Source organism: Hyla sarda, unplaced genomic scaffold, assembly GCF_029499605.1.
Source record: "Hyla sarda isolate aHylSar1 unplaced genomic scaffold, aHylSar1.hap1 scaffold_1046, whole genome shotgun sequence".
NCBI classification, from domain to species: Eukaryota; Metazoa; Chordata; class Amphibia; order Anura; family Hylidae; genus Hyla; species Hyla sarda.
The window spans coordinates 15176-86496 of record NW_026607665.1 but is presented as its reverse complement, the minus strand read 5'-3'; the positions used below and the strand labels follow the sequence as shown (position 1 = coordinate 86496).

The 71321-nt window shown below is 45.8% G+C and overlaps 9 protein-coding genes across 9 annotated transcripts; 4 read left to right on the top strand and 5 right to left on the bottom strand.

Moving 5' to 3' along the window:
• Positions 1–5755: 5755 nt before the first annotated feature.
• LOC130299333 (histone H2A type 1-like) lies at positions 5756–6222 on the bottom strand. Its single transcript, XM_056551429.1, has one exon. It carries the CDS (start codon positions 6220–6222, stop codon positions 5830–5832), a length of 393 nt encoding a protein of 130 aa, XP_056407404.1. The 3' UTR covers positions 5756–5829.
• Positions 6223–11822: 5600 nt separating this feature from the next.
• LOC130299338 (histone H2B 1.1) lies at positions 11823–12203 on the top strand. Its single transcript, XM_056551435.1, has one exon. The coding sequence runs from the start codon at positions 11823–11825 to the stop codon at positions 12201–12203; it is 381 nt and encodes a 126-aa protein (XP_056407410.1).
• A 2211-nt stretch (positions 12204–14414) lies between these two features.
• LOC130299339 (histone H4) lies at positions 14415–38811 on the bottom strand. Its single transcript, XM_056551436.1, has 2 exons — positions 38795–38811; positions 14415–15206 (listed from the first exon to the last, which is right to left on the bottom strand). The coding sequence occupies exon 2, from the start codon at positions 15120–15122 to the stop codon at positions 14811–14813; it is 312 nt and encodes a 103-aa protein (XP_056407411.1). The 5' UTR covers positions 15123–15206; positions 38795–38811; the 3' UTR covers positions 14415–14810.
• LOC130299323 (histone H1B-like) lies at positions 37493–38339 on the top strand. The gene has a single exon (XM_056551417.1). It carries the CDS (start codon positions 37519–37521, stop codon positions 38176–38178), a length of 660 nt encoding a protein of 219 aa, XP_056407392.1. The 5' UTR covers positions 37493–37518; the 3' UTR covers positions 38179–38339.
• A 5438-nt stretch (positions 38812–44249) lies between the features above and the next one.
• On the bottom strand, positions 44250–44682 carry LOC130299330 (histone H2A type 1). Its single transcript, XM_056551425.1, has one exon. The coding sequence runs from the start codon at positions 44680–44682 to the stop codon at positions 44290–44292; it is 393 nt and encodes a 130-aa protein (XP_056407400.1). The 3' UTR covers positions 44250–44289.
• A 9783-nt stretch (positions 44683–54465) lies between these two features.
• On the top strand, positions 54466–56161 carry LOC130299326 (histone H4-like). Its single transcript, XM_056551421.1, has one exon. It carries the CDS (start codon positions 55625–55627, stop codon positions 56159–56161), a length of 537 nt encoding a protein of 178 aa, XP_056407396.1. The 5' UTR covers positions 54466–55624.
• Positions 56162–58626: 2465 nt separating this feature from the next.
• LOC130299335 (histone H2B 1.1) lies at positions 58627–59127 on the bottom strand. The gene has a single exon (XM_056551431.1). The coding sequence runs from the start codon at positions 59125–59127 to the stop codon at positions 58747–58749; it is 381 nt and encodes a 126-aa protein (XP_056407406.1). The 3' UTR covers positions 58627–58746.
• Positions 59128–59470: 343 nt separating this feature from the next.
• LOC130299329 (histone H2A type 1) lies at positions 59471–59976 on the top strand. The gene has a single exon (XM_056551424.1). The coding sequence runs from the start codon at positions 59471–59473 to the stop codon at positions 59861–59863; it is 393 nt and encodes a 130-aa protein (XP_056407399.1). The 3' UTR covers positions 59864–59976.
• Positions 59977–63754: 3778 nt separating this feature from the next.
• Positions 63755–64427, bottom strand: LOC130299324 (histone H1B-like). Its single transcript, XM_056551419.1, has one exon. It carries the CDS (start codon positions 64403–64405, stop codon positions 63755–63757), a length of 651 nt encoding a protein of 216 aa, XP_056407394.1. The 5' UTR covers positions 64406–64427.
• Between the last annotated feature and the right edge of the window lie 6894 nt (positions 64428–71321).

The following is a 71321-nucleotide window of genomic DNA, read 5'->3' as shown; positions in this document are numbered from 1 at the left end:
TTTATCCCCAGAATAACTTGGAGCATTGATCAGAATATTGGATTAATTTGTCTATGAAGTTGCGACTTTTTGCTCAGGGAATAGTATAATTTAATGCGGAAGATTTTTTTTAGCCCGTATCACAAACCTAAAACTAATAATCATAAATCTAGAATATATAATAGTTATTCTGAAATAAGAAGTATAAATGACTGTTATCATTTAGTTTAAAGCTCCATAGGGTCTTCTTGTCTCTTATACAGAATGGGCAGCAGGAGGCCGCGGCTGTAACACAATGACCTGTCCCTGCTGCACAAGTCATATGGGAGATATCTGTTGTATTATTGTCATTTTTTTTTTAAATAATACATTATTAATTTATTATATATATCTGCAAGAGATCGCCCAGTGTGAACCCTGATCTTGCGGTTGTTTTACAATCCATTTTATTCCGCTGCACATCCAATCAGACAAGGGCATCTAGAGGTCAGCAGCTTTCCTTCCTACACACAGTCAAGAAAGGGACTAGAGAGGCCGCCGAATTCCTTCTTCTATACAGAATTGTTCTGCCATTTGTAAGTCGGCTAGATCTTTACATATATTCCACATTGAACGGGGATTGGCCGATTAAGTCACATGCTCTGTTATAACAAATCCAATAATTCTTCCCCATAACTGTCAATCTCAATCACCAATTAGAATGGTTTCTATAATTGAGCAGAGATCTAATTGCTTATTAAGATTGACAGTTAGAGGAAAGTATCTGTCTATTGGCCAGAACCGAGCATGTGACATCATCATGTGACTTCATCATCCAATTCCCATTCAGTGTGGAATATTTAAACCTCTGCTAGTATTAAAAAAAAAGGCAGAATAATTTTGTATAGCACCTCTGTGTAATGTAATTAAAAATAATATAATTTAATAATAAATAGTATTAAAAAATCACATATGTATATAAAAGAAATCAAGGACGCAGTTGGTCATTGGTGTCCCTGGGGGCCCCATGTGCTGAAACTCTGCAGGCGGCTGCCCTCAGTTCACATTTTGTCAGCAGTAGTCATAAGCTGTTCTATTCACTGACAGCAGTAGTCATAAGTAGTTCTATTCACTGACAGCAGTAGTCATAAGCTGTTCTAATCACCGACAGCAGTAGTCATAAGCTGTTCTATTCACTGACAGCAGTAGTCATAAGTAGTTCTATTCACTGACAGCAGTAGTCATAAGCTGTTCTATTCACTGACAGCAGTAGTCATAAGCTGTTCTATTCACTGACAGCAGTAGTCATAAGTAGTTCTATTCACTGACAGCAGTAGTCATCAGCAGTTCTATTCACTGACAACAGTAGTCATAAGCAGTTCTATTCACTGACAGCAGTAGTCATAAGCTGTTCTATTCACTGACAGCAGTAGTCATAAGATGTTCTATTCACTGACAACAGTAGTCATAAGCAGTTCTATTCACTGACAGCAGTAGACATAAGCTGTTCTATTCACTGACAACAGTAGTCATAAGCAGTTCTATTCACTGACACCAGAAGTCATAAGCTGTTCTATTCACTGACAACAGTAGTCATAAGCAGTTCTATTCACTGACAGCAATAGTCATAAGCTGTTCTATTCACTGACAGCAGTATTCATAAGCAGTTCTATTCACTGACAGCAGTAGTCATAAGCTGTTCTATTCACTGACAGCAGTAGTCATAAGCTGTTCTATTCACAGACAGCAGTAGTCATAAGCTGTTCTATTCACTGACAGTAGTAGTCATAAGCTGTTCTATTCACTGACAGCAGTAGTCATAAGTTGTTCTATTCACTGACAGCAGTAGTCATAAGTATTTCTATTCACTGACAGCTTTTTTTTTTTATACAGTTTGTCATTACACTAAATGTAACTACTGATGATCAGGACTGAACAGTGTAGAACCATCACCACCGCCTGTGCAGAGGCCAGTATATATCATCTCAGGTGTATAATACATCTCTATAATGTGGAATATATGACCCCAGTAGTGCACATGAATCCCCTGTGTCATACGGGTAATGTACAAGCAGTTCATATAATGGAGATATTATGTGAGTTACAAATTACAATAGGATCCTGGAGACCATCAGTTATTAGAATAGGGATCCGGAGATAGAATAGGGACACTGTTATCGCTGAGGATGATGGGGATGATTGTCAACTACATTACAGTCTGGACAATTGAGATGTTCAGTCCTTGAGAAAGGCGCAAATAATCGACGTAACCTGTGACAGCAGTAATTACATCTGTAACGACGTTCAGCACCAAAGTAGTTAACAGCACCTCCACCAACTGTTCTGGGACCACATGGTCGGGGCAGGAGGCACTAGGACCCAGCGCTCTGCAGGGAAGACCTCACCCCTGGGCGCTGTCCAGTAATATCAGTGACCCTCGTATTCTACAGCCAAAGGAGACAAATCTGGGGACAAGTTCTGCTTCACTGCGACTCGGCTTCTACGGACTAAAGTGCATAGAACAGTTCTGATGTAGACAATATATACAGTATAAAGCGGCTGCACTGATAGAATATCAGCCACAAATATAACAAGGATAATTCTAGCAGATAGAAGCCCCAGCTCTATTATAGACAATGTGGCGGCTCTTAGAAGAGCCTTTGGGGTGACAGCAGGAGGCGGAGCAGGTTACTTGGCGCTGGTGTTCTCTGCAGTTAACCCCCTCAGTACTGAATTATATTCAGTTACTATAGTGATGTAAATCGTGTGATCCGCAGTGTAATGCGCCTGTGTGATCGGTGCTGCTGGCTTCAGTCTCCCGACACCTGTGACTGTAATTGATGCATAGAGGACACTAAAGGGTTAACTCTAGGCGGAGGGGAAACTGTTGGGGCCGATCAGGGGGATTCTAGTGAGGCGGAGAGGAGAGAGGACACTATGTCCGGGGCTGACCTCACAATGGTGGGTGTATACGGGGTCTTCCCTGCAGAGTATATAGAGGAGCCGCGTCCCTGTCCTATTCCAGACCTGATACCGATCACATCCTGCAGCCCGACACTGCTGAGAATGCGGCGGGGAAAGCTATCCTGTATTTTATACATTGTCATTTTGTTGTTATTTAATGTACTAAATTCCGATATTATGTCACTCAGCTGCAAGAGATCGCCCAGTGTGAACCCTGATCGTGCGGTTGTTTTACAATCCATTTTAACTGTCAGCGATCACCGTGTATTTAGACCTGATGAAGTCTTAGTGGGGGGAGAGATTCCCGGGCCCGTCATTGATAAAAATCCTCCCCGATGTGAATATAACGCTTGTCCGTGTGAATATAGCGCTAATAGAAAAGCTCAGGACTAATCTATTAATAGTAAATCATCTCCTAGACCTCCGGTGTTCTCTATCCGAATAAGTGTCCGAGAATCTCAGCCTCCTGGGAGGGAAGGGATAGAGAATGGGATACTAATAATGGAAGGGAAAAGAATGGAGCAAAAGGAACAATTAAATTCGAATAAAAAGGAAAGTTACAGGGAATAAATATATATATATATATATATATATATATATATATATATATATATATATATATATATATATATACCATTTTTATTATGAAGCATAAAAGTAATCTCAGGACCCTGTGGTTACTAATGTTATTGGTTAAAATAGACCCCACCGATCTCTCCCCTTCAGGCTTCCATGCGCGGCCGATTTATTCACAAGCTGAGCCGAGACAGCAGGAGGGTGAGCGTACACCGGCCTTTTACTATTAATTCAGGACTATAATTTACGAATATTGCGCATAGGACTCACAATTTCATTGGTAGCATACACACAGTGCGATATCATACATTGTGTCCAACCAAAACTATTCAAATGGTGTTTTATGTTTCTTTATTGGAATTAATATTGAGACATTTTCTTAGTAACAAAGTGTTTCTAGTGTCTCATTCGTTACATCTAACGGGATTGTTACTTTTTATAACAGCTCAGCCTTTCCTTCACTTCACCGATCTGTCTGTTTTACTAGTGCAATAATGGGTTAACTATTTTATGTGATTACTATCTATTTTAACAATAATACTAGTATCTAAAGGGCTCTGAGATGACTATTATGTTTCATGATCAATGTTATTGTTCTCCGAGAGACCCAGCTAAGACTATCTAGTTTACTACAACTTTCCTCGTTTTATTCTTAATTATATTTGTGTCATTTATATTTTTATTTATTCATTATTCTCATTCTACAGCGATAATTGTAGAATGAGCGGGAAAATAACAGTTCTATAGCCGGATACCGAGCTCTTATTGGCTGATCTCCGGCCGGTGCATTGCCGTGGAATGAGATTTGCCATAGAATGAGATGGTCCGCCTCCATCACATCCTATTGGCTCTCTCTTGTCACGTGACATATTTAAACGTCACGCATCGATGCGCACAGCAGTGTCAGTTTGGCTATCACAGGGAGAGGATCTCCTCTCCCTGTGATAGCTGAAGCTGCACGGAGCTCTCATGGCCTCTGTGGCCCGACAGAAGTTCACACATGTACTCAGCTCATACGGCTGCCTCATATACATTTACTGTTGATCCACAGCGCTATCGGGATCCCTATGCCCGATGGCGCTGTCATCAGGATCCCCACGCCCGCAGCTCTACACCCCGTCCCCCGCATCTCTACTCCCCGTCCCCCGCAGCTCTACTCCCCGTCCCCCGCAGCTCTACTCCCCGTCCTACGCAGCTGTACTCCCCGTCCCCTGTGAACGCTCAGGGAGCGATCCACAGCGCTATGGGGATTCCTACGCCCGATGGCGCTGTCATCAGTGTGCGTCCCCGCGAGCGCCCCATGCCCGCAGCTGTACTCCCCGTCCCTCCGTAGCTCTACTCCCCGTCCCGTTAACGCTCAGGGAGCGGGGAACAGAAAGTAGAGCATCGGGCGCAGGTAAAGTAGTACTGCGCATGCGCAGCACTACGCAAATAACTTAACCTGCGCCCGATGCTCTACTTTCTGTTTCCCGCTCCCTGAGTGTTAACGGGACGGGGAGTAGAGCTGCGGGGGGCGGAGGACGGGGAGTAGAGCTGCGGGCGTGGGGCGCTCGCGGGGACGCACACTGATGACAGCGCCATCGGGCATCGGGATCCCGATAGCGCTGTGGATCAACAGTAAATGTATAGGAACCAGCCGTATGAGCTACGTAAATGTGTGAACTTCTGTCGGGCCACAGAGGCCATGAGAGCTCCGTACAGCTTCAGCTATCACAGGGTGAGGAGATCCTCTCCCTGTGATAGCCAAACTGACACTGCTGTGCGCATCGATGCGTGCCGTTTAAATATGTCACGTGACAAGAGAGAGCCAATAGGATGTGATGGAGGCGGACCATCTCATTCTATGGCAAATCTCATTCCACGGCAATGCACCGGCTCTGGGGCGATTATTCCCGGTCACTGTATACAGCGAGTGCCGGGATCTTTATGTAACCAACGATAGAGAAGCGCTGACCCCCTGATCGGCTGGATGGAGGCCGCGCTGTGTAATGTGGCTGGAGATCCGATGTGTTCAGGAGCTTCCATTACACAGGAGGCTACAGTATAGGGGGCGCCATCTCTACACTGCGGTCCCGTCTATTGTGGAGGATCCGTAAACTATATCGTGAGAAAACGTATTCATTACGAGACTTAACCCTTCCAATACAAACTACATTCTGCACAACCCGCACTGTGTCCTATACTAGATAAAATGTGCCGGATGTTGTTTAATCCCTATAACAGCCCAGATCCCTATCACACCCGAGATCAGCGGCGCCAGCTCTGTAGGAGACAATGTGGTGGCTCTTAGAAGAGCCTTTGGTGTTCGGGATGATCTGGGATAAGCGGTGATCACTTGCTCTTGGCCGCTTTGCTGCTCTCGGTCTTCTTGGGCAGCAGCACGGCCTGGATGTTGGGCAGGACGCCTCCCTGGGCGATGGTCACCCCACCCAGCAGCTTGTTCAGCTCCTCGTCATTGCGCACGGCCAGCTGCAGGTGACGGGGGATGATGCGGGTCTTCTTGTTGTCCCGGGCGGCGTTACCGGCCAATTCCAGGATCTCAGCGGTTAAATACTCCAGCACAGCGGCCAGGTAGACCGGAGCACCGGCGCCCACCCTCTCGGCATAGTTCCCTTTGCGGAGAAGTCTGTGCACACGACCGACGGGGAACTGGAGTCCTGCCCGGGATGAGCGGGTCTTTGCCTTAGCCTGAACCTTCCCTCCTTGTTTGCCGCGTCCAGACATAATTAATACTGAAAACTAAATACTCAAGAGAAGTCTCTCTGTGATGTAACTGAGATATTCCCTAGCATCCCTCAGCAGCACAATGTGGGGGTGTGTCTCCGCCCCTGTGAGCAAATGGGACCTGGGATTTTTTAATGATTTAAATAAAAAAATACCCCGGAACCTCCCCCCCCCCCCCTGGTATAAAGCACCAGGATCACACTAGAACAGTGAGTTTTTTGTCTGTCCTAGTGTGAGCATGGACGTTCCACGCTCCCCCTACCTACTTTCTCTTTTCTTGCAGGTGATCCGCCGGTTTGCTGCACGCCGTCATCTTTCCTGGGTCCGGGAGGATTCGCGGACCCCACGCTAGCCGCACTTCCGGTTTCGGCGCCATTTTCCTGTAGCCCGAGGATTGCGGGACGTCACTTCCGGCGGATCCGTACAGAGCAGTATAGAGTTCTTATTAGGGGGAGCCCAAATATGTTAGAGATCAAGGGTGCTTAGGTGATATGGTTAGGTAAAGGTTTCCTAGAGTTGAGGTAAGAGATTTGATTTATTATTAAGTTTCCGGGCACAGGACCCGGAAGTGGGAGGGGCTTATATATTTTTTGGCGCAATTTGCAGCTACTTAAACGCCCCCTAGCCTGGCTCTGGTCTCTTGGAGCCAGAAGACTATTGTCTGAAAGCTACTAGACGTTTACCCTATTCGGTGTGTTGTTTCCACACTTAATATACCTGAGAAATAGGTATTCTTACTGCCCTGATAGGAGGAGTCCATTTATACTTGCGAGTTGATTTTTTCCCTTACATTTTAAATCCTTTCTCTTACCTCTTAGATGTCTTCTATGGATTCTGGAGGCTCTGGAGGGCGTAGGGAGACCCATGGGAAATCCTCCCACAAGAGGAAGCATTTGGAGTGTAACTCATGCAAGACTCCCCTTCCAGACGGATACGATTATCCTATTTGTTCCACATGTCGCCCCAGGTTACCACCAGACACTGAGCCTTCTATGCAGGACATGTTCTGCTGGGTTAAGGATTTCGTTTTTTCTTCCATCAAAGAATTGAAGGATTCATTAACCACTGCTCCTCCTCCTAAGAAGAAGCCCAGACTAAGCGATAGGCCTGTAGTTGTACACTCTGATGAAGAATTCAGGGTTATAGATGAGACAAAATCATCTAGTTCAGAGGAAGAGGAGCTTCAGGGGAAAGTATTTTTTCCTATGGAGAAGTTTCCGAAATTTATCAGAGCTGTGCAAGCAGAGAATGCACCAGCCACCCGCGAGGACGCTCCTTCTACCTCCAGGGGGCCTAGAGTTTTCCCGATTGAGGACACGGTCCTAGACTTAATGAAGGCAGAATGGATCAACCCAGAGAAGGCACCTGTTATAAATAAAAGGTTTAAAACTCTTTACCCCATGGATCAGGAAAGATCTAAGGATTGGGTCAACCCACCAAAGGTGGATTACGCCATCGCCAAACTTTCTAAGAGAACCATTATCCCATCTGATGATGGTTCTAGTCTCAAGGATCCCATGGACCGACGCATGGAGGTCACTCTCAGAAGATCGTATACAGCATCTTCCAGCCAGTGTGCTGTAGGGAATGCCTCCTTTGAGGTCATAAGAGCTATGAGATCTTGGCTTTCAAGAATACAGGATGACAGACTCTGGGGTCAGTAGACAGGACTTACTTAGGTCCTTTAAATATGTTAACCTAGGTATGGACTACCTATATGACTCAAATTGTCAACAGGTGAAGCTAGCTTCTAGAAACATGGCCCTATCTTCAGCTGCTAGGAGGGCTCTTTGGTTAAGACCATGGCCTGGAGACAGTCATTCCAAGTACATTCTTGGTAATCTGGAGTTCAATCCGGCTAAATTATTTGGTCCTGAACTTGACACCATTATGGAGGAGCTCTCCAATAAAAAGGGGAAGAACCTTCCTTTATCAGAGAAGTCCTATCGCGGGCGCTATAATCAACCCAGGAGAGATCGATCTCCACAAGGTAACAGGCAATATAGAGGTTCTGGACGTGGCAGAGGATCAGGATCCACAAGGAAGGGATCATCTAGAGCCAGAGGCTCAAAAAAGCCAGAATTCTGACGCGAGAAGTCTACCTGTAGGCGGGCGCCTTCATTTTTTTCTCAAGACTTGGAAAACTCTAATAAAAGATGTTTGGGTCATAAATGTAGTGGAGAATGGTTATTTCTTTCCCCTAACGTATCTCCCTCCAGAGAGGTGTCTAATATCCCCCTCTCTAGCTTCTGCAAAACAGGAGGCTTTAGAGGAAGCCATCCTAGAGCTTATCTCAAGTTCTGCGGTAGAACCTGTTCCCAGACACGAGAGGGGCACGGGGGTCTATTCCCCAGTGTTCCTAGTACCCAAGCCTGGAAGAAAATGGAGGCTTATAATAGACCTCAGGTTTCTCAATCAATTTATAGTCAAGAAGAAATTTCGGATGGAGACTATAAGATCAGTAAAATCCCTCATTCTGAGAGACGATTACATGGCGTCATTAGACCTAAAAGACGCCTATTTTCACATTCCCATATTTCCAGGGCACAGGAAATTCCTAAGAATTGCTGTCTTTATCAAGGGAATTCTCCATCATCTCCAGTTCAAGGTTCTGCCATTTGGCATTTCCACAGCCCCGTTCGTATTCACAAAGGTGGTTTCATCCATGATGGCGATTCTCAGAAGACAGGGCATCAGAATCATACCCTATTTAGACGATTGGCTTTTTCTAGCCAAAACTCAGGAGGAGCTCAGCCATCACATCACCACCACACTAGACTTACTCCACAGTTTAGGTTGGATAGTGAATCTTCAGAAATCCAGACTATTTCCCACAAAGGAAATAACCTTTTTAGGGTTCTACTTGGATTCCCACAACATGAGAATCTATCTGTCTCCAGCACGGAAGGACAGGATATCCAGGGGATATCAATTCCTTCGAGTCCCCCGCAAGGTGTCACTGAGGACTCTCATGAGATTCCTAGGACTCCTATCCTCCTCAGTAGAAGCTGTCCCTTGGGCACTCTGGCACATGAGACCTCTCCAGACAGAGGTTCTCCAGGCCTGGGACAGGAGGAGTTCCTCTCTAGAGAGGTGTCTAAAACTTTCTCCCACAGTCCGCAGATCTCTAAACTGGTGGGCGAACCCCCAGGACGGAATGTCTCTGGTAGAACCTCAGTGGTCAATCCTAACGACAGACGCCTCAGGGTCAGGATGGGGAGCCCACCTGCTAGGGAGAAAGGTGAATGGCTGGTGGAGTACAGAAGAACTTCCTCTCTCTTCCAATATAAAGGAACTAAGGGCAATATATTATGCCCTTCTCCACTTCGCCCCCTCTCTCCTGGGACAAGCCGTCAAAATAAGGACGGACAACATGTCGGCTGTTTACTACATAAACAAGCAGGGAGGGACAAGATCAGTTCCACTGCTTCAAGAGGTGGCAAAGATCTTTCGATGGGCCGAGACTCGAGTTCTCAGGCTCTCCGCAGTCCACATAAGGGGAGTACACAATATCATAGCAGACCGTCTAAGCAGAGGTCTTACGCTACCGGGAGAATGGACTCTAGACCAGGATATATTCCTTCAGCTCATAGACCGCTGGGGTCTCCCGGAAATAGATCTTATGGCCACAAGATCCAATCGCAAACTAGACAAGTTCTGCTCCCTTTACCAGATGGACAAACCTCTCTATCTGGATGCAATGTCGGTCCCATGGAATTTCAAACTGGCCTACATATTCCCTCCTATCTCGATGATACCCAGGGTATTAATGAAGATCAGGCAGGATCAGGCCTCTGTGATTGCCATCATTCCCTTTTGGCCAAAAAGATCCTGGTTCTCCCAGCTCATTCAGATGAGCAAGGGAATATACTGGAAACTTCCTGTCAGGCAGAATCTTGTGTCTCAGGGCACTCAGTTCTGCCACAATCTCAAGACGCTCAATCTGACAGCATGGAAGTTGATAGGTCCTTATTAAAAGCCAGAGGGTTTTCGGACCGCATCCTTGAAACACTATCTCACTCTAGGAGTGAGGCAACCAACAAGGCCTATGCTAGAATCAAAAAGATTTTTTTCTCCTGGTGTGTCACCAAGAAGATCAATGCTTCTTCTCCATCCACTCCATCAATTCTCGAATTTTTACAGGATGGATTTGACAGAGGTCTCTCTCCAAATTCCATCAAGGTCCAACTAGCCGCACTGTCGGCGACCTTACAAAGACGACTGTTTCAGGAACCAGTGATAAAGTCATTTATCAAGGCCATCACTAGAATTCGTCCTAGAGCGGTGAAACCTGTGACACCCTGGGATCTGGCATTGGTCTTGCAACAATTGTGTGTTCAACCCTTTGAACCTTTAGAGGAAGTGGAACTTAGGTTCCTCACTCTTAAGGTGGTGCTACTTCTAGCTGTCACCACTGCAAAGAGAGTTGGTGAACTTCAAGCATTAGCTGCGGCAGAACCTTACACAGTTTCCTTGCAGGACAGAGTCCTTCTGAGATTCCTACCTTCTTTTTTGCCTAAGGTCCCCTCCTTCGCAAATATTAACCAGGTTATCTGTCTCCCAAAGTTTCCTGACTCTGAATCTTCCCAGAAGGACCTTACCTCCCTGGATCTGGTAAGATGCCTAAGGGTCTATCTAGATAGAACAAAACCATTCAGGAAAGCGGAGAATCTCCTCATTTTATTCCAGGGTGTAAAGAAAGGTGCCAAGGCATCTAAACCATCCATTTCAAGATGGATATGCGAATGCATAAATTTATGTTATACCTCTAGAGGGTTAACTTCACCAGAGTTCACCAGAGCGCACTCTACGAGATCTGTTTCTGCCTCTTGGGCAGAGCGTAACTCTGTTCCCTTGGAACAGATCTGCCAGTCCGCAACCTGGAACTCTCCACTCACTTTTTTAAAACATTATAGAGTGGATACCTTTTTGTCTAGCGAAACTACTTTCGCTAAGTCTATTATACAAACTGCTATGCAGGAAAACCCTCCCTAGGGGTGATTCTTGCTAGATCCCCACATTGTGCTGCTGAGGGACGCTAGGGAAGACTAAATTTAGAAAGTGAATTTGTTTTCCCTTAGTCTCCTCAGCAGCACAAGCTTCCCTCCCTTATTTTATTTTTGCTTTATAATCTACTCACTGTTCTAGTGTGATCCTGGTGCTTTATACCAGGGGGGGGGGGGGAGGTTCCGGGGTATTTTTTTATTTAAATCATTAAAAAATCCCAGGTCCCATTTGCTCACTGGGGCGAAGACACACCCCCACATTGTGCTGCTGCGGAAACTAAGGGAAAACAAATTAACTTTCTAAATTTAGTCTTCTTTCTGCTGCCTTTTATATGTTTCTGCTCCGCCCTTCGGCTCCCGTAATTGGGTAGATTTGAATCCTGCCAATGGTGACGAGACTCTAAGAAACACCAATAAACTGCACTGGGCGGGGCTTAAGACGCTCCCACAGGTCACATGATTTTCTCCTCCAGTAGAACAGTGAGCAGACAGCATTTCTTATTTGCATGGGCTGCATATAAATACGGCTGCGGTGGGAGGAGGAGGCATCATTATTCTCTCTGTTCTAGTGAAGGATTATTGTGATTGATCATCATGCCTGATCCCGCCAAGTCTGCACCAGCGCCCAAGAAGGGCTCTAAGAAAGCCGTGACCAAGACTCAGAAGAAGGACGGCAAGAAGCGGAGGAAGACCAGGAAGGAAAGCTATGCCATCTACGTGTACAAGGTGCTCAAGCAGGTCCACCCTGACACCGGCATCTCCTCCAAGGCCATGGGTATCATGAACTCCTTTGTCAACGATATCTTCGAGCGCATCGCAGGGGAAGCCTCCCGCCTGGCTCACTACAACAAGCGCTCCACCATCACCTCCCGGGAGATCCAGACCGCCGTGCGCCTGCTGCTGCCTGGAGAGCTGGCCAAGCACGCCGTGTCCGAGGGCACCAAGGCCGTCACCAAGTACACCAGCGCCAAGTAACCTGCTCCGCCTCCTGCTGTCACCCCAAAGGCTCTTCTAAGAGCCACCCACATTGTCTATAATAGAGCTGGGGCTTCTCCTGTCTGTATTCCCCGTATTCTGTTCTGTATATGTGGCCGCTATTCTGTCAGTACAGTCTATTGATACTATATATATTCTGCTCCGGGATCGGGTGAGATCAGAGCGGCGGCTGCGGTTCTCTCTGACTGCAGGATGTATATTCTCATGTGCCCACACGTCGTCTCTCCACGATCAATAAATCATTCACTGACCGGGGAATCTATTGATCGGTATCGCCGGGGTTTATTATGAGACTCTCATCCTACTGTGTGTGCACTGACTGGGAGGGAACAATAGAGAAACAAGGAGGATGAGGGTAGTAGTCAGCCACAGAATCAGCCTCTACATCTCGGGGAGATCTCTCCATTGTTATCGGGACCGCGCACACGGCTCATTGTTAACCCTTTAGTGGCATGTTTACTACAATGAAATGACAAAGGACCCGAGCCCGACTCTACACAGCAGGAAGGACACCACAGTATCAGAGTATTTCTCCGCTCATAGGCAGCATTAATTCTATATAAATCCCGATGGGTCAATGTTCATTTATTAATGCCCCTTTCCACACTCACACATTGGCTGATCACAGGATGTTCAGGGTTTGAATTTCCCGCTTCCTCCAGACCCGATAACAATGGAGAGATCCCCCTCATTCTCGTGTATGTCACCAATAAAGATTCTAATCCTATGCGCAATGCTCGCACAGCTGCCGTTGGTTATAATCTTTGGAAATTAATTATAGTCATGAATTATAAGTAAAAGTCTGGTGTAGATAACCGCACACCGCTCCCACTCATACACCGATCACCCTCCCGCTGTCTCGGTCTCAGCTTGTGAATAAACCGGCCGTGCATGGAAGCCTGAAGGGGAGAGATCGGTGGTGTTCAGGTGCGGTCTGGATGTTCCCAGTGATAATACTGGAGTAGAGTCCTCGCTAAAGAGTTAATGATGATTGAAAGTTGTCACAATCTAGCGCTTGTTTTTTGCGCAAATAAAAATGATTTTCCAGTTGTGTGGTCACATAGATGGGGGTAACCAGACGCATTTCAGTGGTTTAGATTATCTATTGTAACCAATAATACTAGTAGCCCTGTGATAACTTTTATGCTTCATGATAAGTGTTTTATTTTTTGCCTCTTTCCTCGTTTTATTGGTATTAGTTTTAATGTTCCATCTTGGTTTTTTTAAATCATATTTTAATTTTACTTTCAGAAGATTCATCCAAAGCTTTTCTATAGTTAACGCTATATTCACACGGACACGCGTTATAGCCAGATCGGGAAGGGTTTTATCAATGACGGGCCCGGGAATCTCTCCCCCCCACTAAGACTTCATCAGGTCTAAATACACGGTGATCGCTGACAGGTAAAATAGATTGTAAAACAACCGCACGGTCAGTGTTCACACTGGGCGATCTTTTCCAGTAATTTAATACATAGAACAATAAAATAATGTATAAAAAATAATTTCCCCGCCGCCTCCTCTTCAGGTGAAGGGAGTCAGGCTGCTGGGGGAGGGTGCAGGATGTGATCGGTATCAGGTCTGGAATAGGACAGGGACGCGGCTCCTCTATATACTCTGCAGGGAAGACCCCGTATACACCCACCATTGTGATGTCAGCCCCGGACATAGTGTCCTCTCTCCTCTCCGCCTCACTAGAATCCCCCTGATCGGCCCCAACAGTTTCCCCTCCGCCGCCTATTTCTTCCTATTTACAGAAACCAGAGGAATGTAGTCACGTGTACAGGGAAGAGGACGAGACAAAGGGAGAAACGATCAGAAGAAGAGCGGGAATTTCAAAATAGTCAACTGCGGTGATCAACCAATGAGCGAACATTCGGGTCTATAACTCCGCCTAGATTTAACCCTCTATGCACCACTTACGGTCACAGGTGTCGGGAGACTGAAGCCAGCAGCACCGATCACACAGGAGCAATGCAGAGGACACGATCTACATCACTATAGTAACTGAACTCAGCACCGAGAGGGTTAACTGCAAAGAACAATCCCGGGATCCTGCTTATGAGAACAGGAGGTATATATATATATATATATATATGCGCAATTTACTTGGGTGTGAACAGCTCCATTAACATACAGGTGTTATATAGAGTGAAGGCTCATTTGTCCGGATAGCGGGATATAGAAGGGTCTTACCGGGATATTATCAGGAGATTTGCATGTTCTATAACACGGACTCTTTAGGGAGGTAATGAGTGATATGGTGGGGAGGGAAGTAATGTAATCTGGAGAAGATGAATGTAGATTGTAACAGTAACTATAATCACGGAGGAAGATGAGGGCAGTAGTCAGAACATTCAGAGGAGATCCCCCGGAGCAGATAGGAGGGAAATACCGATAGACTGATCAGGTGCAGCGATTATGGCAGGACAGGGAAAAACAAACACCGCAACCACAAGAGCAAAACACCGATCACACAACCTCTCAGTAGAGAAGACACAAGGAATTGTAGCCTTTCCATAGAACATGTGGGCGGCTCTGAGAAGAGCCTTTGGGTTGATGAGATGGAGCCGAGTAGAAGCAGAATTAACCTCCGAAGCCGTAGAGAGTGCGGCCCTGGCGCTTGAGGGCGTACACCACGTCCATGGCGGTGACGGTCTTCCTCTTGGCGTGCTCGGTGTAGGTGACGGCGTCACGGATGACGTTCTCCAGGAAGACTTTCAGGACACCGCGAGTCTCTTCATAGATGAGGCCGGAGATGCGCTTCACACCTCCCCTGCGAGCTAGACGGCGGATGGCAGGCTTGGTGATGCCCTGGATGTTATCCCGGAGCACCTTCCTGTGCCGCTTGGCTCCGCCCTTACCGAGACCTTTCCCTCCTTTACCGCGTCCAGACATCTTCTCTATGTAGCGAGTAGACTGCAAGATACTGAGTGCGGCCGAGTCCGGCTTATATAGCACATGGGCGGACCTGAAAGAAAACTAGAACAAAGATGACATCATCCGGGGGCGTTTCTTTTAACCACATTTACATTCCTGACCCTCCCCCCTTTCCGTTGATTGGCTGAACACGAGACAAGAAGGTTTTGAATTTCCCGCCCATTCCAAAACGTTTGCTGCATTTTTCCGATTCTAAATAATCAGTTTTTTTTTCTTACCGCGATTCTCCCCAACATTCTAGAGAAGAGCAGTCGTCATTGTACCGAGCGGGAATGGTGATCGGGCAGGTGTGTGAGCTGTATGTTACACACATGGGAGAGGATCAATAGCAGCACAATAATCTGTCAGGTGTATAATGTGTGTGCGGGGAGCAGCAGATGGCAGAACAAATCTTGTGAATGGATCGATCACTCGGGCAGCATTACCAGGTCTACAGGACTGCTCACCCCCGGGCACCAAGACTCTGCACACATTGTACGACATTATATGGAGCCCCGATATGTGCAATGAGAGTGACCGAGAATAATCGTCCGAGAGCCTGATCCCACGTGTTAATACCATAAAAACAAATAAACCCATCAATTCTCAGGATGGATAACACCATGTGTACAACCAGTTAACGAAAGAGTTAAATGTACCTCCAAATTTGGGTAAATCAATGACTTCCTTAAATCACATCTATCCATAGAGATCGTCTATTTATCACAGCAGTATAAATCCTTACAGTTACAGTTTATACAGATCAGATACATTGTGTTACAATAGCGACACCTGGTGGTGAGAGCTTTGTATTATACTCTTTACATGTTACCAAATTGTAACAAGTAATATTTCCCAGGTGCTGACACAAGTTACAGAGATACAAATAGATACAACTATGGATGTTGACTAAGACTTACACCCCCTGCTTATTCTATACTAGATATAAGAGCAGCTGAAATTGTTGTGCTGTTATTGTAAGAGTCTGTAAGAGGATCAGGAACAAATAAATACATCTGCATTGTGCTTGATATAACAAAACATAATAATAAAGTGATGTAATATAGACGAGTTTGTATATTAGGATGTGGAGTTACAGATTTTCCATTTCCCAGATTCTGAATTATGTGATCTCCTTGTTGGAGTTGCGGGGCAGGAGCTGTGGATTTATAGTGTTTTGTTTAGTTTTTTTAATTTAATCCATAATTACATTAATACCCATAAAATCTAATTATGAAATAAATTATTTAATTGTTCACTATTGATGCATCCACTAGTTATTGATCATTAATACATTAATTAATTATTATGGTTGTAAATATTTATAAATTATATGATCCATGTAAAAGATGGATATCACGGGGGACAGAGATGAGCGAATTTACAGTAAATTCGATTCGTCACAAACTTCTCAGCTCGGCGGTTGCTGACTTTTCCTGCATAAATTAGTTCAGCTTTCCAGTGCTCCGGTGGGCTGGAAAAGGTGGATACAGTCCTAGCAAAGAGTCTCCTAGGACTGTATCCACCTTTTCCAGCCCACGGGAGCACCTGAATGCTGAACAAATTTATGCAGGAAAAGTCATCAACTGCCGAGCCGAGAAGTTTGTGACAAATCAAATTTACTGCAAATTTGCTCATCTCTAATGGGGGATATTAATCAATTCGTGTTGTGGAAAGTTATTTGTGTAGACTGATTTTTCAGCAGTGTTTTTTGGTGCAAGGTGTTAAAAAAAAGGAGTTACTGGAAGATATTTCATTTGCGCAATAGTTACCAAAGTGTGGTCCAGGCTTACTTAGGTTTTTGACTTTTCAAAGAACTTTGCCCTCAAAATTTGTGACTTTTAGAAAAGACTTTGGTTTCTGAGCTATTAGGTTTGTCACACAAAAAAAGCACAAAAAGTGACTGCGCCTGGCAACTTGCTACAAAAGTAAACAAAAAGAAAGTCCAAATAACTTGATAAATCCCCCCACCCCATGTTCCTTACATATCATATTATGTCATTATATCATATTATATCATGTTAATCCAGGGATCCCTCTAGTGGTGTATATTAATAGTGCAGCAAGTTTTTCTTAGATATCAAGAAGATGGAGGCCGTGATTGTGACATCATGGCCACGCCCCCTTGTGACATCACATCACACCCATTCTATTCATGTCTATGGGAGGGGACGTGTTAGCAGACACGCCCCCTCCCATATATATGAATGGAAGGGGTGCGGCTTGACCATGACATAACCACAACTGCCCCAGGAACCCTGCATTTGTTTAGAAAGTCGGGTGTTGCGCACGGGGTGTGCCGGGTGTGCACAGGCACACCCTAATCACCGCAGCCCGCTGCTGCAGGACTTTCTTTTTTTTTCTCACTACTAAACCCGAGCCCCACCGGACATCCCCGACATCACCAGGCCGAAATCCCCCCGTCACAGCAAACCTATCTTGACAACATACACGCCCTCCCCTCAGCCTCGTCTTGCTGGAGGAGCTGCAAAACCACAACACCCCCCACGCCACCCCTCATGTTGCTGGAGAAGCACTGTGAGATCCAGGGAAGAGACACTGACCTGGTGAGACTCCTTTCATGTGTGATCTGTCTGCTAAAATGTGTATCTAATCCCCCAGTGTGTGATCTGTCTAATGAGCTGTGTATCTAAACTCCCCATGTGTGATACTGTTTGAGCAGTGTATTGAATCCCCCATGTGTGATCTAATGAGCTGTGTATCTAATCCCCCCCATGTGTGATCTGTCTGCTAAAATGTGTATCTAATCCCCCATGTGTGATCTGTCTAATGAGCTGTGTATCTAATCCCCCATGTGTGATCTGTCTGCTAGCCTGTGTATCTAATCCCCTATGTGTGATATGTCTAATGAGCTGTGTATCTAATCCCCCATGTTTGATCTGTCTGCTAAAATGTGTATCTAATCCCCCAGTGTGTGATCTGTCTAATGAGCTGTGTATCTAAACTCCCCATGTGTGATACTGTTTGCTGAGCAGTGTATCGAATCCCCCATGTGTGATCTGTCTAATGAGCTGTGTATCTAATCCCCCCCATCTGTGATCTGTCTGCTAGCCTGTGTATCTAAACCCCCTATGTGTGATACTGTTTGCTGAGCTGTGGGTATCTAATCCCCCATGTGTGATCTGTCTGCTAAACTGTGTATCTAAAACCCCCCATAAGTGATACTGTTTGAGCTGTGTATCTAATCCTCCCATGTGTGATACTGTTTGATGAGACCCTGTATCTAATCCCCCCATGTGTGATACTGTTTGCTGAGCCCCTGTATCTAATCCCCATGTGTGATTTGAGCTGTGCATTTATGTTTGATATTGTCTGCTGAGCTGTGTATCTAATCCCCCTATGTCTGATACTGGTTGCTGAGCCCCTGTATCTAATCCTATAATGTGTGATACTGTCTCTATCTAATACTGTTACACTGTCTGCTAAACAGTGTGTCACCCTAGTAGTAAGGAGATTACATGAGGAGTAGGTTTGTTACAGTGCGTCACCCCAGTAGTAAGGAGATTCCATGAGGAGGAGGTTTGTTACAGTGTGTCACCCCAGTAGTAAGGAGATTACATGAGGAGGAGGTTTGTTACAGTGTGTCACCCCAGTAGTAAGGAGATTACATGAGGAGGAGGTTTGTTACAGTGTGTCAGTAGTAAGGAGTTTACATGAGGAGGAGGTTTGTTACAGTGTGTCACCCCAGTAGTAAGGAGATTACATGAGGAGGAGGTTTGTTACAGTGTGTCACCCCAGTAGTAAGGAGATTACATGAGGAGGAGGTTTGTTACAGTGTGTCACCCCAGTAGTAAGGAGATTACATGAGGAGGAGGTTTGTTACAGTGTGTCACCCCAGTAGTAAGGAGATTACATGAGGAGGAGGTTTGTTACAGTGTGTCACCCCAGTAGTAAGGAGATTACATGAGGAGGAGGTTTGTTACAGTGTGTCACCCCATAAGTAACAAGATTACATGAGGAGGAGGATTGTTACAGTGTGTCACCCCTGTAGTAAGGTGATTACATAAGGAGGAGGTTTGTTACAGTGTGTCACCCCAGTAGTATGGTTGTGCATGTCAAAGGGCAGAGCCAATGTGTGGGGTCAAGGGGGTGGCAAAATTAGCTTTCGCCTAGGGTGCCAAAAGTCCTTGCACCAGCCCTGATCATGTATGATTGTGACTGTCTATTATATGTAGGCTTACAGCTCAGGACTACATCCCCATCATGTATGATTGTCTATTATATGTAGGCTACATATAATAGACAGTCACAATCATACATGGCAAAACCTAATTTTGACAACCCTTTGGCTCCGCCCATTGAACCCCTTGGCAAATATAAGATCAGGGGTAGAATTAGTCCCGTAAGCCTCATGGCAAATTCTAGAATTGTCCTCCTCCCTACAATTATAACTATACTGCACCTAATGTGGTGGAACTGTACTGCACCTAATGTGGGGGAACTATATTGCACCTAATGTGAGGGAACTATACTCCACCTAATGTGGGGAACTATACTGCAACTAATGTGGAGGAACTGTACTACTAACCTAATGTGGGGGAACTATACTGCCAACCTAATGAGGGGGAACTATACTACTAACCTAATGTGGGGGAACTATACTGCACCTAATATGGGGGAACTATACTGCACCTAATGTGGAGGAACTGTACTACTAACCTAATGTGGGGGAACTATACTACTAACCTAATGTGGAGGAACTATACTGCACCTAATGTGGGGGAACTATACTACTAACCTAATGTGGGGGAACTATACTGCACCTAATGTCGTGGAACTGTACTGCACCTAATATGGGGGAACTATACTCCACCTAATGTGGGGAACTATACTGCAACTAATGTGGAGGAACTGTACTACTAACCTAATGTGGGGGAACTATACTGCCAACCTAATGAGGGGGAACTATACTACTAACCTAATGTGGGGGAACTATACTGCACCTAATATGGGGGAACTATACTGCACCTAATGTGGAGGAACTGTACTACTAACCTAATGTGGGGGAACTATACTACTAACCTAATGTGGAGGAACTATACTGCACCTAATGTGGGGGAACTATACTACTAACCTAATGTGGGGGAACTATACTGCACCTAATGTGGGGGAACCTAATGTGGGGGAACTGTACTACTAACCTAATGTGGGGGAACTGTACTGCACCTAATGTGGGGGAACTGTACTGCACCTAATGTGGGGGAACTGTACTACTAACCTAATTTGGGGGAACTGTACTGCTAACCTAATGTGGGGGAACTGTACTACTAACCTAATGTGGGGGAACTATACTGCACCTAATGAGGGGGAACTATACTGCACCTAATGAGGGGGAACTATACTGCACCTAATGAGGGGGAACTATACTGCACCTAATGTGGGGGAAATATATTTCCATCCTAATGTGGGAGATTTATACTGCCAACCTAATGTGGGGGAACTATATAAAAATATAAAATTGTACTATTCTTATCCCTATAGCACTTTTATTTTTCTGTGTATGGGGATGTATGAGGGTCATTTTTAGTGCTGTGATTTGTAGTTTTTATCGGTACCATTTTTTTTTTTTTTTTTTTTTTGCTTTTTAGATATTTGTTATGGTATTTGAAGTGACCAAAAATGTGCTAATCTGATTAGTGAACTATTACGACTTTTGGGACCCCACTTCTGATTTTGCTGAGGGCCATGCTAAGCCTAAAACCGGCCTTGGATCCAATCCTCCTACACTATGCAAGCAGGAGTATATATATATATATATATATATATATATATATATATATATATATATATATATATATATATATATATATATATATATAATATATATATAATATATTCCTGCTTGCATAGTGTAGGAGGATTGGATCCAAGGCCGGTTTTAGGCTTAGCATATATATACACACACACATACATACATACATGAACACACACACACACGCGTGCGCGGAGTGAGTTTGTGCTTTAGGGTGCACACCCTAATGCAATAGGCTGCACACGCCTATGGTGTTGCGGGAGATCACGGGTGTCCTGCTACTGGGATAGGGGATAAGATGTCTAGCAGTGGAATACTTCTTCAGGGCAGGCAGTTGCACCCACCCCCACTTCTTGGCAAATATTCAGAACACGTATTGAGGTGGTGGTGGGGTGTACTCTCTGAGTCCTCAGCATGTCAATAACAGGTAACTAATACTGTGTGTAAATCATATGGCATAATAGCGTGCACTATGAGGGAGATGTGACACTGTTGGTTGATAGTTGTCTCTGGGAATATTCCAATATGTGCACCCTATCTTGTGTTTTTGGGGTTGGTGTTTTTTAGGGGTGGGCCATTTTAAAATAGGAGGGCTCTCTGTTGCTGTATTTAATCCTTTTTGTTAAAAATAAAGCATTTTGTGGACACTTTCTTGTGTCAGTCTATTATAGGTTATTTAATTTTTGGAAACACTTGGTAAAAGCCATTGTGTGTTCCGATACCTTAGTGTGCATTTTAACACTGGAAGAAATCTGACAACAACCAGGAATATTTTATCCACCCTCAAGGGTAGAATCAGAGAGAGTATTCAGTGCAGTAGGCATAGGCGTGCGCACTGGGTGTGTCGGGTGTGCCCAGGCACACCCTAATCCAGTGGCGTTGCGACCCGGGTGCGGCCCGCACAGTGTGACACCAAAACGCTCCGTAGCACCCCCCATCTGTGCCCGACCGTCCTTCACCAGCCCAGACCCCCGCTGTGTGGTGCGCCTGTCCGTCAGGCGCACCGCACAGCGCTGCCTCCTGCTCCTGTTTGTGCCCCGCCCCGCTCCTCTCTGGCTCACCTTCAGTTGGTCCGATCATGTGACGGCGCGTTACTGCCGTCACATGACCATCAGGACGTCACGCGGTATTCAAGGACGCCGGCCCCAAAGCGTGACGTGACGGTACGCGGCTCGCAGGATTACCGCGCTGAGTGAGTGAATGTTATTTCAACCTGCCTACTGGGTCTGGGGGAGGGGGTTAATCTGGGGCACCGTACTATCATCCTACAGGGAGGGGGGGGGGATAGGGTTAATCTGGGGGGTACTGCATTCTTACAGGGGGGGAGAGGGGGTTAAACTGGGGGGTACTACCATCCTACTGGCGGGGAGGGGGTCATCAGGGGGTACTACCTTCTAACAGGGTGGGGGGATAGGGATAATCTGGGGGGTACTGCATTCCTACAGGGGGGAGAGGGGGTTAAACTGGGGGGTACTACCATCCTACTGGGGGGGGAGGGGGGTACTACCTTCTAACAGGGTGGGGGGATAGGGTTAATCTGGGGGGTACTGCATTCCTACAGGGGGGGAGAGGGGGTTAAACTGGGGGGTACTACCATCCTACTGGGGGGGGAGGGGGTCATCAGGGGGGTAATACCTTCTAACAGGGTGGGGGGATAGGGTTAATCTGGGGGTACTGCATTCCTACAGGGGGGAGAGGGGGTTAAACTGGGGGGGGTACTACCATCCTACTGGGGGGGAGGGGGTCATCGGGGGGTACTACCGTCTAACAGGGTGGGGGGATAGGGTTAATCTGGAGGGTACTGCATTCCTACGGGGGGGGAGAGGGGGTTAAACTGGGGGGTACTACCATCCTACTGGGGGGGGTCATCGGGGGGGGGGGGGGGTACTACCTTCTAACAGGGTGGGGGGATAGGGTTAATCTGGGGGGTACTGCATTCCTACAGGGGGGAGGGGGTTAAACTGGGGGTGCTACCTGCCTGCTGAGGGGAGAGGGTTAATCTGGGGGTACTACCTGCCTGCTGGGGGGAGGGGGTTAATCTTAGGTACTACCGGCCTACCGGGGGGGGGGGGGGGTGTTAATCTGGGGCCCGAGTAGGCAGGTAGTACCCCCAGATTACCCCCCCCCCCCCAGTAAGAAGGTAGTACCCTCAAATTAACCCCCTCTTCCTGCCAGTAGGAAGGTAGCACCCCCAGATGCTGGTGGCCTCCATGTCTATTTTGCTTTTGTAGGGAACTGTACTGCACCTAATGTGGTGAATTATACCGCACCTAATGTGGGGGAACATACTGCACCTAATGTGGGGGAACTATACTGCACCTAATGTGGGGGAACTATACTGCACCTAATGTGGGGGAACTATACTGCACCTAATGTGGGGGAACTATACTGCCAGCCTAATGTGGGGGAACTATACTGCCAGCCTAATGTGGGGGAACTATACTGCCAGCCTAATGTGGGGGAACTATACTGCCAGCCTAATGTGGGGGAACTATACTGCCAGCCTAATGTGGGGGAAGTATACTGCACCTAATGTGGGGGAACTATACTGTACCTAATGTGGGGAACTATACTGCCAACCTAATGTGGGGGAACTGTACTGCACATAATGTGGTGAACTATACTACACCTAATGTGGGGGAACTGTACTGCACTTAATGTAGGGGAACTGTACTGGTGCAGTACAGTTCCCCCACATTAGGTGCAGTACAGTTCCCCCTCATTAGATGCAGTACAGTTCCCCTTCATTAGGTGCAGTACAGTTCCCCCACATTAGGTGCAGTACAGTTCCCCCACATTAGGTGGCACCTAATGTGGGGGAACTGTACTGCCAACCTAATGTGGGGGAACTGTACTGCCAACCTAATGTGGGGGAACTGTACTGCCAACCTAATGTGGGGGAACTGTACTGCCAACCTAATGTGGGGGAACTGTACTGCCAACCTAATGTGGGGAAACTGTACTGCCAACCTAATGTGGGGGAACTGTACTGCCAACCTAATGTGGGGAACTAGACTGCCAACCTAATGTGGGGGAACTATACTGCACCTAATGTGGGGAACTATATTGCACCTAATGTAGGGGAACTGTACTGCACATAATGTAGGGGAACTGTACTGCACATAATGTGGGGGAACTGTACTGCACTTAATGTGGGGGAACTGTACTGGTGCAGTACAGTTCCCCCTCATTAGGTGCAGTACAGTTCCCCCTCATTAGGTGCAGTACAGTTCCCCTTCATTAAGTGCAGTACAGTTCCCCCACATTAGGTTGGCAGTACAATTCCCCCACATTAGGTGCCATTCAGTTCCCCCACATTAGGTGCCACCTAATGTGGGGGAACTGTACTGCCAACCTAATGTGGGGGAACTGTACTGCCAACCTAATGTGGTGGGACTTATACTGCACCTAATGTGGGGGAACTATACTGCACCTAATGTGGGGGAACTATACTAACTGTGTGCGTATATATATATATATATATATATATATATATATATATATATATATACATACGTGCAGCATGAGTTTGTGCTTTAGGGTGCACACCCTAATGCAATAGGCTGCGCACGCCTATGGCAGTAGGATCCGTCATCACCCCTAAGCCTACAAGTCTGCCAGCAGCATGGAACATGTAACCTCTTGTGCCAGATGCCACTGAGAAGACAGTACAACCGCCACCCCTGCATCATATAGATCACATACCAAATAGATCATATTCATCACATAGGTCAGTGCTGGCAAACCGTTTTGAGCCCGAGTGCCCAAACCGTAATAAACACCAACTTTTTTTTCCCTCAAAGTGCCAGCACAGCAATTAAATCAGAATACTGAGGTTTAAGTTTAGAAAAAACAACTTAGGTAGGCAGTATGTTCCCCCAAAATAGGTAGGCAGTATGTTCCCTCACATTAGGTTGTAGTTCCCCCACATTAGGTAGGCAGTATAGTTCCCCCACATTAGGTTCTTGTAGTTCTCCCACATTAGGTTGTAGTTCCCCCATATTATGTTGCAGTCCTTCCACATTAGGTGCAGTATAGTCCCCCCACATTAGGTGCAGTATAGTTCCCCCACAGACATACAACCTTCAGCCATATATAGTGTATGGCTGGAGGCTGTATGTCTGTATACGGCCTCACAGTGCTCCATCCATCGCTCCTCCGGTCAGGGGTCATGACCTAATCTTAATAGACCATAGCAGTAGGTCCCGGGACCGGAGGAGCGGTGGTCGGAGCGCCGAAGCTCAAGTGTAGCTGGTAAATTACCATGTTGGCCAGCGCGCGTCCTCCTCCTAGATGCTTCGCTCCTTCGTTCCTATGGGCGCACGCATGCACTACCTCCCTGCGGCCCCTGCAGTTTTAAAGTTAACGCTGGGCCGGAGAAAGATAATCAGGGAAATCTTTGTGTCCGAAAAGATCTTTCGGGACACAGGGATTTCCCGGTTTACCCCGTCTGGCAAACTATGGCTGCGTGCCCACAGAGGGGGCTTGGCATGCCACCTATGGCACGCGTCCCATAGGTTCGCCATCACTGACATAGGTCATATAGAGGTGTAAATAATAGGTATTAAATACAATCCTGTATTCAGGATATGGATTCTTCTTCATGGTATAGTCAAGTACATCAAATTGATCATATAGACCATATTAGTCATATAAACAATTTTCTCCATTATGTGAAGTACCCATCTACTATAAAGCAGATCACATTGATCATTATCCCATACATTGATAACCACTGTGGTCATATAAGGTAATGTAATGAAGAAAACTGTGTGTCTGTAGTGGAATGTGACCCTCTGCACAGGGACACACTTTTCTGCTGTAAAGCCGTCTCTCACTCCATAACCTCTAATCCTAATCCTATCCTTATTCTTACCCCTAATCCTAATCCTATCCCTAAACTCTAATCCTAAACTCTAATCCTAAACTCTAATCCTAAACTCTAATCCTAAACCCTAATCCTAAACCCTAATCCTAAACCCTAATCCTAAACCCTAATCCCTAACACTGATCCTAAAAACTAATCCTAACCCCCTAATCTCAATGCCTAACACTATTCCTAACACCTAATCCCTAACCCCAAATCATAACTCTAACCCCTCAACCTATCCCTAAACCCTAATCCTAACCCCTGAACCTAACCACTAACAGTGATCAGCACTGAGAAGGGCTGAGAGTACTGAATTCAGAATGGTTCATAAAGTTCAGGCAGCTTGTTGATCTGTATGAGGCAGTGAAAAGATATCTTCCCCTCTCTGATGAAATGCTCAATAACGTGAATAGGAGGTTTATATATCGTAAGATCCTTCTCGGTGAGATCACCAAAGCACTCTGCACTCCTGTCTTTACCCAATGCTGATGTGACTAGCAGTTGCATTGCACGGTCTAGTTCCACAGGGGAGTCAGTCGGTGTCTGGACAATGTCATGGAATATTTTTTGGAGAGTGGTGGGCAACTTTTGAGGGACAACAGATTCAGGGAGGCCCTTTTTGCATATGTTTTTACGTCTGTTTCTGTTGTCTAAGTCATCATTATGGTCGACAATCAGGGATTCCTGAGCTAGAAGAGAAGTAGTGGCGGTTCGCAATGTGTGGACTTTTGAGGCAATAGAAGTGCGGAAGGTCTCTAGATTGGACACTCGGGTTGTTAGTTGAGAAACATCTGCTTGAACAGGCACTAGGTCTCTGTGCCATTTATTTATTTTTTTCATGTGAAGAAGTGCCATTAGGTCTTGTAGCTCAGGGTGATTATTTAAAGTATTAGCGGCAGCCTCTGGGCTCGGAAGAATAGGTGTTTCACTAGAGCAATCTGGCTGGATGGTAGCAGGTTAGAAAGACGGTACAGGAGAGTGGTCACACATGTGGGATTTGGATCCCCGGGTCTTGAAAGGGCCACATGAGTCATCAGAGGAAGAGTGTGCTATTCAGCTGCTCTTCATGGAGCGGGCTTTTAACAGTGTTTTGAACATTTTTTTCTTCATTGGGGGGGGGGGGGGGTGGTGGCTATCCCCCCCCCCCCCCCCAGTAGTCTGGAACCTCGCTGGTATCAGTGGAATCTTCCTCTGAAAAAAATGCTTGAGTCCATATGAAAGTACTGCACAGTGGTACTAAATTCAGAGGAGAGGAGTGGAAGACCATATGGAGTAGGTGCAGGGTGCTCTGATCTTTTTGGGTCAGTTTCAGGGCAATGAGAGGGGAACAAAGAACTTCTCTGTGAGAGGGGAGGTTGCCTGGTCCCCAAGAGGTTAACATTAGGTGAGGAGGCTTCTGGGAGGTCTGCAATAGGAGTAGCAGGAGGCACAGGACTCTGGTGGTGCTCTGGCTGAGACATTGGCGGTGCAGAGCAATGGAGTGGGAGCCCAGAAGGGGAAGAGGAGAGGCTGTAATCCTGTGCAGGAGCTGACATGCAGCGTGAGAGCAGTGGGAGCACAGGCTGGTCTCCAGCAGTGGTAGCGGCATCCAGGGCCGGTTTTAGGCTTAGCATGGCCCTAGGCAAAATCTAAAGAGGGGCTTCAAAAGTCGTAATAGTGCACTAACCAGATTTACACATTTTTGGTCACTTCAAATACCAAAAAAATATCTAAAAAGCAATTGAAAAAACAAAACAAAAATGTTACCGATAAAAACTACAATTCAAAGCACAAAAAAATACCCTCATACATCCCCATATACGGAAAAATAAAAGAGTAATAGGGATCAGAATAGTACCATTTTATATTTTTGCATAGTTCCCCCACATTAGGTTGGCAATATAGTTCCCCCACATTAGGTTGGCAATATAGTTCCCCAACATTAGGTTGACTGTATATTTCCCCCACATTAGGTTGCCAGTATAGCTTCACAAGATTAGGTTGGCAGTATAGTTCCCCCACATTAATTAGGTTGTAGTTCCCCCACAATAGGTAGGTAGTACAGTTTCCCCAAATTAGGTTGTAGTTCCCCAAATTAGGTTGGCAGTATAGTTCCCCCACATTAGGTTGCCAGTATAGCTTCCCAACATTATATTTGCAGTATAATTCCCCCCACATTAGGTAGGCAGTATAGTTCCCCCACATTACATTGGCAGTATAGTTCCCCCCCACATTAGGTTTGCAGTATAGTTCCCCCACATTAGGTTTGCAGTATAGTTCCCCACATTAGGTTTGCAGTATAGTTCCCCCACGTTATGTTGGCAGTATAGTTCCCTCCACATTAGGTAGGCAGTATAGTTCCCTCCACATTAGGTAGGCATTATAGTTCCCTCCACATTAGGTAGGCATTATAGTTCCCTCCACATTAGGTAGGCATTATAGTTCCCTCCACATTAGGTAGGCATTATAGTTCCCCCACATTAATTAGGTTGTAGTTCCCCCAAAATAGGTAGGCAGTACAGTTTCCCCAAATTAGGTTGTAGTCCCCCACATTAGGTTGCTAGTATAGCTTCCCAACATTATGTTTGCAGTATAGTTCCCCCACTTTAGGTTGGCAGTGTAATTCCCCCCACATTAGATTATAGTTCCCCCACATTTGGTTGGCAGTATAGTTCCCCCACATTAGGTAGGCAGTATAGTTCCCCCACATTACGTTGGCAGTTTAGTTCCCCCCCCCCCACATTACGTTGGCAGTATATTTCCCCCCACATTAGGTAGGCAGTATAGTTCCCCAACATTAGGTTTGCAGTATAGTTCCCCCACATTAGGTTGGCAGTATAGTTCCCACACGTTATGTTGGCAGTATAGTTCCCTCCACATTAGGTAGGCATTATAGTTCCCTCCACATTAGGTAGGCATTATAGTTCCCTCCACATTAGGTAGGCATTATAGTTCCCCCCACATTAGGTAGGCAGTATAGTTCCCCCCACATTAGGTAGGCAGTATAGTTCCCCCTCATTACGTTGGCAGTATAGTTCCCCCACATTTGGTTGGCAGTATAGTTCCCCCACATTAGGTTGGCAGTAAAGTTCCCACACATTAGGTCCCCCCTCTCCCCCTGCTTTTTCTATTTTTCATATTTCCTTACATGGCCGTGCTCGGCAGGAGTGGCGCCCCTGACGCCACGCAGAGGAGGCGGCAGCAGACGTCACTCGTCATATTATCCACACAGCCCACAAGATCCGCCGCATTACCTGAGCCTGCCGAGCGCAGCCAGGTAAGGAAATATGAAAAAATAGAAAAAACAGGAGAAGTGTCCGGGCCCACCACTGTTTTAAAGTGGCCACGACCGGGCTGCAGCGGGCTGCTGATCCGCTACTGAGCAGCTAGCAGGGGCCCCCCTGGGGGATGGGGGCCCTAGGCAATTGCCTGGTTTTCCCCGCTCTAACGTTGGCCCTGACCGCATCAGCGGTGTGCCGGTGCCTCAGAGGGGAAATCTTCCCAGGAGCTTTTCATTATGGGCTCTGATGGGCTTTTGTGGCGGCAGGGGTGAGTGGTGTAGGGCTTCAGACAGCAGATGAGAGTGCCGCCGTGTCTCCAGTGTGGCGTACGTGATGACCAGAGAAAGTGAGTGGGTAACCTGCCACGGCCTGAGGTAAGGCGGTAACAGGCCGCGTTTGTAGCGGGAGATCAGCAGTCTCTGTTTGTGGCCAAAAGTAAGCCGTAAACTGCTGTGTAGCACCTTGGGGGTCTTGAGGGAGTCCCTCCAACTTTTTATATTACAGAGCTCTTACAGAGTGCAACCTGTAGCCAGCGTGTCAAGATGCGCCCCCTTTACCATAGATTTTGGGGTGAAATGATTGACAATATTACAATGTAAAATAGGTTGCACAAAAATCAAGCTCTGATATGGGTCTGTAGGTGGAAAATTGAAAGCGTTATGATTTATAGAAGGAGAGAAGGAAAAAACGAAGAGATCAAAAATGGCTTCGAACTCAAGGGGTTGAACCGTAAGGTCCATGGTTATATGTAAAAAAAAAAAAAGTCCCATCAAAACAAAAATGATACCGATAAAAACTACAGACAACTGCACACAAAAAAATTTGCCCTCACACATCACCGTATATGGAAAAAAAATAAAAAATAAAAGTTATAGGGGTCAGAAGATGACAATTTTAAACATACAAATTTTGGTGCATGTAGTTATAATTTGTTTTTTAAGTAGTATAATAAACCTACATAAATTGGGTATTTTTGTAACCGTATAACCAAATTTATCAACCCATGGAGGTCTGGATATGGAGTCACACTCAAAATAAAAGTGGAAAACCACACTACAGGTTGATCCAACTTTTGATGTAATGTTCGTAAAACAAGTCAAAATGAGGCTCTGTAGTGTGTGTGACCTCCACGTGCCCGTATGACCTCCCTACAATGCCTGGGAATGTTCCTGATGAGGTGGCGGACAGTCTGTGGTGCAACGTGGCGTTGGTGGATGGAGAAAGACATCATGTCCCAAATGTGCTCTATCGGATTAAGGTCTGAGAAACGGGCAGGCCAGTTCATAGCATCAATGCCGTTCTCTTGCAGGAACTGCTGACACACTCCAGCCACATGAGGTTTAGCATTGTCTTGCATTAGGAGGAATCCAGGGCCAACCGCACCAGCAAATGGTCTCACAAGGGGTCTGAGGATCTCATCTCGGTAAGCACATGGAGGGCTGTGCGGCCCCCAAAGAAATGCCTCCCCACACCATTACTGACCCACCGCCAAACCGGTCATGCTGGAGGATGTTGCAGGCAGCAGAACATTCTCCACGGCATCTCCAGACTCTGTCCCATCTGTCACATGTGCTCAGTTTGAACCTGCTTTCATCTGTGAAGAGCACAGGGCGCCAGTGGCAAATTTGCCAATCTTGGTGTTCTCTGGCAAATGCCAAACATCCTGCACGGTGTTGTGCTGTAAGCACAACCCCCACCTGTGGACATCGGGCCTCATACCACCCTTATGGAGTCTGTTTCTGACCGATTGAGTGGACACATGCACATTTGTGGCCTGCTGGAGGTCATTTCGCAGGGCTCTGGCTGTACTCCTCCTGCTCCTCCTTGCACAAAGGCAGAGGTAACGGTCCTGCTGCTGGGTTGTTGCCCTCCTACAGCCTCCTCAACAACTCCTGATGTACTGGCCTGTCTCCTGGTAGCGCCTCCATGCTCTGGACACTACACTGACAGACACAGCAAATCATCTTGCCACAGCTCGCATTGATGTGCCATCCTGGGTGAGCTGCACTACTTGAGCCATTTGTGTTGGCTGTAGACTCCATCTCATGCTACCACTAGAGTGAAAGCACCGCCAGCATTCAAAGTGACCAAAACATCAGCCAGGAAGCATAGGAACGGAGAAGTGGCCTGTGGTCACCACCTGCAGAACCACTCCTTTATTGGGGGTGTTTTGCTAATTACCTATAATTTCCACCTATTGTCTGTTCCATTTGCACAACAGCATGTGAAATTGATTGTCAATCAGTGTTGTTCCTGAGTGGACAGTGAGATTTCACAGAAGTGTCATTGACTTGGAGTTACATTGTGTTGTTTACGTGTTCCCTTTATTTTTCGAGCAGTGTAGTTGTTTGCTTCATCAGCTCTCTTATGTTGATTTCATCCAAAATGCAGAGTGCCTCACGCCATTGGGGGAGATTTATCAAAACCTGTCCAGAGGAAAAGTTGCCCAGTTGCTCATAGTAACCAATCAGCTCGCTTCTTTCATTTTTAACAAGGCCTCTGCAAAATGAAGGAAGCGATCTGATTGGTTGCTATGGGCAACTGGTCAACTTTTCCTTTGTACAGGTTTTGATAAATCTCCCCCATTGTGCCCAACACATGAGATAAGCCCCAATACCACTTAAATCCCTCCAATTAAACAGGTACCAGCCCAAAAATGTAACAGATTTCAAAAACTGAAGCCTTGGAAATGTTTTAGATCTAAAAGTTATAAAGCTACACAGTGGCGTTGCTAGGGTTGGTGTCACCCGGTGGTGTAGAAAAGGGTGTCACCCCCATACCTACCCCCTCCCCCCAGTAAGTTTTTAGCCTGTTGTGACAGACACCACTGTTGTAGCGCATTGTGAGAAATTCCAGTATATTAACCCCTTAAGGAACAGGGGTTTTTCCGTTTTTGCATTTTCGTTTTTTGCTCCTTGCCTTTAAAAAATCATAACTCTTTCAATTTTGCACCTAAAATTCCAAATGATGGCTTATTTTTTGCGCCACCAATTCTTCTTTGTAATAACGTCAGTCATTTTGCCCAAAAATCTACGGTGAAGGGGGAAAAAAAATCATTGTGCGACAAAATTGAAAAAAAATCGCTGTTTTGTAACTTTTGGGGGCTTCCGTTTCTCCTTAGTACATTTTTCGGTAAAAATGATACCTGATATGCATTCTGTAGTTCCATACGATTAAAATGATACCCTACTTATATAGGTTTGATTTTTTTCGGACTTCTGGAAAAAATCATAACTACATGCAGGAAAATTAATACGTTTAAAATTGTCATCATCTGACCCCTATAACTTTTTTATTTTTCCGTGTATGGGGCGGTATGAGGGCTCATTTTTTGTGCCGTGATCTGAAGTTTTTAACGGTACCATTTTTGCATTGATAGGACTTATTGATCGCTTTTTATTCATTTTTAAATTATATAAAAAGTGACCAAAAATGCACTATTTTGGACTTTGGAATTTTTTTGCGCTCACGCCATTGACCGAGCAGTTTAATTAATGATATATTTTTATAATTCGGACATTTCCGCACGCGGTGATACCATATATGTTTATTTTTATTTACACTTTTTTTTTATTGGAAACTTATTCAAACTTTTAATAGGGGAGGAGTTAAATGATCTTTATTCACTTTTTTTTTGCAGTGTTATAGGTCCCATAGGGACCTATAACACTGCACACACTGATCTCTTATACTGATCATTGTTATCCCATAGGGACCTATAACACTGCACACACTGATCTTCTATGTTGATCACTGGTTTCTCAAAAGAAACCAGTGATCAACGATTCTGCCGCATGACTGCTCATGCCTGGATCTAAGGCACTGAGCAGTCATTCGGCGATCGGACAGCGAGGAGGCAGGTAGGGGCCCTCCCACTGTCCTGTCAGCTGTTCGGGATGCCGCGATTAGCCGCGGCTATCCCGAACAGCCCGACTGAGCTAGCCGGGAACTTTCACTTTCACTTTTAGCCGCGCGGCTCAGCTCTGAGCGCGCGGCTAAAGGGTTAATAGCGCGCGGAACCACGATCGGCGCTGCGCGCTATTAGAGGCGGGTCCCGGCTTCACTTTGATGCCGGGCCCGCCGTGATATGACGCGGGGTTACTGTGTAACCCCGCGTTATATCAGAAGAGCAGGACCAAGGACGTACCAGTACGTCCTTGGTCCTTAAGGGGTTAATCAGATATACCAGTTGCCACAGAATAGGAAAGTGTTAAAGAAGTTTTCACCATTTAAATATACAGCTCCCAGAATTACTTAAAGGGGTACTCCACTGGAAAACATTTACTTTTAGATCAACTGGTGCAAGAAAGTTAAACAGATTTTTTAATTACTTCTATTTAAAATCTTAATCCTTACAGTACTTATAAGCTGTTGTATGCCCCACAGGAAGTTGTGTAGTTCTTTCCAGTCTGACCAAAGTGTTATTTGCTGACACCTATCAATATCAGGAACTGTCCAGAGCAGGATAGGTTTACTATGGGGATCTGCTCCTACTATGGACAGTTCTTGACATGACCACAGTGCTCTGTGCTGACACCTCTGTCCAAGAAAAGAAATTAAAAAAGAAAATAACTTCCTGTGAATCTCTTATACAGCAGATAATAAGTGCTGGAAGGATTAAGATTTTTAAATAGAAGTAATTTACAAATCTGTTTAACTTTGTAGCACCAGTTGATAAAAAATAAAAAAAATGTTTTCCAATAGAGTACCCCTTTGAGCAGTGGTGAGGTTATGCTGGGAGTTGTAGTTTCATTGACCTAACTGTAGAACTGACAAGCGACTACAGCTCTGATAGGACATAGTGAGGAGAATACACAATGATATCAGTGACTACAGGGGACGTCTTCTCTATAGTGAGGAGAATACACAATGATATCAGTGACTACAGGGGACGTCTTCTCTATAGTGAGGAGAATACACAATGATATCAGTGATATCATTGTGTATTCTCCTCACTATAGAGAAGACGTCCCCTGTAGTCACTGATATCATTGTGTATTCTCCTCACTATAGAGAAGACGTCCCCTGTAGTCAGTGACTACAGGGGACGTCTTCTCTATAGTGAGGAGAATACACAATGATATCAGTGACTACAGGTGACGTCTTCTCTATAGCTGGGATGTGGAATTTCTATTGCCCGACGCCCGGGACTAGCAGTTTTGGGCGCCGGGCAGGGGAATTTGTCCGGCCCTTAGCCCGGCTTCGGGCAAGCAGGGCCAGACCTGACAAGTGCGGCAGCGGCGGTGACGATCTGCAGTCTGTATGGAGCGGGCACCCGACTCCTGCCCGCTCCATACTCTGCAGCCTGTGTAAGCTGAAGCAGAGCAGGGGAGATGAGAAGCGGTGTATGTCTCCTCTCCCCTGCTCTGCAGACGTGCGGGGGGAGATGAGGGGGCGTGGCTTCTTGCTCCCCGTGCAGACCTGCGTCCGTTGCCTTCACTCCCCCCTGCTGTAGCTTCGGAGAGCTGAGGGGAGGAGGCGCGTCTGCACGGGGAGATGCTTGCGGCGCTCTGCAGTATGTATGGAACGGGCTCAGGATTCCTGCCCGCTCCATACTCTGCAGACCCCTGGCTGTTCTCAGTAGCCAGAGGCCGCTGCTAATAGCCAGCATGCGGCGATCACCGCTGCTGGCTATTAACCCTTTAGATCGCCGCTGTCAAAGCTGACAGAGGCGTCTAAAGGGAGATGTGAATGCTCCCTGGTGGGCTAGTGGGGTGGATGCCCCCCCCCCCCGCAGCGCGATCGCAGGGGGGCGATCCACTATGGAGGTAGTCGGAGGACTTACCACTGCTTCCTCCAGTCCAAGCTCTGTCATTGATAGATCCTGGCTGGACCAGGCTCTATCAATGGATCACAGAGCACACAGATTAATAGAGATCAATAGATCTCTATTCATCTGTCTGAGGAATCTACACTTTATAACACTTATAGGAGGAATCATTAAAGAAATAAATAAAATAAAAAAGTTTTAATAAAAGTTTGAAAGACACACATTAACCTAGTGGTCTTCAAACTGTGCCCCTCCAGATGTTACAAAACTACAATTCCCAGCATGCCAGGACAGCCGTTGGCTGTCCGGGCATGCTGGGAATTGTAGTTTTGCAACATCTGGAGGGCCACAGTTTGAAGACCGCTGCATTAACCCCTTCCATGTTAAAAGTTCAAATCACCCCCTTTTCCTATATAAAAACATGCAAACATGTTTACGGACGGGCGCACCGTGAAGGCGGTGGGGGATGCTGCGGAGCGTCTTTGTGTCACCCTGTGCGGGCCGCACCCCCCGCACCCGGGTGGCAACGCCACTGAAGCTACAACCATCCGGTCTGGATGAAGCCTCAGGAGCATTTACTGCATTCACAATGAGGACTGAATCCATCAGCCTCATCTCCTGTCCTCTGGGGACCTCTAGTGGTGGTTTGTAGTATAGTTTCCATCTCTCTTTATGTGCTGTAAAATCACTGCCAATCTTCATCTCCTATTAACCCCTGCAGTGAACTTTCAGGTGTTTTGCCTTTGATCAATTTAAAATCAATTTGTGGTTAAATCAGAAATTATTTTATTTAGAAACCTTATAATTGAAGCGCTAATTAATCGCCTGAACAGCTTGACCCCAGGACTCTTCTATATAGACGGGCTCCCGGTCGGCGGCTGTAACCATCAGTCTGTGCACACGGTTGGTTCCCTGTGTTATTTCATACATTTTATCCTACAGCCCAGTACACACTACTGATCTCCGCACAGCAGCTTTATCCCCTGTACATCTGATCGGAGGAGCCGCATCATCTATTTACTGGATGTTTTATTGATGATTTGTATTTCTGCCTTTTACCATCCAGTGATCCAGTTGTATTTTACCCCTTTTATTTGTTCTCTATTTTTATTACATTGTACATTTATTGTTTATGTGGATATATAAGAAAGTTACTGTCAGTTCTAGTCCCAGGAAGATCTCATCCCCCATAGACCCCTGATCACACCCAGCAGATTATTACCGCAAGAACAATCAGGGGTCGGAGGTCTAGGAGAGAATTTCCCGGACGATCTCTGCAGATCTATAAACGATCAGGTATAATATCCGTCCATTACTCTCTTCTCACTTTATTCTATCACATTTTATATGGATGAAGAGTAAAAGATCTGGAGAAGCGATCAGCAAGATCGGAAGATCAGGATCCACGAGGAGCCGATAAACAGACAATGAACAAAAAGTATGGAGCTATAGCTCCGCCCCAAGGAGGCACCAAACGGTTAAATCATTGTTAACTCTTCCGTGCCCGCGGCATTTTTTTGTTGTGCCAATTTCTGCTCTTTGTTCCCCAACAATCCTCTCCGCTATTTTCCCGCTTCTCATTATATGGAACCCCGATGTGTGCAATGAGATTGACCGAGAATAATCGTTCGAGAGCCTGACCCCGTCCTGACCCCACGTGTTATTATATGATGAAAGGGGAGAAATCGGAATAAATCAGCAGAAGATCGGGAATATCACAATCACATGATCTCCGGTGATCAGCCAATGATCCTCCAGTATCGGGGCTATAGCTCCGCCCACACAGTTAACCCTTCAGTGTCCTCCTTATGTCTGTCGGTCAGCGGTCACAGTTGTCATTAGACTGAAGCCAGCAGTGCTGACCGAGGGGATCGCTCCTCTCTATCCCCAGAGCACAGATCCGACCATACCCAGTCACATGACACCATCCTACATAACTGCACAGTTCTCAGCACTGAAAGAGTTAACCGCAGAGAACAATCCCGGGAGCCTCCCCCGTGTCCTCTCAGACATAACGCGGTGCCGCATCTCGGGTGTTCACACTGATTACCGGCTGCTCCTGTACAGACATCTGAATGCTGACAATATACGTCCTCAGAGAACTATTCCTATCCCTATATACATGGCGCAGTACAGGAGAGCGCCCCCATATCCATTCTACATCTGGGGGGCTGCTGTAGCATTAATATATCAGAAGAGAAAATAATCGCAATAATTCTCAGGTTGGGTAAAACACGATGTGCACAACCTATTACCTAGAGGATTTACATTTACTCCTAAATCTCTGAGAAATCAATAAGTGACTGTTACAACAGCGACACCTGCTGGTGAGAGCTTTATACTCTAATCTTTACATGTTACCAAATTGTAACATCGAGTATTTCTATTTCCCCAAAGGCTGATACAATTGTTACAAATAGATACAACAACTATGGTTGGTTACTAAAGTTTATATTTACACAGCACAGCAATTGTATCTGTTCTCCTATCTGGTATAATGAGAAGTAGGTTGTTTAATTCTTAGGGACCAGACAGAATGGGGCGGGGCCTGTGCTCTGTGTCAGCCAATAACAGCTCATGAAAATGGCAGCTCAGCAGCCAATCAGAGCGCAGCCACTGACTATATAAGAGTCGCCAGCAGCTCCGCCATCTATATTTCTCTTCCGCAGTATTTTTATTGTTATAGACGGCAGCGATAAACTATGGCAGAAACCGCACCAGCCGCCGCTCCTCCCGCCGATCCGGCCGCAAAGTCCAAGAAGCAGCCGAAGAAATCAGCCGCAGGGGGCGCTAAGAAAAGCCACAAACCCTCCGGTCCCAGCGTGTCCGAGCTGCTCGTTAAAGCCGTGTCCGCCTCTAAGGAGCGCAGTGGGGTGTCTCTGGCCGCCCTGAAGAAGGCTCTGGCTGCCGGAGGATACGATGTAGACAAGAACAACAGCCGCCTGAAGCTGGCCATCAAGGGGCTGGTGACCAAGGGAACCCTGCTCCAGGTGAAAGGCAGCGGCGCCTCCGGATCCTTCAAGATCAACAAGAACCAGCAGGAGACTAAGGACAAGGCGGCCAAGAAGAAGCCGGCGGCTGCGGCCAGGAAGCCTGCAGCAGCTAAGAAAGCGACCAAATCCCCTAAGAAGCCAAAGAAGGCTCCGAGCGCGGCCAAGAGCCCGAAGAAAGCCAAGAAGCCTGCAGCGGCCAAGAGCCCGAAGAAAGCCAAGAAGCCTGCAGCGGCCAAGAGCCCCAAGAAGCCGAAGGCTGCTCCCAAGAAGGTGACCAAGAGCCCGGCTAAGAAGGCGGCCAAACCCAAAGCTGCCAAGAGCCCGGCTAAGAAGGTGACTAAAGCCAAGAAGAGCGCGGCTAAGAAATAATCGGGAGCCTCGTCCTGTACTTATCCCACAAAGGCTCTTTTCAGAGCCACCACCTCCTCCAGACAGAGCTGTATGATCACCGCCCGGATATCACCCTGGATATATAGTTATGATAGTGATATAAATCCCTTCTATATTATCATCACTTTATTATATTGTTATATAAATCACAATGCATCTGCCTTTACTGCTAGATCCCCTTACAGCAGAACATCCACACTTCAGTGTTCATAACACTGATAGTGTCAGCGCTTGGGGAAAATATCTCCTTGTTACAAATCGGCAACATAAAAGGTTATATAAATCTCTCACCACAAGGTGTCGCTATTGTAACACAATGTATCTCCTGTGTATAAACTGTAAGGATTTACACTGCTTTAATAAATAGACGCTCTATGGATAGACGGGATTACGGAAACTGATTTACCAGAGATTTGGGGATGAATGTAACCCTGTATTTTCCCTATTCTGAGGGTTATTGGGCTGCTTAGTCTTATTACTATATAAAGCCATGCAGTCACGAATAGCCTATATATGGGAGAGCGGCAGACAATCTGAACACTCGGAATACTGCACCGCGTCATGTCTGAGGGGACACGGGGGAGGGCGCTATTACCGGGAGTTACGTCTGTCCGCAGGCAGGACCGAATAGGGCCGGGATGGGCCCCGCCTCTTCTGAACAAAGATCGATGGCTGACGCCCCATGTGTTTTGGCGGGCTCAGCTTTATATGAATCAGCCAATGGGATGTAGGGGGTGTGGCTCACATTATCCAATCACGATGAGGCCAGGACTATAACTGTTCTGCTCTTTCCTCTCCCGATCACTTCTTACTGACTTGTCTATAGAGAATCATGGCCAGGACCAAGCAGACCGCTCGTAAATCCACCGGAGGGAAAGCTCCCCGCAAGCAGCTGGCTACTAAGGCCGCTAGGAAGAGCGCTCCCGCCACTGGTGGGGTGAAGAAGCCTCACCGCTACCGTCCAGGTACAGTGGCTCTCCGTGAGATCCGCCGCTACCAGAAGTCCACCGAGCTGCTGATCCGGAAGCTCCCCTTCCAGCGCCTGGTGAGAGAGATCGCCCAGGACTTCAAGACTGATCTTCGCTTCCAGAGCTCGGCGGTCATGGCCCTGCAGGAGGCCAGCGAGGCTTACCTGGTGGGACTCTTTGAGGACACCAATCTATGCGCCATCCACGCCAAGAGGGTCACCATCATGCCCAAAGACATCCAGCTGGCCCGCAGGATCCGTGGGGAGAGAGCTTAGATCTAATCGGGACCCGCATACAACACAAAGGCTCTTTTCAGAGCCACCAAATTATCTATAGAACGAGCTGATTCCTGAATGTCTCCAGTTCTGTCCCGATTCTCCGCCTGTTCTCATAAGCAGGATCCAGTATAGTTCTCTAGAATAAACCCTTTCAGTGCTGGAAATGTGCAGGTATAGAATTGTCCTCTGCGGTATTAGTTCCTGGGGGTGACCGGTATTATGGGGACTGCAGTGTATATTCTGGGGGTTACAGAGGATCGGTCCCCTCCGGTCAGGACTGCTGGCTTCAGACTCCTGACATATAACAAGTAATCGGGATATGAAGGAGGAATACAAGGCAGGCAGCAAGGACACTGAAGGGTTAACACTATGGTCAGAGCTATATCCCCGATACTGGAGGTTCATTGGCTGATCACCCGAGATTGTGATATTCCCGATCATCTGCTGATCTATTATTCCGATCTCTCCCCTTCTATCATATATTAACACGTGGGGTTAGGCTCTCGGACGATTATTCTCGGTCACTCTCATTGCACATATCGGGGCTTTATATAATGTCGTACAATGTGTGCAGAGTCTTGGTGCCCGGGGGTGAGCAGTCCTGTAGACCTGGTAATACTGCCCGAGTGATCGATTCTTGTGAATGGATCGTTCTTCAGACCAAAACGATCTGAATCCCCCGATACTTCGCTTGGGCTCATACAGAGTCCGGGGCTGGGTCCGCAGGATTATGGTAAACAATTGTTTCCTGTCATCTTAACCCTTTCATTGCCTAAAATATTAATATTGGTGGACGATCCAAATGTGCTTTTCTTTTAATCCCTGGTAGAGGCAGCAGCGGTGCATGTCCCGCTAATAGACACCACTATGATGTTTCCTTCTCAGCCACAAAATCACTTCTAAATCCCTCCATTGTCCTGTCCTGGCGGTCTATTAACTCTTTCAGTGTATAGCAGCCCTAGTGACCTAATCAGAAGCCCTCACATCGCTCCTCGTGCTAGAACCGCTGCTGTAATACCCGGAGCTGTCGCCATTTTGCCCGGTACCGACAGATCCTCTGAGTATAAAGAGCGGGGGGATTGATCCCACCTTCTAGGGACTCAATATAATCGCCTCATCGATTGTATATAAATCATTTCCCCTGTGATCTGTACAATACCGAATCTCACCGACCAGAAGCGCTATCTGCTTCTCTGCTGTGCGCAAACACCTGAACCTGACGGGTAACATGAATGCAGCTGCTCACGGTGTTCTGTAGATTTTCCTCTTTATTCTACACTGGCCGGATTCTCGCCGATATCGCTGGTAATATAAATCTTGCAGACGACTGACTGCTCCTCAGATCTCCTAAAGATTATTCGTTACATTTTGAGAAGGATCGGATTAGTAACCAGCCGCAAACTAATAGCTGCGAGTAATGTAGAAGGAGCGGGAGATTCAAAATAGGGACCGTTACAGTGTTCAGCCAATCAGCGGAGGGAGAGGGAGGAGCCAGGAATGTAAATTCAATAAAATAAACGCCCCGGAAGTCGTCATTGTTCTCGGTCCGCTCCTGTGCTATATAAGCCGGACTCTGCCGCACTCGATATCTTGCAGTCTACTCGCTTCATAGAGAAGATGTCTGGACGCGGTAAAGGAGGAAAAGGTCTCGGTAAGGGCGGAGCCAAGCGGCACAGGAAGGTGCTCCGGGATAACATCCAGGGCATCACCAAGCCTGCCATCCGCCGTCTAGCTCGCAGGGGAGGTGTAAAGCGCATCTCCGGCCTCATCTATGAAGAGACTCGCGGTGTCCTGAAAGTCTTCCTGGAGAACGTCATCCGTGACGCCGTCACCTACACCGAGCACGCCAAGAGGAAGACCGTCACCGCTATGGACGTGGTGTACGCCCTCAAGCGCCAGGGCCGCACTCTCTACGGCTTCGGAGGTTAATTCTGCTTCTACTCGGCTCCATCACATCAACCCAAAGGCTCTTCTCAGAGCCGCCCACATGTTCTATGGAAAAAGCTAGAGTTCCCTGTGTCTGCACTGCTGTGTATCTGTCGTAGTGGTCTATTATTTCTATTATAATCTATTATCTCTATAGTTAACGTGGTTGGGATGAAAGGGCTATAGAAGCTGTATAAGGAGAGAACCCGTTTTGGGGATTTACTAGGACTTAATATCAATGGCCCGAGTTGTGTCCTGTCATATAGATGACTATTGGCCGATGTGTATAGTGACAGGGAAACTAGTAGCAGTTCGGGTGGGAGGTGATGTGATTCTATATAGAGCCATGAATATAATAGGATGTGGAGACTCCTTCCCCTGAACATGTGGAGGGACCGTAGAATGTAACATTACATGGCCCTGATTATGATCGCTGCCCGGGAGTTCTGTACTAACACTGTACACTGCGGAGAATACATTACTAGCCGACACCATTCTGTAATTAACCACCAACAGGACAGCGCCCCCTATTGATCCCGTAGAATGAACGGGAAAATAACCAGCGGTTCTATAGCCGGATACTGACCGCTCTTTGGCTCCTCTCCGGGGGTTTGAGTTTCCCGCTCTTTGATTCTGTCCCGTCCTCTCCCTCCTTGTAATAACGAGGACGGGTCAGCGATTGTTTCCGGTCATTGTATAAAGCCAGTCCCGGTGTATCCATGTACCGAGTGAGGCGGCTGGAGATCTGATGTGTCCAGGAGCTTCTATTACACACAGAAGGCTACAGTATAGGGGGCGCCATCTCTATAATGAGGTCCTATCTATACTGTCTCCTATTATATCTCCGGATCCCTTGTCTAGTAACTGATGGTCTCTAGGTTCCTATTGTCATTTGTTTCTCCATTACAGGAACTGCTTGTACATTACCCGTATGACACCGGGGGTTCATGTGTATTATTGGGGTCATATATAGTGTTGAGCGGCATAGGCCATATTCGAATTCGCGAATATTCGCGAATATTCGCGAATATATGGACGAATATTCGTCATATATTCGCATATTCGTTATATCCTCGTTTTATTTTCGCACATGCGAAAAATCGCGTATGCGAAAATTAGCGCACGGGAAAATCAGCATACGCGAAAATTCGCGTATGCGGAAATTAGTACATGGGAAAATTCGCATACACGAAAATTAGCATATGCTAAGTTTCGCATATGCGAATTATCGCACGCCAGTCTCACACAGTAGTATTACAGCGTTCTTTACACCACACAAGCTGGAAGCAGAGAGGGATGATCACTGTGATTTGTACTGTAAGAAAAAAAAAACGAATATTCGTAATTACGAATATATAGCGCTATATTCGCGAAATTCGTGAATTCGCGAATATGCGATATTCGCGAATAATATTCGAATTGCGAATATTCGCGAGCAACACTAGTCATATATTCCGAATTATAAAAGGGAGGCGGCTGTACACACAGTCAGGTAAGTGACCAGAAAGATCGGCACAAATCCTTCTTCCATTCACTATAGTTCCGTATTCATCTCGGGCAAATCTTAATATGTTCCACACTGAATGGGGATTGGCTGATGAAGTCACATGATCTGTTCTGGCCAATAGGCGGATACTATTCCCTAACTGTCAATCTCAATTAGCAATTAGAATGTTTCTCTATAATTGAGCAGAGAACGTTCTAATTGCTTATTAAGATTGACAGTAATGGGAAAGTATCTGTTAATTGGCCGGAACAGATCATGTGACCTCATCAACCAATCCTCATTCAGTGTGGGACTTCTGCTAGTAATAAAAATGGTAGAATAACTTTTGTATGAATGTATTCTGCATGTCCTTGTCTGATTGTGTTTGCAAAATATTAAAAATAATATAATAATAACTAATACATCTAACAACTATATGACTTGTGCAGTAGGGACAGGTTATGTGTTACAGCCGCGGCCTCCTGCTGTATAAGATAGAGACAAGAAGACGCTAGTGAGGCTGATGCGGAGAAGTCTCTACAGAGCGATGATCTCTAACATGATGTGCGGGCGGAGCCTTCTACAGACAGAGGGTAAGGGGATGAATCATTTCCCTAAACGTGTAATGATGGGGGTTATACTCCATGGGGAGATTACAGCCAACAGATTATATGTAACAATATTTCAGGGGATCTTCCTGCTGTAATAATCCGCTACTCCCCACCGTAGAGATCACATTACCGGCAGATCAGCTCCGATCAGTCTCGTTTACCACAAACAGAACAACATTCAGCATTCTCCCACCTGCGCCGCAAATCCACCCTCTGCCCGCTACATGTTCTAAGACTACAACCCCCAGCATGTCCCCCACTGTAAGTGCTACAACCCCCAGCATGTCCCCCACTGTAAGTGCCACAACCCCCAGCATGTCCCCCACTGTAAGTGCCACAACCCCCAGCATGTCCCCCACTGTAAGTGCCACAACCCCGAGCATGTCCCCCACTGTAAGTGCATGCTGTGGGAGTTGTAGTCTTAGAACAGGTAGGTGGCAGATGGCATAAGTGCGGCGCGGGGGAAAGGCTGGCTGCACCCCAAAAATCCATATGTAGAAACTGTACCCGTCCCTCTTAGTGAGGGTAGCGGGGATGGAGTGAGCAGGAAACTGTCCTTGTCCGGAGGGTCACATTCTGCTATAGGAACAGTTTTCTTTAGATTTTTTTTAAAGAGCCGAAAAACAGAAGTGAAGGTGTCCAATCCGTCTCACACTGTTAATGAAAGAAACTTCAGTTCTACTATAACCCCTGTATAAAGAACATGTCATAAGAAATCTAATCCTTATTAGACAAGATCAGCGGAGCCAGCTCTGTAGGAGACAATGTGGTGGCTCTTAGAAGAGCCTTTGGTGTTCGGGATGATCTGGGATAAGCGGTGATCACTTGCTCTTGGCCGCTTTGCTGCTCTCGGTCTTCTTGGGCAGCAGCACGGCCTGGATGTTGGGCAGGACGCCTCCCTGGGCGATGGTCACCCCACCCAGCAGCTTGTTCAGCTCCTCGTCATTGCGCACGGCCAGCTGCAGGTGACGGGGGATGATGCGGGTCTTCTTGTTGTCCCGGGCGGCATTACCGGCCAATTCCAGGATCTCAGCGGTTAAATACTCCAGCACAGCGGCCAGGTAGACCGGAGCACCGGCGCCCACCCTCTCGGCGTAGTTCCCTTTGCGGAGGAGCCTGTGCACACGACCGACGGGGAACTGGAGTCCTGCCCGGGATGAGCGGGTCTTTGCCTTGGCCCGAACCTTCCCTCCTTGTTTGCCGCGTCCAGACATAATGATAAGTGAATTCTAAAAGTACAAGAGAATTTCCTCCGAGATGTCACCGTTATTCTCTTTCTGCTGCCTTTTATATGTTTCTGCTCCGCCCTCCGGCTCCTGTGATTGGGTAGATGTGAATCCGACCAATGGTGACGAGACTTGAAGAAACACCAATAAATCATTCACTGGGCGGGGCTAATGACACTCCCACAGGTCACATGATTTGCTCCTCCAGTAGAACAGTGAGCAGACAGCATTTCTTATTTGCATGGGCTGCATATAAATACGGCTGCGGTGGGAGGAGGAAGCATCATTATTCTCTCTGTTCTAGTGAAGAAGGATTGTGAGTGATTATTATGCCTGATCCCGCCAAGTCTGCACCAGCCCCCAAGAAAGCCGTGACCAAGACTCAGAAGAAGGACGGCAAGAAGCGGAGGAAGACCAGGAAGGAAAGCTATGCCATCTACGTGTACAAGGTGCTCAAGCAGGTCCATCCTGACACCGGCATCTCCTCCAAGGCCATGGGCATCATGAACTCCTTTGTCAACGATATCTTCGAGCGCATCGCAGGGGAAGCCTCCCGCCTGGCTCACTACAACAAGCGCTCCACCATCACCTCCCGGGAGATCCAGACCGCCGTGCGCCTGCTGCTGCCTGGAGAGCTGGCCAAGCACGCCGTGTCCGAGGGCACCAAGGCCGTCACCAAGTACACCAGCGCCAAGTAACCTGCTCCGCCTCCTGCTGTCACCCCAAAGGCTCTTCTAAGAGCCGCCACATTGTCTATAATAGAGCTGGAGCTTCTATCTGCTAGAATTAGCTTTATTCTCTTTGTGGCCGAGTTTATACCAGTGCAGCCGCTTTATACTGTACATATTGTGCTGCTCCGGGATCGCGGTCTGTGATTCATAATCTGGCTGCTGGTTACATCAGCACCGTATATATACGTTAATGCCAGAATAAGTAATTGTGTCTCGGGTCTGGGGTTTGTGTCTCCTGCACTGACCGGACATATCGGTATCACAGTGGTGATCGGTATCGCCGGGATTCCCGTAGCTTTTCTGCGGTTCCGTTTAGATGCCGGGACATCTATACAAATTGTGAGATTCAGGTCCTTGTGTCTCCCGGATACGATCAGATCTCTTATCGGTTCGGTCCTGTATACATATTCCCACCATCAGATCTGATCGCAGACAGACTGGGCAGGAAACAATCGATCAGACACATTACAGGCAGGGTCTGCGCCATCTCTAGTCCCAGGAAGATCTCATCCCCCATAGACCCCTGATCACCCCCAGCAGATTATTACCGCAGTAACAATCGGGCCGGAGGTCTAGGAGAGAGGATTGTTAGGGAACAAAGAGCAGAAATTGTTACGACCAAAAAATACCGCGTTCACTGAAGGGTTAACAATGATTTAACCGTTTGTTGCCACCTGGGGGCGGAGCTATAGCTCCATACTTTGTGTTCATTGTGTATCTATCGGCTCCTCGTGGACAGTGATTTCCCGATCTTGCTGATCGCTTCTCCCGATCTTTTACTCTTCATCCATATAAAATGTGATAGAATAAAGTGAGAAGAGAGGACGATGGACGGAGATTATACCTGATCGTTTATAGATTTGCAGAGGTCGTCCGGGAAATTCTCTCCTAGACCTCCGGCCCCTGATTGTTATTGCGGTAATAATCTGCTGGGTGTGATCGGGGGTCTATGGGGGATGAGATCTTCCTGGGACTAGAACTGACAGTAACTTTCTTATATATCCACATAAACAATAAATGTACAATGTAATAAAAATAGAGAACAAATAAAAGGGGTAAAATACAACTGGATCACTGGATGGTAAAAGGCAGAAATACAAATCATTAATAAAACATCCAGTAAATAGATGATGCGGCTCCTCTGATCAGATGTACAGGGGATAAAGCTGCTGTGCGGAGATCAGTAGTGTGTACTGGGCTGTAGGATAAAATGTATGAAATAACACAGGGAACCAACCGTGTGCACAGACTGATGGTTACAGCCGCCGACCGGGAGCCCGTCGATACAGGAGAGATCTCGGTGGGAAACTATATATTTTTTCTATTCTGTTCAGATGATTAATATTAGCGCTTCAAAGCCTCAATTATAATGTTTCTAAATAGAATAATTACTGATGTAACAACAAAGTGAACTGATCAAAGACAAAACACCTGAAAGGTCACTGCAGGGGTTAATAGGATATGAAGATTGGCAGTGAGTTTACGTGAAGACAGATGGAAACTATACTACAAACCACCACTAGAGGTCCCCAGAGGAAGGAGATGAGGCTGATGGATTCAGTCCTCATTGTGAATGCAGTAAATGCTTCTGAGGCTTCATCCAGACCGGATGATATTTGTGATAACTTTTAGATCTAAAACATTTCCAGGCGCTTCCAGTTTTTCAAATCTGTTAGATTAATGGACTGGTACCTGTTTACTTGGAGGGATATAAGTGGAATCTCATGTGTTAGGCACAATAGTGTGAGGCAATCTGCTTCATCAGTTCTCTTATGTTCATTTCATCCCAAAAGCAAAGAACTACACAGCTCAGAAACATAAAGGGAACACTCAAATAACACAATGTAACTCCAAATCAGCATTTTTTGCAATTCTAACCACTGTCACTTTAAGCATTAATAACTCTGAGATGCTTTTACCTTTCATTCTGATTCCGAGATTGGTTTTACATGACATATTCTACTTTAACAAGGTGTTTAACAAGAATAGCAGCAAAGTGGAGGAGAAAAATCAAAGTCTGCATTTTTTACACTAAAATGTTCTTGTAGACCCATATTTTATTTTTTATTTTTACAAGGGGTAAAAGAAGAAAAAGTCCCCCAAAATTTGTAACCCAATTTCTCTCGAGCAAGATAATACATCATATGTGGATGTAAAGTGCTCTGTGGGTGCACTAGAGGGCTCAGAAGAGAAGGAACAACAATGGTATTTTAAAGAGCAAATTTTGCTGAAATGGTGTTTTGGGGGCATATCACATTTAGGAAGCCCCCATGGTGCCAGAGCAGCCAAAAACACCCCACATGGGATACTATTTTGAAAACTACACCCCTCATGGAACATAACAAAAGGGTACAGTGAGCCTTAACACCCCACAGGTGTTTGACAGCTTTGCGTGGAAGTTGGACGTGAAAATGAAAAATGTAAATTTTTTTACTAAAATGCTTGTTACCCCAAATTTTGGTGGTAATAGGTTAAAATGTCCCCCAAAATCTGAAACTTCATTTCTCTCGAGTAAGGAAATATATTATATGAGGATGAAAGTGATCTGAGGGTGCACTAGAGGGCTCAGAAGGGAAGGAGCAACATTGGGCTTTTGGAAAGCAAATTTTGCTTAAATGGTTTGTGGGGGCATGTTTCATTTAGGAAGCCCCCATGGTGCCGGAAAAGCGAAAAAAAAAAAAAAAAAAAACACATGGCATACTATTTGGAAAACTACACCACTCAAGGAACATAAAAAAGGGGTACAGTGAGCATTTACACCCCACTGGCGTTTGACAGATCTTTGTAACAGTGGGCTGTCCAAATGAAAAATTACATTCTTCATTTTCACGGACCACTGTTCCAAAAATCTGTCAGACACCTGTGGGGTGTAAATGCTCACTAAACTCCTTGTTACGTTCCATTAGTGGGAGGTTACATGTGGGTGTTTATTTGTTTGCGTTTATTTCCGAACCACTGTAACCAGCAGCCACCCCTGTGCAAATCACCAGTTTAGGCCTCAAATGCACATAGTGCACTCTCACTCATGAGCCTTGTTGTGCGCCCGCAGAGCATTTTTCGCCCACATATGAGGTATAAAAAAATAATAAAAATACACTAACATGCTGGTGTAGACCCCAACTTTACATTTTCATAAGGGGTAAAAGGAGAAAAAGCCACCAAAAATTTGTAGTGCAATTTTGCTGAAATAGATTTTGGTGGCCATGTCGTATTTAGGAAGCCCCCATGGTGCCAGAACACCAAAAAACACCCCACATGGCATACTATTTTGGAAACTACACCCCTCAAGAAACGTAACAGGGGGTACAGTAAGCCTTAACACCCCACAGGTGTTTGACAAATTTTCAATAAAGTTGGACGTGAAAATGAAAAAAAATATATTTTTTTACCTAAAATGCTGATGTTACCCCAAATTTTTTATTTTCACAAGGGGTAATAGGTGAAAATATCCCCCAAAATTTGAAACGCCATTACTCTCAAGTAAGGAAATATATTAAACGTGGATGTAAAGTGATCTGCGGGTGCACTAGAGGTCTCAGAATGGACGGATGGACATTGGGCTTTTGGAAAGCAAATTTTGCTGAAATGGTTTTTGGGGTCATGTCTCATTTAGGAAGCCCCCATGGTGCCTGAACAGTGAAAAACACCCCACATGGCACACCATTTGGGAAACTTAATCTCTCAAGGAACATAACAAGGGGTACAGTGAGCCTTAACAACCCACAAGTGTTTGACGTTGGACGTTAAAATGAAAAATGTAATTCTTTTTACTAAAATGCTTATGTCACCCCAAATTTTTCATTTTCATAAGGGGTAATAGGTTAAAATGTCCCCCAAAACCCCATTTCTCTCGAGTAAGGAAATTCCTCAAGTGATCTGCGGGTGCACTAGAGGGCTCAGAAAGGAAGGAGCAACAATGGGCTTATGAAAAGCGAATTTTGCTGAAATGGTTTTTGGGGGGCATGTTTCATTTAGGAAGCCCCCATGGTGCCAGAACAGCGAGAAGCACCCCACATGGCATACTATTTGGAAAACTACACCCCTCAAGGAACATAAAAAAAGGGGTACAGTGAGCATTTACATCACACTGGCATTTGACAGATCTTTGTAACAGTGGGCTTTGTAACAGTGGGCTGTCATTTTCACGGACCACTGTTCCAAAAATCTGTCAGACACCTGTGGGGTGTAAATGCTCACTAAACTCCTTGTTACGTTCCATAAGTGGGGAAGTTTCTGAAATGGGGTCACATGTGGGTGTTTATTTGTTTGCGTTTATTTCAGAACCGCTGTAATCAGCAGCCACCCCTGTGCAAATCACCAGTTTAGGCCTCAAATGCACATAGTGCACTCTCACTCCTGAGCCTTGTTGTGCGCCCCCAGATGGGGGTATTTCCATACTTGGGAGAAAGTGTGTTACAAATTTTGGGGTTCTTTGTTTCCATTGATCTTTTATGAAAATTAAAAGTATGGGGCAACACCAGCATGTTGGTGTAAAAAAAAAAAAAAAAAAAAATTACACTTCTTTCAGAAGATATGGAGGCTTTGGGAGGATTATGATGATTCTCTGAATAACCACTGATGCGCCATGGCCATGCAATATTCTCTCTTTATTTTATATTCTTTCTTTTATTTTTAATTTTAATTTTTTATTTCATAATTATTTCTCTTTTAATTTTACTTTCTTTCCCTTTCTCTCCTCCTCCTTCATCTCGACAGTGTTTCTCCTTTATATATAAGGTTGCAAATTTTGCTTTATATATTGTATACTCACTGTACATATGTCGTATTTTTCTTCTGTATTAAAATACAAAATTCTTTAAATAAACAGTTATACAAAAAAAAAAAAAAAAAATTACATTAACATGCTGGTGTAGACCCCAACTTTACATTTTCATAAGGGGTAAAATGAGAAAAAGCCACCAAAAATTTGTAGCGCAATTTCTCCCGAGTACGGAAATACCGCATATGTGGCCCTAAACTGTTGCCTTGAAATACGTCAGGGCTCCGAAGTGAGAGAGCGCCATGTGCATTTGAGGCCTAAATTAGGGATTTTCATAGAGGTGGACCTGGATGCAAGCATTACACTTGCTTCCTCCACCAAAAATACTGTATGTCAGTTTTCCCCAAACAGGGTGCCTCCAGCTGTTGCAAAGCTCCCAACATTCCTGAACAGTCAATGGCTGTCGGGCAATACCGGGAGTTGTTATTATGCAACAGCTCTAGGTTCCGTTTTGGAAAATCTGACTTAAAAGATGTTTTTTTTATTTTTTTATTTGGGGGGGGGGGGGGCACAGTGTAAGGGTGTAGAGTATATGTAGTGTTTTACTCTTTATTTTGGGTTAGTGAAGTGTAGTGTTTTACAGTGTGTTTCTCTCAAACTTTTAGCGGGAAACTTGCTGTAAACCCCCGCCCGTGTTAATGTACCCTGTACATTAATGTTGGGGAGGGGTTGGGGGGGGAAACTACATGCCACTGACTGATTGACAATCAATTTCACATGCTGTTGTGCAAATGGAACAGACAACAGATGGACATTGTAGGTAATTAGCAAGATGCCCCCAGTAAAGAAGTGGTTCTGCAGGTGGTGACCACAGACCACTTCTAAGTTACTATGGTTCCTGGCTGATGTTTTGGTCAGCCAGGAAGCATAGGAACCACTCTAGTGGTAGTGTGGTGAGCCACAATAAATGGCAGGACCACGGGGTGTAGTGGTGTAAGTGGATGGTATTAACCCCAGGGGCAAGGTGTTATTAACCCCTAATGTTCGTTACGCCAGAGTGTCTATTTATTTATTTATTTATTTATTTATTTTTTTTTTTTTTTTTTGGGGGGGGGTATCGGGAACCACCCAAATGATATCTCCACTATCCCAATGGCTAGGCAGTGAAATGAGAGTGCACAACCGGGTTATGGTTTAATGGAGGCTTTACTGAGGTCAGACAGTTGTTATAGTCTCTACAGCTCGGCCAGAATCCCAGAGAGTTGGCCAGGAACAAGGAAGGACCCAGCAGCTTGCTGGCACTAATTATACTTGTAACAGACTGTAGATTCTTGACTAGACTGTAGGTATTAGGTGTTAGGAATAGTGTTAGGGATTGAGATTAGGGGGTTATGATTAGTTTTTAGGATCAGTGTTAGGGATTAGGATTAGGGGCTAGGATTAGGGGGCTAGGATTAGAGTTTAGGATTAGGGTTTAGGATTAGAGTTTAGGATTAGTGTTAGGGGTTAGGATTAGGGATAGGATTAGGATTAGGGGTCAGAATAAGGATTAAGGATAGGATTAGGATTAGAGGTTATGGAGTGAGACGGCTGTACAGCAGAAAAGTGTGTCCCTGTGCAGAGGGTAATATTCCACTACAGACACACAATTTTCTTCATTACATTACCTTATATGACCACAGTGGTTATCAATGTATGGGATACTGATCAATGTGATCTGCTTTATAGTAGATGGGTACTTCACATAATGGAGGAAATTATTTATTGACTAATATGGTCTATATGATCAATATGATGTACTTGACTATGCCATGAAGAAGGATCCATATCCTGAATACAGGATTGTATATAATATCTATTATTTACACCTCTATATGACCTATGTCAGTGATGGCGAACCTATGGGACGCGTGCCATAGGTGGCACGCCAAGCCCCCTCTGTGGGCACGCAGCCATAGTTTGCCAGGCAGGGTAAACCGGGAAATCCCTGTGTCCCGAAAGATCTTTTCGGACACAAAGATGTCCCTGATTACCTTTCTCCGGCCCCGCGTTAACTTTAAAAATGCAGGGGCCGCAGGGAGGTAGTGCATGCGTGCGCCCATAGGAACGAAGGAGCGAAGCATCTAGGAGGATGACGCGCGCTGGCCAACATGGTAATTTACCAGCTACACTTCAGCTTCGGCGCTCCGACCACCACTCCTCCGGTCCCGGGACCTACTGCTATGGTCTATTAAGATTAGGTCATGACCCCTGACCAGAGGAGCGATGGATGGAGCACTGTGAGGCCGTACACAGACATACAGCCTCCAGCCATACACTATATATGGCTGAAGGTTGTATGTCTGTGGGGGAACTATACTGCACCTAATGTGGGAGGACTGCAACCTAATATGGGGGAACTACAACCTAATGTGGGAGAACTACAACAACCTAATGTGGGGGAACTATACTGCCTACCTAATGTGGGGGAACTACAACCTAATGTGAGGGAGCATACTGCCTACCTATTGTGGGGGAACATACTGCCTACCTATTGTGGGGGAACATACTGCCTACCTAAGTTGTTTTTTCTAAACCTAAACCTCAGTATTCTGATTTAATTGCTGTGCTGGCACTTTGAGGGGAAAAAAAAAAGTTGGTGTTTATTACGGTTTGGGCACTCGGGCTCAAAACGGTTTGCCATCACTGACCTATGTGATGAATATGATCTATTTGGTATGTGATCTATATGATGCAGGGGTGGCGGTTGTACTGTCTTCTCAGTGGCATCTGGCACAGGAGGTTACATGTTCCATGCTGCTGGCAGACTTGTTGTCTTAGGGGTGATGACGGATCCTACTGCACTGAATACTCTCTCTGATTCTACCCTTGAGGGTGGATAAAATATCCCTGGTTGTTGTCAGGTTTCTTCCAGTGTTAAAATGCACACTAAGGTATCGGAACACACAATGGCTTTTTCCAAGTGTTTCCAAAAATTAAATAACCTATAATAGACTGACACAAGAAAGTGTCCACAAAATGCTTTATTATTTACAAAAAGGATTACATACAGCAACAGAGAGCCCTCCCATTTTAAAATGGCCCACCCCTAAAAAACACCAACCCCAAAAACACAAGATAGGGTGCACATATTGGAATATTCCCAGAGACAACTATCAACCAACAGTGTCACATCTCCCTCATAGTGCACGCTATTATGCCATATGATTTACAAACAGTATTAGTTACCGGTTATTGACATGCTGAGGACTCAGAGAGTACACCCCACCACCACCTCAATACGTGTTTTGAATCTTTGTCAAGAAGTGGGGTGGGTGCAACTGCCTGCCCTGAAGAAGTATTCCACTGCTAGACATCTTATCCCCTATCCCAGTAGCAGGACCTCCGTGATCTCCCGCAACACCCGACTTTCTAAACAAATGCAGGGTTCCTGGGGCAGTTGTGGTTATGTCATGGTCATGCCGCACCCCTTCCATTCATATCTATGGGAGGGGGCGTGTCTGCTAACACGTCCCCTCCCATAGACATGAATAGAGTGGGTGTGATGTGATGTCACAAGGGGGCGTGGTCATTATGTCACAATCACGGCCTCCATGTTCTTGATATCTAAGAAAAACTTGCTGCACTATTACTCTACACCACTAGAGGGATCCCTGGATTAACATGATACATATCATATTATGCCATTATATCATATTATAAGGAACATGGGGTGGGGGGATTTATCAAGTTATTTGGATTTTCTTTTTGTTTCCTTTTGTAGCAAGTTGCCAGGCGCAGTCACTTTTTGTGCTTTTATTGTGTGACAAACCGAATAGCTCAGAAACCAGAGTCTTTTCTAAAAGTCACAAATTTTGAGGGCAAAGTTCTTTGAAAAGTCAAAAACCTAAGTAAACCTGGACCACACTTTGGTAACTATTGCGCAAATGAAATATCTTCCAGTAACTCCTTTTTTTTAACACCTTGCGCCAAAAAACACTGCTGAAAAATCAGTCTACACAAATAACTTTCCACAACACGAATTCATTAATATCCCACATTAGAGATGAGCGAACTTACAGTAAATTCGATTTGTCACAAACTTCTCGGCTCGGCAGTTGATGTCTTTTCCTGCATAAATTAGTTCAGCATTCAGGTGCTCCCGTGGGCTGGAAAAGGTGGATACAGTCCTAGGAGACTCTTTCCTAGGACTGTATCCACCTTTTCCAGCCCACCGGAGCACTGGAAAGCTGAACTAATTTATGCAGGAAAAGTCAGCAACCGCCGAGCTGAGAAGTTTGTGACAAATCAAATTTACTGTAAGTTCGCTCATCTCTATCCCCCATGATATCCACCTTTTACATGGATCATACAATTTATAAATATTTACAACCATAATAATTAATCAATGTATTAATGATCAATAACTAGTGGATGCATCAATAGTGAACAATTAAATAATTTAATTCATAATTAGATTTTATGGGTATTAATGTAATTATGGATTAAATTAAAAAACTAAACAAAACACTATAAATCCACAGCTCCTGCCCCACAACTCCAACAAGGAGATCACATAATTCAGGATCTGGGAGATGGAAAATCTGTAACTCCACATCCTAATATACAAACTCTTCTATATTACATCACTTTATTATTATGTTTTGTTATATCAAGCACAATGCAGATGTATTTATTTGTTCCTGATCATCTTACAGACTCTTACAATAACAGCACAACAATTTCAGCTGCTCTTATATCTGGTATAGAATAAGCAGGGGGTGTAAGTCTTAGTCAACATCCATAGTTGTATCTATTTGTATCTCTGTAACTTGTGTCAGCACCTGGGAAATATTACTTGTTACAATTTGGTAACATGTAAAGAGTATAATACAAAGCTCTCACCACCAGGTGTCGCTATTGTAACACAATGTATCTGATCTGTATAAACTGTAACTGTAAGGATTTATACTGCTGTGATAAATAGACGATCTCTATGGATAGATGTGATTTAAGGAAGTTATTGATTTACCCAAATTTGGAGGTACATTTAACTCTTTCGTTAACTGGTTGTACACATGGTGTTATCCATCCTGAGAATTGATGGGTTTATTTGTTTTTATGGTATTAACACGTGGGATCAGGCTCTCGGACGATTATTCTCGGTCACTCTCATTGCACATATCGGGGCTCCATATAATGTCGTACAATGTGTGCAGAGTCTTGGTGCCCGGGGGTGAGCAGTCCTGTAGACCTGGTAATGCTGCCCGAGTGATCGATCCATTCACAAGATTTGTTCTGCCATCTGCTGCTCCCCGCACACACATTATACACCTGACAGATTATTGTGCTGCTATTGATCCTCTCCCATGTGTGTAACATACAGCTCACACACCTGCCCGATCACCATTCCCGCTCGGTACAATGACGACTGCTCTTCTCTAGAATGTTGGGGAGAATCGCGGTAAGAAAAAAAAACTGATTATTTAGAATCGGAAAAATGCAGCAAACGTTTTGGAATGGGCGGGAAATTCAAAACCTTCTTGTCTCGTGTTCAGCCAATCAACGGAAAGGGGGGAGGGTCAGGAATGTAAATGTGGTTAAAAGAAACGCCCCCCGGATGATGTCATCTTTGTTCCAGTTTTCTTTCAGGTCCACCCATGTGCCATATAAGCCGGACTCGGCCGCACTCAGTATCTTGCAGTCTACTCGCTACATAGAGAAGATGTCTGGACGCGGTAAAGGAGGGAAAGGTCTCGGTAAGGGCGGAGCCAAGCGGCACAGGAAGGTGCTCCGGGATAACATCCAGGGCATCACCAAGCCTGCCATCCGCCGTCTAGCTCGCAGGGGAGGTGTGAAGCGCATCTCCGGCCTCATCTATGAAGAGACTCGCGGTGTCCTGAAAGTCTTCCTGGAAAACGTCATCCGTGACGCCGTCACCTACACCGAGCACGCCAAGAGGAAGACCGTCACCGCTATGGACGTGGTGTACGCCCTCAAGCGACAGGGCCGCACTCTCTACGGCTTCGGAGGTTAATTCTGCTTCTACTCGGCTCCATCACATCAACCCAAAGGCTCTTCTCAGAGCCGCCCACATGTTCTATGGAAAGGCTACAATTCCTTGTGTCTTCTCTACTGAGAGGTTGTGTGATCGGTGTTTTGCTCTTGTGGTTGCGGTGTTTGTTTTTCCCTGTCCTGCCATAATCGCTGCACCTGATCAGTCTATCGGTATTTCCCTCCTATCTGCTCCGGGGGATCTCCTCTGAATGTTCTGACTACTGCCCTCATCTTCCTCCGTGATTATAGTTACTGTTACAATCTACATTCATCTTCTCCAGATTACATTACTTCCCTCCCCACCATATCACTCATTACCTCCCTAAAGAGTCCGTGTTATAGAACATGCAAATCTCCTGATAATATCCCGGTAAGACCCTTCTATATCCCGCTATCCGGACAAATGAGCCTTCACTCTATATAACACCTGTATGTTAATGGCGCTGTTCACACCCAAGCAAATTGCGCATATATATATATATATATATATATATTCCGCCTGTTCTCATAAGCAGGATCCCGGGATTGTTCTTTGCAGTTAACCCTCTCGGTGCTGAGTTCAGTTACTATAGTGATGTAGATCGTGTCCTCTGCATTGCCCCTGTGTGATCGGTGCTGCTGGCTTCAGTCTCCCGACACCTGTGACCGTAAGTGGTGCATAGAGGACGCTAAAGGGTTAAATCTAGGCGGAGTTATAGACCCGAATGTTCGCTCATTGGTTGATCACCGTAGTTGACTATTTTGAAATTCCCGCTCTTCTTCTGATCGTTTCTCCCTTTGTCTCGTCCTCTTCCCTGTACACGTGACTACATTCCTCTGGTTTCTGTAAATAGGATGAAAAAGGCGGCGGAGGGGAAACTGTTGGGGCCGATCAGGGGGATTCTAGTGAGGCGGAGAGGAGAGAGGACACTATGTCCGGGGCTGACATCACAATGGTGGGTGTATACGGGGTCTTCCCTGCAGAGTATATAGAGGAGCCGCGTCCCTGTCCTATTCCAGACCTGATACCGATCACATCCTGCACCCTCCCCCAGCAGCCTGACTCCCTTCACCTGAAAAGGAGGCGGCAGGGAAATTATTTTTTATACATTATTTTATTGTTCTATGTATTAAATTACTGGAAAAGATCGCCCAGTGTGAACACTGACCGTGCGGTTGTTTTACAATCTATTTTACCTGTCAGCGATCACCGTGTATTTAGACCTGATAAAGTCTTAGTGGGGGAGAGATTCCCGGGCCCGTCATTGATAAAACCCTTCCCGATCTGGCTATAACGCGTGTCCGTGTGAATATAGCGTTAACTATAGAAAAGCTTTGGATGAATCTTCTGAAAGTAAAATTAAAATATGATTTAAAAAAAATCAAGATGGAACATTAAAACTAATACCAATAAAACGAGGAAAGAGGCAAAAAATAAAACATTTATCATGAAGCATAAAAGTTATCACAGGGCTACTAGTATTATTGGTTACAATAGATAATCTAAACCACTGAAATGCGTCTGGTTACCCCCATCTATGTGACCAGACAACTGGAAAATCATTTTTATTTGCGCAAAAAACAAGCGCTAGATTGTGACAACTTTCAATCATCATTAACTCTTTAGCGAGGACTCTACTCCAGTATTATCACTGGGAACATCCAGACCGCACCTGGACACCACTGATCTCTCCCCTTCAGGCTTCCATGCACGGCCGGTTTATTCACAAGCTGAGACCGAGACAGCGGGAGGGTGATCGGTGTATGAGTGGGAGCGGTGTGCGGTTCTCTACACCAGACTTTCTTATAATTCATGACTATAAATAATTTCCAAAGATTATAACCAACGGCAGCTGTGCGAGCATTGCGCATAGGATTAGGATCTTTATTGGTGACATACACGAGAATGAGGGGGATCTCTCCATTGTTATCGGGTCTGGAGGAAGCGGGAAATTCAAACCCTGAACATCCTGTGATCAGCCAATGTGTGAGTGTGGAAAGGGGCATTAATAAATGAACATTGGCCCATCGGGATTTATATAGAATTAATGCTGCCTATGAGCGGAGAAATACTCTGATACTGTGGTGTCCTTCCTGCTGTGTAGAGTCGGGCTCTACCGATCCCCGGCGATACCGATCAATAGATTCCCCGGTCAGTAAATTAGGATTTATAGATTGTGCAGACTACATATTATAGCGTTACCGCAACAATTCACTCCAGTAAGGCTGTGTGATCGATCAGGACCGCGGAGATTATAGAAGAAATAATCGGGGAATCTGGTGGAGGAGATACTGATCACAAGACAGATCAGGCAATGGGTTAACTTCGGAGAACTCTACAGCGCCCCCCGCTCCACCACAGGAGAATATACATCCTGCAGTCAGTGAGAACCGCAGCAGTCGCTCTGATCTCACCCGATCCCGGAGCAGAATATATATAGTATCAATAGACTGTACTGACAGAATAGCGGCCACATATACAGAAGAGAATACGGGGAATACAGACAGGAGAAGCCCCAGCTCTATTATAGACAATGTGGCGGCTCTTAGAAGAGCCTTTGGGGTGACAGCAGGAGGCGGAGCAGGTTACTTGGCGCTGGTGTACTTGGTGACGGCCTTGGTGCCCTCGGACACGGCGTGCTTGGCCAGCTCTCCAGGCAGCAGCAGGCGCACGGCGGTCTGGATCTCCCGGGAGGTGATGGTGGAGCGCTTGTTGTAGTGAGCCAGGCGGGAGGCTTCCCCTGCGATGCGCTCGAAGATATCGTTGACAAAGGAGTTCATGATGCCCATGGCCTTGGAGGAGATGCCGGTGTCAGGATGGACCTGCTTGAGCACCTTGTACACGTAGATGGCATAGCTTTCCTTCCTGGTCTTCCTCCGCTTCTTGCCGTCCTTCTTCTGAGTCTTGGTCACGGCTTTCTTGGAGCCCTTCTTGGGGGCTGGTGCAGACTTGGCGGGATCAGGCATGATGATCACTCACAATCCTTCTTCACTAGAACAGAGAGAATAATGATGCTTCCTCCTCCCACCGCAGCCGTATTTATATGCAGCCCATGCAAATAAGAAATGCTGTCTGCTCACTGTTCTACTGGAGGAGCAAGTCATGTGACCTGTGGGAGCGTCTTAAGCCCCGCCCAGGGCAGTTCATTGGTGTTTCTTCAAGTCTCGTCACCATTGGCAGGATTCAAATCTACCCAATCACGGGAGCCGAAGGGCGGAGCAGAAACATATAAAAGGCAGCAGAAAGAATATCTCAGTTACATCACAGAGAGACTTCTCTTGAGTTTTTATGTTTGTTTCAGCAATATTTATGTCTGGACGCGGCAAACAAGGAGGGAAGGTTCGGGCTAAGGCCAAGACCCGCTCATCCCGGGCAGGACTCCAGTTCCCCGTCGGTCGTGTTCACAGGCTTCTCCGCAAAGGGAACTATGCCGAGAGGGTGGGCGCCGGTGCTCCGGTCTACCTGGCCGCTGTGCTGGAGTATTTAACAGCTGAGATCCTGGAATTGGCCGGTAATGCCGCCCGGGACAACAAGAAGACCCGCATCATCCCCCGTCACCTGCAGCTGGCCGTGCGCAATGACGAGGAGCTGAACAAGCTGCTGGGTGGGGTGACCATCGCCCAGGGAGGCGTCCTGCCCAACATCCAGGCCGTGCTGCTGCCCAAGAAGACCGAGAGCAGCAAAGCGGCCAAGAGCAAGTGATCACCGCTTATCCCAGATCATCCCGAACACCAAAGGCTCTTCTAAGAGCCACCACATTGTCTCCTACAGAGCTGGCGCCGCTGATCTCGGGTGTGATAGGGATCTGGGCTGTTATAGGGATTAAACAACATCCGGCACATTTTATCTAGTATAGGACACCGTGTGGGTTGTGCAGAATGTAGTTTGTATTGGAAGGGTTAAGTCTCGAAATGAATACGTTTTCTCACGATGTAGTTTACGGATCCTCCACAATAGACGGGACCGCAGTGTAGAGATGGCGCCCCCTATACTGTAGCCTCCTGTGTAATGGAAGCTCCTGAACACATCGGATCTCCAGCCGCATTACACAGCGCGGCCTCCATCCAGCCGATCAGGGGTCAGCGCTTCTCCATCGTTGGTTACATAAAGATCCCGGCACTCGCTGTATACAGTGACCGGGAATAATCGCCCCAGAGCCGGCCGGAGATCAGCCAATAAGTGCTCGGTATCCGGCTATAGAACTGTTATTTTCCCGCTCATTCTACAGTTATCGCTGTAGAATGAGAATAATGAATAAATACAAATATAAATGACACAAATATAATTAAGAATAAAACGAGGAAAGTTGTAGTAAACTAGATAGTCTCAGCTGGGTCTCTCGGAGAACAATAACATTGATCATGAAACATAATAGTCATCTCAGAGCCCTTTAGATACTAGTATTATTGTTAAAATAGATAGTAATCACATAAAATAGTTAACCCATTATTGCACTAGTAAAACAGACAGATCGGTGAAGTGAAGGAAAGGCTGAGCTGTTATAAAAAGTAACAATCCCGTTAGATGTAACGAATGAGACACTAGAAACACTTTGTTACTAAGAAAATGTCTCAATATTAATTCCAATAAAGAAACATAAAACACCATTTGAATAGTTTTGGTTGGACACAATGTATGATATCGCACTGTGTGTATGCTACCAATGAAATTGTGAGTCCTATGCGCAATATTCGTAAATTATAGTCCTGAATTAATAGTAAAAGGCCGGTGTACGCTCACCCTCCTGCTGTCTCGGCTCAGCTTGTGAATAAATCGGCCGTGCATGGAAGCCTGAAGGGGAGAGATCGGTGGGGTCTATTTTAACCAATAACATTAATAACCACAGGGTCCTGAGATTACTTTTATGCTTCATAATAAATGGTATATATATATATATATATATATATATATATATATATATATATATTTTATTCCCTGTAACTTTCCTCTTTTTATTCGAATTTAATTGTTCCTTTTGCTCCATTCTTTTCCCTTCCATTATTAGTATCCCATTCTCTATCCCTTCCCTCCCAGGAGGCTGAGATTCTCGGACACTTATTCGGATAGAGAACACCGGAGGTCTAGGAGATGATTTACTATTAATAGATTAGTCCTGAGCTTTTTTCTATTAGCGCTATATTCACACGGACACGCGTTATATTCACATCGGGGAGGATTTTTATCAATGACGGGCCCGGGAATCTCTCCCCCCCACTAAGACTTCATCAGGTCTAAATACACGGTGATCGCTGACAGGATTTGGTAGAACAGAGCATGTGACTTAATCGGCCAATCCCCGTTCAATGTGGAATATATGTAAAGATCTAGCCGACTTACAAATGTCAGAACAATTCTGTATAGAAGAAGGGATTTGGCGGCCTCTCTAGTCCCTTTCCTGACTGTGTGTAGGAAGGAAAGCTGCTGACCTCTAGATGCCCTTGTCTGATTGGATGTGCAGCGGAATAAAATGGATTGTAAAACAACCGCACGATCAGGGTTCACACTGGGCGATCTCTTGCAGCTGAGTGACATAATATCGGAATTTAGTACATTAAATAACAACAAAATGACAATGTATAAAATACAGGATAGCTTTCCCCGCCGCATTCTCAGCAGTGTCGGGCTGCAGGATGTGATCGGTATCAGGTCTGGAATAGGACAGGGACGCGGCTCCTCTATATACTCTGCAGGGAAGACCCCGTATACACCCACCATTGTGATGTCAGCCCCGGACATAGTGTCCTCTCTCCTCTCCGCCTCACTAGAATCCCCCTGATCGGCCCCAGCAGTTTCCCCTCCGCCGCCTTTTTCTTCCTATTTACAGAAACAAGAGGAATGTAGTCACGTGTACAGGGAAGAGGACGAGACAAAGGGAGAAACGATCAGAAGAAGAGCGGGAATTTCAAAATGGTCAACTGCAGTGATCAACCAATGAGCGAACATTCGGGTCTATAACTCCGCCTAGAGTTAACCCTTTAGTGTCCTCTATGCATCAATTAGTCACAAGTGTCGGGAGACTGAAGCCAGCAGCACCGATCACACAGGGACATTACACTGCGGAGGTCACGATTTACATCACTATAGTAACTGAATATAATTCAGTACTGAGGGGGTTCACTGCAGAGAACAATCCCGGGATCCTGCTTATGAGAACAGGCGGAGTATAGGAGCAGAACAATGGAGAGGATAAGGAATCAGCTCGTTCTATAGATAATTTGGTGGCTCTGATAAGAGCCTTTGTGTTGTATGCGGGTCCCGATTAGATCTAAGCTCTCTCCCCACGGATCCTGCGGGCCAGCTGGATGTCTTTGGGCATGATGGTGACCCTCTTGGCGTGGATGGCGCACAGATTGGTGTCCTCAAAGAGTCCCACCAGGTAAGCCTCGCTGGCCTCCTGCAGGGCCATGACCGCCGAGCTTTGGAAGCGAAGATCAGTCTTGAAGTCCTGGGCGATCTCTCTTACCAGGCGCTGGAAGGGGAGCTTCCGGATCAGCAGCTCGGTGGACTTCTGGTAGCGGCGGATCTCACGGAGAGCCACTGTACCTGGACGGTAGCGGTGAGGCTTCTTCACCCCACCAGTGGCGGGAGCGCTCTTCCTGGCGGCCTTAGTAGCCAGCTGCTTGCGGGGAGCTTTCCCTCCGGTGGATTTACGAGCGGTCTGCTTGGTCCTGGCCATGATCCTCTGTATACGTACACAGCGGAGAAGTGATGGAGAACGAGCGCGGAGCAGAACATTTATTCTCCTCGTCTTGTCCCCATTGGTTCATGTAAACCCCACCCCTGCATCCCATTGGCTGATTCTTACAACCAATGAGCCCGCCAAAATACGTGTGACGTCAGCAATTGTTCTTTGTTAGAAAGAGGCAGGACCCATCCTCGCCCTATTCGAGCCTTCCCTGCGGATGGACGTAACTCCCGATAATAGCGCCCTCCCCCGTGTCCCCTCAGACATGACGCGGTACCGCATTTCGGGTGTTCACACTGATTGCCTGCCGCTCCCCTATATTCAGACACTATTCGGGACTGCATGACTTTAAATAGTAATAAAACTAAGCAGCAAACTAACCCTCGGGATGGGGGAAATAATATGTGCACAACCTATTACCCAAAGGGTTACATTTATCCCCAAATATCTGGTAAATCAATAATTTCCATAATCCCGTTTATCCTTAGGGCGTCTATCACAGCAGTGTAAATCCTTATAGTTTATACATAGGATCTACAATGTGTTACAATAGTGACACCTGGTGGAGAGATTTATAATCTTTTTGTTGCCGATTTGTAACAATAATTATATTTCCCCCAAGCGCTGACCCTACAAGTGTTACAGCGGCAGAAAGATACAATGGTTGGTTACAGAACAGACTCAGCTGAGTGTTCATAAGGGGATCTAGAACTAGTAAAGGCAGATGTATTGGGATTGATAAAATATAATAAAGTGATGATAATATAGAAGGGATTTATATCACTGTATTATATCCTTTATGTATCCCGGGGGTTACACGGGCGGGCATTGATCGTACAGCTCTGTCTGGAGGAGGTGGTGGCTCTGAAAAGAGCCTTTGTGGGATAAGTACAGGACGAGTCTCCCGATTATTTCTTAGCCGCGCTCTTCTTGGCTTTAGTCACCTTCTTAGCCGGGCTCTTGGCAGCTTTGGGTTTGGCCGCCTTCTTAGCCGGGCTCTTGGTCACCTTCTTGGGAGCAGCCTTCGGCTTCTTGGGGCTCTTGGCCGCTGCAGGCTTCTTGGCTTTCTTCGGACTCTTGGCCGCTGCAGGCTTCTTGGCTTTCTTCGGGCTCTTGGCCGCGCTCGGAGCCTTCTTTGGCTTCTTAGGGGATTTGGTCGCTTTCTTAGCTGCTGCAGGCTTCTTGGCCGCAGCCGCCGGCTTCTTCTTGGCCGCCTTGTCCTTAGTCTCCAGCTGGTTCTTGTTGATCTTGAAGGATCCGGAGGCGCCGCTGCCTTTCACCTGGAGCAGGGTTCCCTTGGTCACCAGCCCCTTGATGGCCAGCTTCAGGCGGCTGTTGTTCTTGTCTACATCGTATCCTCCGGCAGCCAGAGCCTTCTTCAGGGCGGCCAGAGACACCCCACTGCGCTCCTTAGAGGCGGACACGGCTTTAACGAGCAGCTCGGACACGCTGGGACCGGAGGGTTTGTGGCTTTTCTTGGCGGCTGATTTCTTCGGCTGCTTCTTGGATTTTGCGGCCGGTTCGGCGGGAGGAGCAGCGGCTGGTGCGGTTTCTGCCATCTTATAAATCACAACTACAGAAATATCGTGAAGGATAAATGCTGAGACCGGAGCTGCTGGCGCCTCTTATATGTACAGCGGCTGCGCAATGATTGGCTGCTGAGATGTCACCGTCCGGAGCTGCTATTGGCTGACACAGAGAACAGGCCCCGCCCCAACCCGTCTGGACCCGGCCGAAGTTCCGCTACAACCTTGTGCTTCCCTGCCCGGGATAAAATATCTTTACCGGCTAGAACCGGACAGGAGAGCTCCCCTTCTCCGTGTCTTCCTCCTCCCTAACATCCCCCCTAACGGTTTATACCCGTCATTATCGGAGGTGCCGGGGAGGAGCCGGGAGGAGGCCCCGGGATCTCCGCCACAGTCTTCCCGATCTGCACATCACTGTGTATCCGGGAATATAAATCTGCTGCTGGGGATCGTTCCTTCTATTCCCGGCACCGGTCACCATCACACGGATCTTTACTACAACATCTACCGTCCAGGAAGCTGATTGCACGATGCGGAGACGGCCTGGAGCTGCTGAGAGCCCCGGAGGGTAACACAGGCGGCGCCTCCGCTCACTGCCAGCTCCCTGTCCGGATATATAGATATAATACGGACAACGTGTCCATTTACTGACCCGGAGATGATGGGGGGAGTTGTCTACAAGTAGATGTGATGACTGTTCTCTCCTTCATCTTCCTTACAGCTGCCCGACCCATAACACCCGCAGATGTCTCCTCATGTCTGCAGAGAGCACTTGGCCCGGGTGCGGGGGGGAGGAGGAGGATTTGGACATAGAGCTGGGGCTCCTACCCCCTGGGGATATTCTCTCACATCCCGGCTGTGCCGGAGGTCAGGGGGAAGGGGATACAGATTCTCCATGATGGGGAATTATGTGATCTCCCTGTTGTTATTCTTTGTAATCTCCAACGTGTTTTGAAGCCACCGGGCAGGAGCTGTCACAGCTGATCCGGCGTCGGGGAGTGTTCGGGCCGGGAACTGAGGAAGGAGATGCCGCAGTTAAAAGATATAACCCGGTCCCCGACTGAAGCTCTGGAAGTAGAAGTGGTCGGGTCGGAGGATCGTGTCCGGGCTGCTTAGCGGTGAGAAAGGAGACAGTGATAGCGGGAACCGGCGAGGACAGAGCGGAGGGAGCGGAGAGCAGTGACGGGGTCAGAGGGGCTGAAGATGGAAGGAGAAGAACAAAGAAGTCAGAATCCTGATCCAGATACAAGAGACTCCGTATTCTCTGTAGGATCCTTCCCCCTCACAGAATGTCTTCTATCCCCAGATCCCTCGTCTGTTAAGTGATGACCCCGAGGATCCTATTGTGATTTCTCTCACAGATTATCTCCATTACAGGACCTGCTTGTACATTACCAGGATGACATCGGGGATTCTTATATTGGTTGTATATATGGTCCTGATAACAGAGAACATTATACCTAGGAGAGAAAGCCCTATCCCGGCCGCTGCACTGATACTTCCATGTCATATTTGTATTCCACACAACAATTGTATGAAGCCAGTCCGCCTGCTGAATCCCAGCTCCTGTGCTCGGGAAAGGTGGAGAGCCGCACAGCAAGCATCAGACTGCCGACATCCAAGAGGAACTCCAGCCGGGCGGACAATAAAACTCTTCTTCTTTATTATCTTCTAATTAATAATGTAATAAAATATTATGTTTACCTCATACAATGCACGGAATGATAATGTATCATATTAATATAAATGGTTTATATAGATAACAATGTGAATTCATACAAATGTAACAGGCTTAGTCCACAAACTAGACTCAACCCTACAGGTTCGGAACGGGATATAACACGGTATAAGTATAACCATAAATCCTCCTGTCTCTGATAGAATGATGTCATTTCTACTTCCAATGTAAATGTGCAGAGGGACCGATGACGTCACGGCCCATGTACATTAGGGACATGTCACCTACTGTGTTACAGAATGTCCGTGTCATGTATTGTATAGATGACACCAGACCCACAGCCCATCCACAACGGGGTAACATTATAAAGTAATAAATTATTTGTTTTGTGCAGTCTCTCCAGGACCAACACATCTTATTCACTCTTTATGATGGACTCCTGTCTGTTAGTTTCCACGTTGATACATTAGTTATTTATTCATTTGTTTATTCTTATTAATACATTGTTGTTACATTGTATACTTTTGTAATTCCCCTTCCTGCTCTCAACGAGACTTCTCAGGAGAATTAGGGGTTAATGAGCAGAGACTGTAATAGAGTAATACTTTTTTATTTTTATATACACAGGTTGTCATTGAATACAACTATTGGTGATCGGGACTAAACCGCGTAGATTCCATTCCTACCACAAGTGCAGAGACCTGCCCAGTATTATCATAAGGTGTCTGAACAGTAGGTCCCAGTTCACACATGAGATCGCGGCTGCACTGTCATCTCTTGCCAGGTTTCCCCGGTCAGGGGCCGGAGGTCTCTGATAGAATTTCCCTTCCTTGGAAAAGATTCATCCTGAGCTTTTCTGTTATTAGCGCTATATTCACAAGGACAAGCGTTATATCCAGATCTGCTAGATAGGATAAGGTCACATTCAAGTATTTGTTTAGAGAAGCCGAAGACTTTGTCAGTGACGGGAATCTCCTCCCCGGTATACAGGCTCCGATACATGTATCTCTATGGGGTTTATTTGGTTAACCTTCTGTTTAATGCAAATTAGAATCGAATCCTTAATTGAATTACTAGGTAACCGCGTAATAACAGGAAACCACAGAATTGTCGGGAACCTGATAATCACCAATGTAATTGCTGTTAATTGACACAAGATGTCGCTGTTGTACAATGAATGGAATAAAGAACTAGAACTGTGCGGCGAGTAGATGGCGCTATATTTATTAAAACAGTATAAATCCTTACAGTTACAGTTTATACAGATCAGATACATTGTGTTACAATAGTGACACCTGCTGGTGAGAGATTTGTATTCTAATCTTTACATGTTACCAAAGTGTAACGTCGAATATTTATATTTTCTCAGGTTCTAATTGAGACACAAATAGATACAACGATAGATGGTGACTAAGACTTGTAATAACAACACAACAAGTTCAGCTGCTCTTATATCTGGTATAGGATAATCAGGGTTGGAAGAGTCTAGAATATATACATACATCTGCATTGTGCTTGATATAACAAAACATAATAATAAAGTGATGTAATATAGAAGAGCTTGTATATTAGGATGTGGAGTTACAGATTTCCAGTCTCCAAGGTGATGAATTATGTGATCTCCTTGTTGGAGCTGCGGGGCAGGAGCTGTCACCTCTGATCGGGCTCCGGGGAGTGTTCGGGCCGCCAGGAGAGAAGAGAGATGCCGCAATATAATCCGGGGAGAAAGAGGAGAAAGGGGAAAGTGATAGAGAGAACGGGGATAAAGTCACCATTATACTTATATATGACATGTCTAATAGACGTGTTGGGCGCATACATTCGCAATGCGAATATTTATCTTGAATATTTGCATTTTTCTTTTTTTTGTCATATCACAGTGATCATCCCTCCCTGCTTCAAGCTTATGGTTTAAACAAGGCTCCAATACTCGTTACAGTGTCAGACATTCACATATGGGCCTATGAGACTGATCATGTTTGCTGAAGATCACGCGATATTGTGCATGTTAATTTTATGGCGCATAGTAAAAAAAAAAGGCCGCAAATTGTACGAATATTTGTCAATATATTAGCGAAATATCGCGAATTCTAATGTGGCCTATTCCGCTCAATGTCTATGAGAGAAAATGCCATATATCGGCCTCTATTCCGGACACTGTTTGGGGCCGTGTACCCCTCATTCCCCCGAGGAGTCCGGGGAATATTGGTCTTTATATAGGAAAGTGTTTTATTTCTTTTCTGTTTAGTTTTTTCTTCCAGTATCAGCTGGAGGACTATGAACCCTGCGCTGCTGTTAGTTATCGGGGTGAAAGGTCACAGGAGGATTGTGTCCTCTATGGAAAGGGTTCAGGTCTTTTATTAGGACAGATTTTGTTACGTTCATTGTTCTTGTTAAGATCCTGATAGATGGGGAATTATTTATCATATATTGGGGGTACAGTCCACATAAAACATAGGCCGCTCTTTTTCTGTAATTTCTTATAGATAGAAACTGACGTGAATTCCTCCGGTCTGACCCCAGATCACGTGGGGTTATACATTTTTAGTGGCGGCTGCAACACTGGGAAACCCTGATCCACACCCGCGGGTCCTTAGGAGATCTTCAGGTAGGTTACACTTTTATCCCCAGAATAACTTGGAGCATTGATCAGAATATTGGATTAATTTGTCTATGAAGTTGCGACTTTTTGCTCAGGGAATAGTATAATTTAATGCGGAAGATTTTTTTTAGCCCGTATCACAAACCTAAAACTAATAATCATAAATCTAGAATATATAATAGTTATTCTGAAATAAGAAGTATAAATGACTGTTATCATTTAGTTTAAAGCTCCATAGGGTCTTCTTGTCTCTTATACAGAATGGGCAGCAGGAGGCCGCGGCTGTAACACAATGACCTGTCCCTGCTGCACAAGTCATATGGGAGATATCTGTTGTATTATTGTCATTTTTTTTTTAAATAATACATTATTAATTTATTATATATATCTGCAAGAGATCGCCCAGTGTGAACCCTGATCTTGCGGTTGTTTTACAATCCATTTTATTCCGCTGCACATCCAATCAGACAAGGGCATCTAGAGGTCAGCAGCTTTCCTTCCTACACACAGTCAAGAAAGGGACTAGAGAGGCCGCCGAATTCCTTCTTCTATACAGAATTGTTCTGCCATTTGTAAGTCGGCTAGATCTTTACATATATTCCACATTGAACGGGGATTGGCCGATTAAGTCACATGCTCTGTTATAACAAATCCAATAATTCTTCCCCATAACTGTCAATCTCAATCACCAATTAGAATGGTTTCTATAATTGAGCAGAGATCTAATTGCTTATTAAGATTGACAGTTAGAGGAAAGTATCTGTCTATTGGCCAGAACCGAGCATGTGACATCATCATGTGACTTCATCATCCAATTCCCATTCAGTGTGGAATATTTAAACCTCTGCTAGTATTAAAAAAAAAGGCAGAATAATTTTGTATAGCACCTCTGTGTAATGTAATTAAAAATAATATAATTTAATAATAAATAGTATTAAAAAATCACATATGTATATAAAAGAAATCAAGGACGCAGTTGGTCATTGGTGTCCCTGGGGGCCCCATGTGCTGAAACTCTGCAGGCGGCTGCCCTCAGTTCACATTTTGTCAGCAGTAGTCATAAGCTGTTCTATTCACTGACAGCAGTAGTCATAAGTAGTTCTATTCACTGACAGCAGTAGTCATAAGCAGTTCTATTCACTGACAGCAGTAGTCATAAGCTGTTCTAATCACCGACAGCAGTAGTCATAAGCTGTTCTATTCACTGACAGCAGTAGTCATAAGTAGTTCTATTCACTGACAGCAGTAGTCATAAGCTGTTCTATTCACTGACAGCAGTAGTCATAAGCTGTTCTATTCACTGACAGCAGTAGTCATAAGTAGTTCTATTCACTGACAGCAGTAGTCATCAGCAGTTCTATTCACTGACAACAGTAGTCATAAGCAGTTCTATTCACTGACAGCAGTAGTCATAAGCTGTTCTATTCACTGACAGCAGTAGTCATAAGATGTTCTATTCACTGACAACAGTAGTCATAAGCAGTTCTATTCACTGACAGCAGTAGACATAAGCTGTTCTATTCACTGACAACAGTAGTCATAAGCAGTTCTATTCACTGACACCAGAAGTCATAAGCTGTTCTATTCACTGACAACAGTAGTCATAAGCAGTTCTATTCACTGACAGCAATAGTCATAAGCTGTTCTATTCACTGACAGCAGTATTCATAAGCAGTTCTATTCACTGACAGCAGTAGTCATAAGCTGTTCTATTCACTGACAGCAGTAGTCATAAGCTGTTCTATTCACAGACAGCAGTAGTCATAAGCTGTTCTATTCACTGACAGTAGTAGTCATAAGCTGTTCTATTCACTGACAGCAGTAGTCATAAGTTGTTCTATTCACTGACAGCAGTAGTCATAAGTATTTCTATTCACTGACAGCTTTTTTTTTTTATACAGTTTGTCATTACACTAAATGTAACTACTGATGATCAGGACTGAACAGTGTAGAACCATCACCACCGCCTGTGCAGAGGCCAGTATATATCATCTCAGGTGTATAATACATCTCTATAATGTGGAATATATGACCCCAGTAGTGCACATGAATCCCCTGTGTCATACGGGTAATGTACAAGCAGTTCATATAATGGAGATATTATGTGAGTTACAAATTACAATAGGATCCTGGAGACCATCAGTTATTAGAATAGGGATCCGGAGATAGAATAGGGACACTGTTATCGCTGAGGATGATGGGGATGATTGTCAACTACATTACAGTCTGGACAATTGAGATGTTCAGTCCTTGAGAAAGGCGCAAATAATCGACGTAACCTGTGACAGCAGTAATTACATCTGTAACGACGTTCAGCACCAAAGTAGTTAACAGCACCTCCACCAACTGTTCTGGGACCACATGGTCGGGGCAGGAGGCACTAGGACCCAGCGCTCTGCAGGGAAGACCTCACCCCTGGGCGCTGTCCAGTAATATCAGTGACCCTCGTATTCTACAGCCAAAGGGGACAAACCTGGGGACAAGTTCTGCTTCACTGCGACTCGGCTTCTACGGACTAAAGTGCATAGAACAGTTCTGATGTAGACAATATATACAGTATAAAGCGGCTGCACTGATAGAATATCAGCCACAAATATAACAAGGATAATTCTAGCAGATAGAAGCCCCAGCTCTATTATAGACAATGTGGCGGCTCTTAGAAGAGCCTT

What these genes read in the sequence shown, in the direction of transcription:
- LOC130299333 (XM_056551429.1), bottom strand. Translation starts at nt 6,222, where the DNA reads ATGTCTGGACGCGGCAAACAAGGAGGGAAGGTTCAGGCTAAGGCAAAG.
- LOC130299338 (XM_056551435.1), top strand. Translation starts at nt 11,823, where the DNA reads ATGCCTGATCCCGCCAAGTCTGCACCAGCGCCCAAGAAGGGCTCTAAG.
- LOC130299339 (XM_056551436.1), bottom strand. Translation starts at nt 15,122, where the DNA reads ATGTCTGGACGCGGTAAAGGAGGGAAAGGTCTCGGTAAGGGCGGAGCC.
- LOC130299323 (XM_056551417.1), top strand. Translation starts at nt 37,519, where the DNA reads ATGGCAGAAACCGCACCAGCCGCCGCTCCTCCCGCCGATCCGGCCGCA.
- LOC130299330 (XM_056551425.1), bottom strand. Translation starts at nt 44,682, where the DNA reads ATGTCTGGACGCGGCAAACAAGGAGGGAAGGTTCGGGCCAAGGCAAAG.
- LOC130299326 (XM_056551421.1), top strand. Translation starts at nt 55,625, where the DNA reads ATGCAGCAAACGTTTTGGAATGGGCGGGAAATTCAAAACCTTCTTGTC.
- LOC130299335 (XM_056551431.1), bottom strand. Translation starts at nt 59,127, where the DNA reads ATGCCTGATCCCGCCAAGTCTGCACCAGCCCCCAAGAAGGGCTCCAAG.
- LOC130299329 (XM_056551424.1), top strand. Translation starts at nt 59,471, where the DNA reads ATGTCTGGACGCGGCAAACAAGGAGGGAAGGTTCGGGCTAAGGCCAAG.
- LOC130299324 (XM_056551419.1), bottom strand. Translation starts at nt 64,405, where the DNA reads ATGGCAGAAACCGCACCAGCCGCTGCTCCTCCCGCCGAACCGGCCGCA.